This window comes from Tachyglossus aculeatus, chromosome 7 (assembly GCF_015852505.1).
Source record: "Tachyglossus aculeatus isolate mTacAcu1 chromosome 7, mTacAcu1.pri, whole genome shotgun sequence".
Classification (NCBI taxonomy): domain Eukaryota; kingdom Metazoa; phylum Chordata; class Mammalia; order Monotremata; family Tachyglossidae; genus Tachyglossus; species Tachyglossus aculeatus.
Genome location: NC_052072.1, coordinates 22,296,526 through 22,368,614, shown reverse-complemented (window position 1 = coordinate 22,368,614; position 72,089 = coordinate 22,296,526). Strand labels below are relative to the sequence as shown.

Below are 72,089 nucleotides of genomic sequence, written 5' to 3'. Positions count from 1 at the left end.
TGCATTCCGTAATTATTGAGGAAGCAGTGTGGCCTAGTGGAAAGAGAACTGCCCTGGGAGTCAGAGGACCTGGGTTGTAATCTCAGTTCTGCCAAATGTTTGCTGTGAGACCTTGGGCAAGTCACTTAACTTCTCTCTACCTCAGTTTACTAAACTTTAAAATGGGATTTAAATACTAGTTCTCCCTCCTACTTAGACTGTGTGCCCCTTGTGGAACAGAGACTATGTATGATCTAATTAACCTGTATCTGCCCCATGCCCAGAACAGTGTTTGATGCATAGTAAGTGCTTAACAAAATCCAAAAATATTATTATTCTTATTGTTATTATTATTATTTTTATTATTACCTTTATGCCCCTGAGGAACTTTATCCTGGACTTTGAGAATAATGATAACCCATGGTACCCTTAACAGAGCCCCTGATCCCTAATAGAGAAGCAGCGTGGCTCATTGGAAAGAGCACGGGCTTTGGAGTCAGAGGTCATGAGTTCAAATCCCTGCTCCACCAGTTGTCAACTGTGTGACTTTGGGCAAGTCACTTAACTTCTCTGGGCCTCAGTTACCTCATCTGTAAAATGGGGATGAAGACTGTGAGCCCCCAGTGGGACAACCTGATCACCTTGTAAGCTCCCCAGCATTTAGAACAGTGCTTTGCACATAGTAAGCGCTTAATAAATGCCATAATTAATTATCCCACAAAGGGCTCACTGACTCAATGCCCAGAGAAGCGAAGTGTCACTCAGCAGATAAGTGGAGGAGCCGGAATGAGAACCCAGGTGCTCTGAACTCCGGGCCTCTGCTCTATCCAACAGACCACACTGCTTCTCAATATCTCAGTGTTTTCTGCCAAAATAGGAGAATCTGTCTACAGGGTTGAAAAACCTGAAAAGAATTCATTTGGACTGTTTGTTCAGAATATCTTATTGGCGTGTCACCCCAGCAAAATGTTTTAATTAAAAAAAAAAAGCACCATCCTAAGAGGATGAATGAGCTCATTTCCATGAAGCACTCAAAACGACTCAGGAGAAAGGTTCTTTAAGTTTGCAGCAGTATTAGCGAGCTAATGGTTGGGAAGAGGGGGCGGTGTGTGAATGAATGTTTGTGGAATGTCTCGGGATACTTAGATTAAAGGAGCTTTTGAAATGGAAGACATCAACTCCCTTATTAACAAAGCACTGCACATTAGTTTTGGAGTTTTAAATGAAAATGGAAAGAAAAGAGAAAAACAGCGCATTGCGTGGCTAGAAAATCATGTCGTTTTTCTCTTTTCAGCACTCTGCAGAACACCACCAAAAGGCAGTGATAAATGGAGTTAACTACAAAGGAGTTGACTACAAACTGCTACTCCTTTCAGAAAGCCTCAGAGGGGAATTTTACACTCTTCCTTCCTCTGTTTTCTCTTTTTAAGCAAATGTTTTTTACTGAAGCAGTGTAGGTCTGATTTAATTACAGGGTAAAGTAGGAGTGAATTTTCACTTCCCTGTACTCCATCCTCATCTGAAACAGTGCAAGAGCTTGGGAGAGATAAATGACAGAGCTGGGAGACAGAACTCCAGGATTCTTCATTTTCATATCCCTTTCCCCAGTTGTGGAGTGAAAATAAAAATTCTTGTTTCTAGCTTTGAGACCTTAAGGGAGTACATGAGCGGCAGCATAGGAGTCTTAGGAGGAAAAGTGAAACATATTGGAATGAACCTCCCAGGGAGATGGTGGGGCCTCCTTCAGTGAAGATTTTAAAAACAGGAAAGACTTCTATCTGTGTGTGTTGTGGATGGACTGTCCTGCCTGAAGACTGATGATTGATAACAGTGATCCAGGATTCTAAAATATCGTGTGGGGAAAAAAAACCCTCTACTTCTGTGGCATTTACTTACTTATCTGTGCCTGTAAGAGGGGAAGGGTTTTAACTTTTAACTGAGAGCTATATGTGTGTGTGTGTGTGTGTGTGTGTATGTGTGTGTGTGCATTTGTGTATATATATACACACATATATATATATATGAATATATATGTATTCAGGTGTTCTTCAGATTCAAAGATGAGGCCCAGCTAGTGCAGTTTTCATCAGCAAAGGCAGAGATGACCCTTAAGACCAAAGAATGAAGGAAGATAGCTTCCACACTGTATGTGTGGAAAGATTGCAATTGCTGCATTGGTGCATTTAATTATCCTGAATCCTTGATGTTTAGCCTTAGTAAAAGCACATCTCCTCCAAGAGGCCTCCCAGATGAGGCCCTCATTTCCTCTTCTCTAACCCCCTTCTGCACTGCCCTGTATTTGGATTTGTACCTGGGAGACAGAAGGTCATAGGTTATAATCCTAGCTCTACCTTTTCTCTGCTGTGTGACCTTGGACAAGTCACTTAACTTCTCTGGGCCTCAGTTACTTCATCTGTAAAATGGGAAGTGAGACTGTGAGCCCCATGTGGGACAAGAATGGTGTCCAAACCAATTTGCTTGTATCGATCCCAGAGCTTAGTACAGTGCCTGTCACACAGTAAACACTTAACAAACACCATAACTATCATCATTATTATTTGTATTCTATTTATTTATATTGATGCCTGTTTACTTGTTTTGATTTCTGTCTCCCCCATTCTAGACAGTAAGCCCAGTGTGGGCAGGGATTGTCCCTCTTTATTGCTGAATTGTATTTTCCAAGTGCTTAGTACAGTGCTCTGCACACATTAAGCACTCAATAACTACAGTTGAATGAATTGAATGAGTGAATGAGTGGATCTTTTATTCACTCCTCTCTCAGCCCCAAAACCCTTATGTACACAGCCGTAATTTATTTATTTATATTAATGTCTGTCTCCCCCTCTAGACTGTAAGCTCACTGTAAGCAGGGAACTGGTCTACCAACTCTGTTATGTAGTACTTGCTCAGAAACATAGCACACAGTAAGCGCTAAATAAATACAATTGATTGATTGATGTTGCTTAAATTTATGGTATGAGAGTTAGCCCTTTTCTGAGTCCTGAAGGCCAGGTTACCTGTTTTCTGCTGCTACTGTTTGGCAAAATCCACAGCTCTGAAGCCCATCAGTAGAAAGCAGTTACACTCCATTTGACCCATGAGGTGGAGAAAGTGTCTAGGCCCAAAGGAGTGAAGCATTACTTCAGAGTCAATTGCTCCTCTTTGCCAGCTGTTGTTTTTTTTTCTTTCAGTCATCTTATCACCTGGAAGCTGCTGAAGGAGCCACACTATCTTTGAGTTTCCTTACTTTATTGTACTCTCCCAAGCGCTTAGTCCACTGCTCTGCTCAATAAATACTACTGATTGACTGACTGGGAGCTGAGGACAAGAGAAGGAATGGATGATTTAGCCAGGAAAACCAAGGTAATGTCATCCTGTAAATCGACTTAGGCTCAGGCCTGAAAAGAACTTGGTTCTTGGCCAAAAAGAAGTCAAGCTGAGAGAAACCCCAAATCAAAGGCCCAAACCTGCTACTTGAATTCCCGATGCTCTAACTCTGGAAAGCATGTCCAATTAATCAATCAATCATATTTATTGAGTGCTCACAGTAGACAGAACACTGTACTAAGCACTTGGGAGAGTCCAATTCAACAAAGTTACTAGACACAGTCCCTGCCCACAGCAAGCTCACAATCTTGAGAGGGAAATAAATGTTAATGTAAATAAAGTATGGTTATGTATGTAAGTGCTTTGGGGCTGAGGGAGGAGTGAATAAAGGAAGCAAATTAGAGCAGCACAGAAGGGAGAGGGAGTAGGGAAAATGAGAGCTTTGTCAGGGAAGGACTCTTGGAGCAGATGTGCCCTCAATATTGGAGGTGGTTTGGTAGGTGTATGGGACCTGAAAGAGTATGGGCTTGGGAGTCTGGGTTCTAGTCTCAGCTCCACCACTTGTCTGCTGTGTGACCTTGGGTAGGCCAGTTAACTTCTCTGTGCCTCAGTTACCTCATCTGTAAAATGGGAATTAAGACTGTGAGCCCCACGTGGGACAACCTGATTACTTTTATCTACCCCAGTGCTTAGAACAGTGTTTGGTACATAGTAAGCGCTCAACCAATACCATAATTGTTATTATTATTATCTGATGCCTGGAAGAGGAAAATCTTTTGAAAATGGTCTTAGGTTTTATAAGACAGGAAGAGGCCAGGATCTTACTTTGGTCGACTGGAAAGTGATTCTTTAATTTGATTTTTATTTTCAATCACCATAGGGCCAATACTAGGGAGAGATATTGCAGTATTTTTTCTTAACCTAAAAATGACACTCTGATCAGTCCTAGGATAAAGGCCCACCTTGCAAGATGATTGATCTCTTATGTTTCCCTTTCCATTCAATGTTTTTTTTCTGTCTCTTTTCCCCCCTCCCTTCCTGCTTCCCATCCCCACTTGAGCAGTCACCAGAAATATTGTGCCAGGTGACTCTACTCTTGTCGGAATAATTGAGTCTTCTCATTCACTTGAAACACAAGACCCCTTTGGAGACAATCAAGACTTGTAATTAAAACGTCCCTTCATCTTTAATTGCTTCATCTTACATCAAGTGAGATGCTTTAAGGATCATTCCTTCCCTGTGCCAAGATCAGACAGGTTCTAGGAATTTGACAAGCAGGCAACTTAAGCCCAGGAATATGAAAATTAACACACCAAAAGCCAGACTTCTGATAAACCCAGAGTGAACTTCAAACTGCAGTGTGCATCTATATGGATAGGTCCATTCATCTTTTATTTCTACTTCCCTTCTCACTGGGCACAGAGTGGACAAGCCCCCTGGATTACTCAGGGTTCACATCTGACCTGAATACCTTGTATCTACCCCAGCAATTAGTACAGTGTTCAGCACAAAATAATAATAATAATAATGATAGTGCTTTGTTAATCCCATACTACGTCCTAAGAACTGTTCTAAACACTGGAGTAGATACAAGCTAATCAGATTGGATACAGTCACTGTCCTACATGGGGATCAAGTCTTAATCCCCATTTTACAGATGAGGTAACTCAGATCCAGAGAAGTTAAATGATTTGCCCAAGTTCACACAGCATACATTAGAACCCAGGTACTCCTGACTCTCAGGCCTGTGTTCTATCCGCTAAATTCTCATAGTGTGTACTTAACAAAAACTTCAATTAGTATCATTATGAGTAGTAAATGCATGCAGCATTTGTCAGTCCTAACAGTTAAATGGAGTCAATACCAAGGGAATTGGAACTTTCTTTCCCCCAAACCTGTGCTATTGTCTTTTACTGGAGTGCTTTTATCTGTCCACTCTATGAAGCCACTCCTCTTCCCTACTGAAGACCTACTGCTTCTTTGAAGTCATCCTGAATTAGCCCCACATGGATAGTACCATTCTAATCCCTCCACCTCTTCCTCTGACAGCTATGTGAATCTCTGAAGTTATGTAAGCATCATGTAATACCTCAAGACTGTTCTTGATATCCACTCTACCCTTAGCCCCATGTACGTATGTACATATCTGTAATTTATTTATATTAACATTTGTCTCCCCCTCTAGACTGAAATCTCTTTGTGGGCAGGGAATGTTTCTACCAACTTTATTGTGCTGTACTCTCCCAAGAATTTAGTGCAGTGCTTTGCACACAGTAAGAGCTTGATAAGTACTACTGATTGATTTTTGTTTTAACTATCATATTTGTTATGCTCTTTCTGTGTTTCAAGCACTATTCAAGGACTGGGGTAGATACAAGTTAATCAGGTTGGACGTAGTCCCTGCCCCAAATGAAGCTCACAGTCTAAAGTAGAAGGGAGAACAGATATTTAGTTCTCATTTTATAGATGAGGAAACTGAGGCACAGAGAAGTTAAGTGAGTTTTTCAAAGTCACAAAGCAGGCAGAGCTAGGAATAGGATACAGGTTTTCTGACTTTCAGGCCTGTGCTCTTTCCATGCTCCTATTTTAGGTCATGCTGATTCTCTTGATTGATTGATTAATTGATTGATCAATTTACTGTAAGCTTGTTGTGGGCAGGGAACATGTCTACCAACTCTGTTGTATTATACTTTCCCAAGCACTTAGTACAATGCTCTGCACACAGTAAGTGCTCAATAAATACCATTGATTGAGTGACTGGAAACCTTTTGTATACCAAGTCAATCAATACGTGCTATTCATTGAGCACTTACTGTATACAGAGTACTGTACTAAGTGGTTGGGGTAGTACAACACAATAATGTTGGTAGACATGATCCTTGCCTTTGAGGAACTTACAATCTAACTGGAGAGATAGAAATTATAATAAATTGCATTACTCTCTTTAATCCTCCCATTCAAGGACATTATAGTAGATTTTTCTTTTTTGTTGCATGTTAGGAAATTACTATGTGCCAGGCACTTACTAAGTGCTGGGCTAGATACAAGCAGCGTGGTTTAGTAGATAGAGAATGGGCCTGAGAGTAAGAAGGAAATGGGTTCTAATCTGGACCCTGCCACTTGTCTGCTGTGTGACCTGGGGCAAACCACTTAACTTCTCTGTGCCACAGTTACCTCATCTGTAAAGTGGGAATTAAGACTGTGAGCCCTACGAGGGACAACCTGATTACCTTGTATCTACCCCAGTGCTTAGAACAGTGTTTGGCACATAGTAAGCACTTAACCAAGACCATAATTATTATTATTATATCTGCTGTGTGACCTTGGGAAAATCACTTAACTTCTCTGGGCCTGAGTTACTTCATCTGTAAAATGGGGATTAAGAGTGTGATCCCCATGTGGGACAGGGACTGTATCCAACTTGATTAGCTTGTATCTACCCCAGTGCTTAGACCTGTGCTTGACACAGCCACATGAATCTCATAGTCTAAATCCCAATTTTTCATAACTGAGATAACTGATAACTGAGCCCAGACTAGTTAAATGACTCACCTAAGGCCACACAGCAAATGAGAATCAGCATGGCATAGTGGATAGAGCAGGGGCCTGTGAGTCAGTAAGACCTGGGTTCTAATTCTAACTCTGCAACTTGTCTGCTGTGTAACCTTGGTCAAATCACTTCACTTCTCTGTGCCACAGTTACCTCATCTGCAAATTGAGGATTAAGACCATGAGCCCCATGTGGGACATGGATATTTTCAACCTGATTTACTCATCACTTAGTACAGTGTCTGACACACAGTTAAAAAAAATTGGAGAGTGTGCGGGGGGATGAAACCAGGGTTAGTACCCAGACCCTCTGCTTCTCTGTAATTCTTGTAAATCTTACAAAAGCAGGGCTCTGGCTTCTCTTAGGCTAACTTGGCTGTCATGAGAGAAGCAGCATGGCTCAGTAGAGAGAGCCAGGGCTTGGGAGTCAGAGGTCATGGGCTCTAATCCCAGCTCTGCCACATGTCTGCTGTGTGACCTTGGGCAAGTCACTTAACTTCTCTGAGCCTCATGTACCTCATCTGTAAAATGGAGATTAAGACTGTGAGCCCCACATGGGACAACCTGATCACCATGTATCCCCCCAGTGCTTAGAACAGTGCTTTGCACATAGTAAGCACTTAACAAATACCATCATTATTATTATTATCATTATTATTATGAGATAAGTGCCAGGACGCTAAGAATACTCCGCAATTGTATGACTAATTGGGTTGGAGTTGAAGATTGCTTGCCTGACTCTGTCCCATCACCAACCATCAGAGTAACACTGGCTTGGAGTAGTTCTGGTTTTAGTCTCAGCTGCCATGCTCAAGGAAATGATAAGGGCATCTGGAAGAGCATGTTAGAATATCCTTCTGACCCATCCTTTAAGAAACAGATGACAAAAATAAGCTCTTTGAGGGCCAGGATCTTGTCTCCCAACAATAACAACAACAATAATAATAAAAATAATAATAATAAATTGCTATACTTATCAAGTGCTAACTATATGCCAGGCACTCTATTAAACTCTGGGGTGGGTACAAGTAAATTGGGTGGGACACAGGCCCTGTCCCACATGAGGTTCCTATTCTCAATCCCCATTTCACAGATGAGGTAATTGTCACAGAGAAGTGAAGTGACTTTCCTAAGGTCACACAGCGGACAAGTGGCAGGGCCAGGATTAGAACCTGTGTCCTTCTGCATTCCAGGCCTGTGCTCTATCCACTATCCAATGCTTCTTCTACTGTATTACACGCTCCCAAACATCTAGTACAGGGCTCTGTGCACAGTAATAATGCAATAAATGCTATTGATTGAATGATATTCAGCGATACAAAACTAAATGCAGATACCAAATACAGCCACTATCAATCAATCAATCAATCATATTTATTGAGCGCTTACTATGTGCAGAGCACTGTACCAAGCGCTTGGGAAGTACAAATTGGCAACACATAGAGACAGTCCCTACCCAACAGTGGGCTCACAGTCTAAAAGGGGGAGACAGAGAACAGAACCAAACATACCAACAAAATAAAATAAATAGGATAGAAATGTACAAGTCAAATAAATAAATAAATAAATAAATAGAGTAATAAATATGTACAACCATATATACATATAAACAGGTGCTGTGGGGACGGGAAGGAGGTAAGATGGGGGGATGGAGATGGGGACGAGGGGGAGAGGAAGGAAGGGGCTCAGTCTGGGAAGGCCTCCTGGAGGAGGTGAGCTCTCAGCAGGGCCTTGAAGGGAGGAAGAGAGCTAGCTTGGCGGAGGGGCAGAGGGAGGGCATTCCAGGCCCGGGGGATGACGTGGGCCGGGGGTCAACGGCGGGACAGGCGAGAACGAGGTACAGTGAGGAGATTAGCGGTGGAGGAGCAGAGGTTGCGGGCTGGGCAGTAGAAGGAGAGAAGGGAGGTGAGGTAGGAGGGGGCGAGGTGATGGAGATCCTTGAAGCCCATGGTGAGGAGTTTCTGCCTGATGCGCAGATTGATTGGTAGCCACTGGAGATTTTTGAGGAGGGGAGTAATATGCCCAGAGCATTTCTGGACAAAGATAATCCAGGCAGCAGCATGAAGTATGGATTGAAGTGGAGAGAGACACGAGGATGGGAGATCAGAGAGAAGGCTGGTGCAGTAGTCCAGACGGGATAGGATGAGAGCTTGAATGAGCAGGGTAGCAGATTGGATTGAGAGGAAAGGGCGGATCTTGGCAATGTTGCGGAACTGAGACCGGCAGGTTTTGGTGACTGCTTGGATGTGAGGGGTGAATGAGAGAGCGGAGTCGAGGATGACACCAAGGTTGCGGGCTTGTGAGACGGGAAGGATGGTAGTGCCGTCAACAGAGATGGGAAAGTCAGGGAGAGGACAAGGTTTGGGAGGGAAGACAAGGAGCTCAGTCTTCGACATGTTGAGCTTTAGGTGGCGGGCGGACATCCAGATGGAGATGTCCTGAAGGCAGGAGGAGATGCGAGCCTGGAGGGAGGGGGAGAGAGCAGGGGCAGAGCTGTAGATCTGGGTGTCATCAGCGTAGAGATGATAGTTGAAGCCGTGGGAGCGAATGAGGTCACCAAGGGAGTGAGTGTAGATGGAGAACAGAAGGGGACCAAGCACTGAACCTTGGGGAACCCCCACAGTAAGAGGATGGGAGGGGGAGGAGGAGCCTGCAAAAGAGACTGAGAAAGAACGACCGGAGAGATAAGAGGAGAACCAGGAGAGGACGGAGTCTGTGAAGCCAAGGTCAGATAGCGTGTTGAGGAGAAGGGGGTGGTCCACAGTGTCAAAGGCAGCTGAGAGGTCGAGGAGGATTAGGACAGAATATGAGCCGTTGGATTTGGCAAGCAGGAGGTCATTGGTGACCTTTGAGAGGGCAGTTTCCATGGAATGAAGGGGACGGAAGCCAGACTGGCTTCCCAATAAGGCAATGATAGACAAGTAGAAGAAAGCTGAATCAAGAAGGCCAGTCTGTCCTTTGGTAGACTGAAAGAGTTGGCAACAATAAGGCAGAGAACTTCCAACCAAATTGATGTCTCACAAAGCTATATTTGATGTCCATTTTCTGAATCATTGGGAGACCTGGGTCTATCAAAGAAGGCATGTCTGGGTTCTTGAGCAGTTCCATAACTTTCTCCTTGCTCACCCTCAAAAGACAAGGCTCACCATCAGTTAGAATCTGGAAAGCAATCAGCATGCTAACACTGAGGTAACATTCATAGACACAGAGTTTTGCTGAGTGGGACATGTGAAGAAAATGAAAACAAGCTACCCAGCAAGCTGCAGAATAGTAGGCTGCTATGGGGCATATACCAGTAGAAGAGGCCAGGCAAATGTTTCATAGACAGATGAGTGCAAATAAAGTCTGTTCTACAGTGCAGATATTGGGTCTTGCAGAACCCCATGTTTTTGCAGGAAACTAACACCGTTACATATACCCCCATGTTCACCAGTGCTGCGTATGCATGCAACACTTCTCTGGCCACCACATCCTACTGCATCTGGACAGACATGCAATTTTAGAAGGCCATTCCCTATTTCTGCCATGGAGTTTCATTCCAAATGCATAGTGAACACTCATTATGGAAGAATAGACTTTGAAGTGAAATTTTTTATTTTATTTTATTTTATTTTGTTAATATGTTTTGTTTTGTTGTCTGTCTCCCCCGTTCTAGACTGTGAGCCCGTTGTTGGGTAGGGACTGTCTCTATATATTGCCAACTTGTACTTCCCAAGCACTTAGCACAGTGCTCTGCACATAGTAAGCGCTCAATAAATACAATTGAATGAATGAATGAAATGAATGAATGTGAAATAGCTGTGTGGTCTGTTTTTTTTTTTATGGTACTTGTTAAGCACGCAGTATGTGCCAGGCACTGTACTAAGCCCTGGGATAGATATTATTTTCTGATTGCTTTCCATATTCTAATTGATGGTGGGCCTTTTCTTTTGATGTCCATATGGAAAATGGACACCAAATATAGCTTTGCGGAGCATCACTTTGTTGGAAGTTTGCTGCCTTAAATTAATCAGGTTGGACACAGTCCCTGTCCCACATAGAGCTCACAGTCTTAGTCCCTATTTTAAAGATGAGGTACCTGAGCCATAGAGAAGTGAAATGACTTGTCCAAGGCCACATAGCAGATAAGTGGCAGAGCTGGGATGAGATCCCAGGTCCTTATGACTGTTGGAAGGCAACTGCTGCAAGCAGACCAGCCTGGAATGCAGCTACCAAGGGGTGGGGTCGAGGCTCTTTTTGAACAGAGATTTCAGGAAGATTGGGGGATCAGGAAGTAGATTTAAAGCAGGAACAATTGCTACAAAGGCTAATCTATCAATGTGGGAAAAGCAATCTGTAGCTGGATGCAATGTACAATAAGTTGTGGCATTTGTTAATTGTGGTATTTATTTAGCACTTACTATGTGCCAAGCACTGTCTTAGGTGCTGGGGTACATTCCAGGAAATCAGTTTGGAAAGAGTTCCAGCCCCACATGGGACTCACAGTCTTGATTTCTATTTTACAAATGAGGTAACTGAGGCACAGAGACGTTAAGTGACTTGCCCAAGTTCTTACAGCTGATGTGTGGTAGATCCCAGATAGAACCCATGCCCTCTGACTCCGAGGCCCATGCTCTTTCCAGTTGGCCATGCTACTTCTCGTTGCTCATCTAGCAACCTTTGTTTTAGCCTCAGACATAGAATCACAACGTTAGTATCCTCACCTTGGACTCTGGACAAATGGATGCATGGGTGTAACTATCTTACCACCATCCCTGTGGGCAATGGAAGAATTACTTTGTAGAGGTGCGAGTCAGAGCCTCAAAGCCAAGTTTGTTCTCCAGGACTTTAGTTCTTTTGCACAAAGTCTTATTAATGCATCTGTTTTCTTATGGGCTAGAAAATGAGGGTATGGTCCTTCCCTAATTTCTCCATTTCTATCCTTCAATGAGCATCAGTGTGGATGCTAATCAAATTTCCATTTATACCAAAAGCAGGCATTCCTCAGATACCCTCCCAGGCCCTGACAGACCAGCTGTGCCCATTCCCTGACCACAGAAAACTTCAAACTAATTTGATTCAGGAGCACCTTTTATGATAGGATCTTTCCCAAACACTCAGAGGAAAATCTTAATCTCCTTTTTTTCCCTTTGATGCTTCAGATTGAAGTAGTAAATAGAGGAAACCCAGTCTCCCTTCTCCACCTCCTTAGGCATTTAACACTTTCCTTGTTGTCTCCCTTCTCTCCTTCTCTCTCCCTGCATCCCCACCCCCTTCCCCCACTTGGTTGGGAAGGTGATATTTCCTCTCCAGGAGCAATAGACCTTTTGGCCTGATCAGATTAGGGAACGTTGCCTGCTCTGCAATGGAACATCGAAACTGAGCCTATCATGTCCGTATTCATAATTCATTTATTTATATCAATGTCTTTCTCCTCCTATAGACTGGAAGCAACTTGTGGGCAGGGAACATGTCTACCAACTCTGTTATATTGTACTGTCCCAAGAACTTAGTACAGTGCTCTGCACACAATAAGCATTCAGTAAATATGACTGATAGAATGACTGATGACTAGATGGGACTTTGAGAGCCCATCTAATCCACTCCACTCCTGGAAGGAATCCTCACAGCTGATTGTATGAGGACCGATGTTATTTCTGTACACTAAGAAAGAGCTTACAAGACTGGAACTCAAACCCAGAACCTGCAGATTGTGAAGTGAACAAACTGAGATTCATTCATTCATTCATTCAATCATATTTATTGAGTGCTTACTGTGTGCAGAGCACTGTACTAAGCACTTGGGAAGTACAAGTTGGCAACATATAGAGACAGTCCCTACCCAACAGTGGGCTCACAGTTTAGAAGGGGGAGACAGACACCAAAACAAAACATATTAACAAAATGAAATAAATAGAATAGTAAATATGTACAAGTAAAATAGAGTAATAAATATGTACAAACATATATACAGGTGCTGTGGGGAGGGGTAGGAGGTGATGACTCCAAGCAGTTTTCCCAGGGTGCATGGCTAAGTTGCCCTTGTGCTCCCAGGGTGTTGATGGGTCTGTCCAAAATCTCAAACAGTGGGGTGTCCTGAACTCCGCCCACCACTCATTAGGGCGGCACCAAAAGCCCCAGAGATTCTTTTATGCCAAGAAAAGGTGGATCTCTCCCATCCCATGGCCCTTTTCTGCAGCTGGTCCATTTTTTTTTTAATGACATTTGTTAAGCTCTTACTATGTGCCGAACACTGTAATAAGCACTGGGGTTGATACAACTAATCAGGTTGGACACAATCCCTCTCCCACATGGGGCTCACAGCTTAATCCCCATTTTACAGATGAGGTAACTGAGGCAGAGAGAAGTGACTTGCCCAAGGTGACAAGTGGAAGACAAGCAGACAAGTGGAAGAGCAGAGTTTAGAGATAGTGGAAGAGTAGAGATTAGAATCCAGGTACGTGTTCTATCCACTGGGCCATGATGCTTCTCATCTTATAACTCCTCTCCTCCCCAAAGATACTGCCCTCTGGCACTTGAGGCTGCAACAAGAGAGAGGAGTAGGAGTCCAGATCTTCATCAATGTCCACAGCATGAGAAAAGTGAAAGCCTGATTCAATTAAGTTAAGAGAGAAGGGGAAAAAAAAAGACGTGACTATAGTCCGGGAAATGCTAAATCATGCATGCAATTTCCACAGTGGCACTGTTCTCAAATCAGTTCTAGGTGACTCCATGGGAGATTTAAAATGTATATTTTTAAGGATGAAATGACCAACCAAGGGTTTGTTTTGCAAGTAATTGAGTGAAATCTCTGAATGAAAACTGTTTGGCATCATGCTCTTGAAAATACTTCCATCTCTTTTTTCCTTAATAGACAGCAGCACAAGCAGCCTCTAACTATATGAAATGCAACTCTCCAGCCCGACCTGTAATTATGGTGGGGACCAGGCGAGATTCTAGTTAAGATTCTGTCAACTTGTCCATTTACAAACTGGAGTTCTGGACGGGGGTTTGGGGTGTGTTTTTTGATTTTTTTTCCTCTCCAAGACTTTGTATCTCAGCTGTTTCCAATGAAGCTGAAACTTTGACAGAGGGTGTCAGCTCCAGAGTGAGTAATCGTTATATGAGTTTACAACCCTTAAAAAATGAATGTTGTTCCTATTGGGAGAGTTACCAAATCATCTCTCTGACCACTACAGTTTTCAAGGGCTCTGCTTCAGCTTTCAGCCTCCCTCCCTCTCTTTCCTTTTGAGTGACCCCTTTCCCCACACCCCAGGGCAATTCTTACTGTGGGGTTGCTGGATAGATATGGTCTGCTGACTTCTAATGGAGGCTGCTCATGGGATCCCAGAGTGTCACTCCTGCCTCCACCTTAGATGGGCCAAATCATTTCCCATTTGGGTCTGTTTTCTCTTCTGTCTTTGCTACAGGGAAAAAGCCAGGATCCTCACTCCTGTGGCAAGGCGAGGTTCTCCAGAGAAGGCTCTAAACTTAGATGCCAAGAATTATTATTCAAATGAATCTGCTCCTTCTGTGCCTTTGAGTCATGTCTGTTTCTTCTCCAGACCCAAACAAGCAATTAGTGCTGTCTGACAAGACAGGGATGGAAGAGCTGGGCTCCAACAGGCTTTCAGACAAGAATGGTTTTGGGATATTCCTGACCCAGATGTGAGTCGAGAAAGAGAAGAGCTGAAACGAGGCTGGCACCAAAATACCACACCCCTGCAAAGAGTCAGCAAGCCAAAGAGCCTCTAGGGCAGGTGCCAAACTCCTTATTTAATCTTCCCAGTCAGGATGAATCCATAAACCTCAAGTTTTTCAGGTCATTTGTTTCCAAACCCAACCTTCTGATTTTCTGTTACTAGGAATGCTTATTTTCCCAGTATTTAATGGGAGGAATCAGATACAGTTTGAAGGATATAATCTACTCCCACACTTTCAGGCAGGAAAATAATAACAGTAGTGGCATTTGTCAAGAACTTGCATGTGCCAAATACTGTGCAAAGTCTGGGATAGATATAATACAATCTGGTCAGACACAATATCTGTCCCAAGTGGGGCTCATAGACTTAGAGTCTTATAGAAGCAGCATTTCCTAGTGGATAGAGTCAGGAGGACCTGGGTTCTAATCCCTGTTCTACCACTTGTCTGATGTGTGACCCTGGGCAAGTCACTTCACTTCTCTGTTTATCAGTGATCTCATCTGTAAAATGGGGATTAAGACTGTGATCCCCATGTGGGATATGGATTATGTCCAACCTGATTGGCTTATATCTACCCCAGTGCTTAGTTCAGTGTCTGAAACTTATTAAGTACTTAACAAATACCATAAAAAAGGGAGAGAAAGAACCAATATTGAATCAGCATTTTGCACATGAGGAAATGGAGTCATTGTCATATCAAGTGAATTGGCCAAGGTCCTATGAATCATGGGGACCTTACCCAGACAAAGCACTCCCAGAGAAAGGGAGTCCACAGCCTCTCTCAGACTCCCGTCCAATACCTCAACAATCCTCATTTCTAGGAAGGCCTTCCTCCTGTCAAATCTCTTCCATTTCAATTTCCTCCCATTTCCTCTTTCTCGTTCCATAGCAGAGATGGGAACAGCTGGCCACCATCTTTTTCATAATAACCCCTCATATGGTCTAATTTCATTTCTTCAAGTTAATGACAGTATGTTGGGTGCCTTCCATGGCAGCCACTTTTGAATAAGTGCTTTTAACATAAGGGAGGTTAGGGGAAGACAAAACAATGACTTAGTAGGGTTTGTACTCAGTATGGGCTTGAAAGTATTTGAACCACCTCAGTAAGTTATTAGGGAGGTTTCTTTTCCCCCAGAGACAATACTGGGAGGTTTGCAGGCCTCCTTTAAGCAGGCTAGATTGTGTCTTTCGGTGTGTCTCCCTGGAACTCAACACCAAGACCCGGGTTGTGTTTAAGCAAATTACCCACTTAGGGGGAAATGTCTCAGGCTTCTGCAGGCTCCAGTGAGGGGAGTGCTGGTGAACGTGTGTGAGAGTTATATTCTGGGATGAGGGGATCAATTCTTAACATAATAATATTTGTTGAGCAAATGCTATATGTCAAGAACTGTTTGAAGCACCGGGGTAGATACAGATTAATCAGGTTGGACACAGTGCCTGTCCCTCATTGGGCTCATAATGTAATAATAATAATGAAAAATATTAATTATGGTATTTGTTAATAATAATGATGGTACTTGTTAAGCACTTACTATGTGCAAAGCACTGTTCTAAGCTCTGGGGGATACAAGGTGATCAGGATGTCCCACGTGGGGCTTACAGTCTTAATCTCCATTTTACAGATGAGGGAACTGAGGCACAGAGAAGTTAAGTGACTTGCCCAAAGTCACACAGCTGACAATTGATGGAGCCAGGATTTGAACCCATGACCTCTGACTCCCAAGCCTGGGCTCTTTCCAATGAGCCACGCTAAGTGCTTACTCTGTGCCAGGCATTGAGGAAGATACAAAATAATCAGGTCACACATGGTCTCTGTCCTACATAGGGCTCCTCTGGCTCCCAGGCCTGTGTTTTTGAATCCCCATTTTACAGATGAGAATACTGAATAATAAGAATTACGACGTTTGTTAAGCACTTACTACATGTTAAGCACTGATCTAAGCCCAGAGAAGTTAAGTGACTTGCCCCAGATCACAAAAAGGGTAAATGGTGGAGCTAGGATTAGAAGCCACTAGGCCACACATGAGACGTGGCAGTTTTGAGTTCAGCTCTGATGCTTTTTGCTTGGATCTTGGAAACATGGAGCAGGGAAGGTAAACTGCCAATGAAATGGGAGGCGAATTCCTGTCATGTGGCATGCTCTCTCCAGCCTGGGGATCGGAAAGACTGAAGCTGCAAACCCCTTCTGCTTCCAGCTGGTTCACAAAGAAACAAATGGCCCCCGAGTCTGGAAAGGTGAGAAGGGGGGGGGGGGGGGGGGGGGCAGAGGGAGGGGCTGGTGTCAGTTGCCTCAGCTAATTGCTTTGTTCTGATGCAATGAGGTCTTTCAGCCACAGCTACCAGCAACTTAAGGCCCATTGCTAAGTGCTTTTCATCATCATTACCTCCTGTCATTAGCCCCATCAGATGCTTCCATCAGCTCATTGCTAGTCTGGGGGTGGGGGAGGTGGGGGAAGGACTGTGTCACCCCCAGTTGGTTGCATTCCCTCCTCCCTGCTTCTCTCCTGAGCCAGGCCCGGCAAAGACTGGGTTCTTTTCCGTTTGCCCCGGCTGCCTGACCTGTTCCCAGAGCTGATAGGTCCATCTGTTGTCGGGTTTGTTGGCAGTTCTCTTCCCTGCCATTTGTTTCTTTCTGATCCCATTAATGTAAGAGTCCTTATGTTTGCCGTTGTTCCCAATCGATTCTGTTCCTTCCCACCTCTCTGCCTCCTCTATTAGCTTGCATTTTTATCCCTGGGCTGAGGTTTTGCTTGCTCCACCCTCTGTGCCCTGGTAGCTCTCCCCCTCAGCTCCAGGCCTCCTGCCCTGAAGTGTGGAAAGAACACAGATCCGGGAGTCAGAACACCAGGGTTCTAATCAGAGCGCTGTCACTTGCCTGCTGTGTGACCTTGAGCAAATCATTTAATCAATCATATTTACTGAGCACTTACTGTGTACAGAACACTGTACTAAGCACTTGGGAGAATGCAATATAACAGTTGGAAGATATTTTTTTTCTGCCCACAAGGAACATACAGCTTAGAAAGGGAGATACAAATTAAGAAATTATGGATCTGTGCTACGGGGCTGAGGGTGGAATGAATAAGGGGACCTCAATTTCTCTATCTGGGGATTAAATACATTTTCACTCCTATTTAGATTGTGAGTCCTGTGTGGGACAGGGGCTGGATCTGACTTAATTAGCTTGTAGTTTCCCCAACATTAAGTCCACTCCTTGGCTCATAGTAAGAACTTTAATACCACAATTATAATTCTCCCCTTTCTGCCACTTGGTGGAAACAAGGCCTGCTTACCCCAGAGTGGGGATGAATGAGGCTCTTCTGCTTAGTACAGAGCTGTGAACACAAAAAGTGCTCAAAAACTACAAATGATTGATAGAGGCTCTGGAAACTACACACTTATGGAGGGTGAGTCTCCCTCCTCTCTATAATGAGGATGCCTTCTCTCCAGTGAGGTTTTCATCTCCTAACTTCTCTGATTCTCTCCATCCCCCAAGCCTGCCTCCAGAGTCAATCAAATTTATTGAGCACTTACTGTGTGCAGAGCTCTGAAACTAAGCACTTAGGAAAGTGCAATATAACAGAAATTCCCTGCTCACAGCGAGCTTACAGCCTAGAGGAAACTTGCATCCTGGTGGAATCACTTGCAATAATAATAACTGTGGTATTAAGCACTTACTATGTGTCAAGCACTGTACTGAGCTCTGGGGAAGATACAAGATAATCAGACATGGTTCCTGTTCCACAAAGGATTCACAGTCGAAGTAGGAGAGTGACCAGGTATTGAATTCCCATTTTACAGCTGAGGAACTGAGGCAAGTGAAGTGACTTGCAAAGGTGCAAAGCAGGCAAGCAGCAGAGCTGGGATTTGAACTCAGGTCCTCTGCTTTGCTGATTTGTGCTTTTTCCACTTGGCCATGCCCACTCCTTAGCTCCACTCCAGCCTGGGCCACAGATCATTCATTCAATCATATTTATTGAGTGCTTACTGTGTGCAGAGCACGGTACTAAGCCCTTGCAGACTAAAAAATAACAATGGACAGATATATTCCCTGTCCACAATGAGTTGAGGGCTCTGGGTCTGAGGCACAAATGTAGGACCAAGCCTATTCTTGCTCCCTTTTTCCCCACCATAAAAACACCTCAGCTGGTTCCCAACAACTCCCTCATTGTGGGGAATCAGAGACTTTTATGTTATGAAGAAGGTGAGTAATGCAGAGCAAAAGACCAAAAATCAGACATAGGTTTGTTAACTGAAGAGTTGCTAACATTCATTTATTCAGCTAAACTGGGAAAATGTTCCATCCAGAGAAACAGCACAGAGCTAGGTTTGTTTTAGCAACCTCTTTCTGACCAAGTTCAAAGATAGCTGAGCTGCAAAAACAGTGCACTTTGTTGAATTTCAAACATTCAACCCTGAGTCAGGCAAATTCAGTTCTCTAAGGTGCGGAGAAAGGAAGCTTCTGGTTTAGGAATCAAGTGGATGAAGCTGTTTACCAACTTTCCATTTGGTATTCCTGCAGAGAGAAGAGGAAAAATGCAATCAGGGAGTGTAAATGCTCAGCGATGACCCCTTCTACCCCTCCACCAATATCAGGCATTTCAGGTCCTCCTAACCCCTTGCACAACTGATTAACTGCAGTCACCACCTGAGTGATCTCAGAGTTTAACACCTTCCACGACTCCTTTCCTCCCATTTCCCTCTCCTTACCTTATTGTGAGGCTGCTCACCACCACAATGATAATAAGATTAAGAAGGAAGTCTTCATGTTCATGAAGCACACAGAGAGCTCTCAGGTAGGGGATCTTCGTTTCAATTAAAATCCCCAGGGTAGTAGTTTGAGTGATGGGCCCAGAGTTGTTAGACACAGTTTTGCAGACCTGAATCCTGGGGAGGGAGGGGGGAAGCAGCAGGCTCCTGTACTGTGAGAGTAAGAGGTGGAACAGGAGAAAGATGTGGATTCTAATTCCACTCCCAACATGGATATTCACTTCCAGCTAATTCACCTCTAGGACAAAGTCTTTAAAGCTCCAGATAATGTTGTAGATATGTCTTTTAGGCATTCACTATGTGCCCAAGTGTTGGAACAGGCACACTACAATCAGATCAACAGTCACTGTTCCACCTGGTGCTTACAATCTGAAGGGGAGGCAGAACAGATAAATAATACCCATTTTATAGGTGAAGAAAGTGAAACACAGAAGTTGAGTGACCTGCCTAAGATCACACAGCAGGCATGTGGTGGATCGGGATCAGAACCCAGGTCCTCTGACTCCCGAACCCTTGCTCTTTCCACTAGGTCATGCTGCTTCTCTTCTGCGATAGCACATGGCTGTGATCCCTGACCCACTTTGCCCCAGAAGATTTTTTTTTTCCCAATAGTGCCTTAGCTTTAATGGGGACAACACTGAAGCCAGAAACCACCCACTGTCTCGTCTCTGAGGAATTTTCTCTGAGGGAAGGTGTAATGTATGTGGAAAGTCAACTCAGGGCTGATGCTATTTGAGAAAACCCCATCTAGGCTACTAAACCAGCTTGACAGGTCACAGGAGATGATGGAGCATATAAACTACTTTATGCAGCAGTAAGTACAGCTTCCAGTGTCTCCTCTGTTAACACCACCCCTGGCTAGCATACAGCAAGATCACTCAATAACTTTTGATGGTGTATTTGCAAAAAGCCCTGTCCCTGTTTATTTTTGCATTTGATGTAATAACAGAATGTTAAGATAGCAGCATTTAAAATGCTGCTGAATACGGTCATAGCCTCTTCTCCTCTAGCCACCACACATACTTTGTAGAGTCATGGATTGTTTATAGATGAGTGATGTGTGTGTATATTCTGTGCTGACAGTGAACTGTGAATGCAGAGGGAATGTATACAACAGATTGCAGTTCAATGTACACACAAGACTCACGGGGTACATTTGGTCTAGTATTCCTATAAGGGGATTTAGAAGGTGAGAGGTGCTAGCCTTCTCTGGCTGTAAGTTCCCCTACAGTGAATTAAAGTCTGACTAAAGTGATCTAAAGTCCCCCTAAAGAACTCTGGTTATTGCTAGTTTTTGTTTGGGTTAGGGATCCTATATAATGGTGATATTGAGTTATGTTTGAGCTCCTCTGATCCACTCAGCTTCTCTGTGTCTTTTCCACCTTGTTCATACGCTTTAAACTCTGCAACCTGATATCACTGAAGGTTCATGGGCACTAACCTCTTCCATTGGTTTCAAAAGTACCCAATTGTGAAATCGATAGACCGGTTGTGTACTTTAAGTGGAGGCTCTAGAAAGCCCTTTGGAGTATATTTCCTTTTGGAAAAGTGCATTGGGCCATATAGAAGGCAGCTAGCCAGCCTGCCAGACATCTGTTTCTAAATAAATGCTTGTTTGGCATAGAGACAGCTTCGGAGGGTATGTTCGGTTTATTTGTTTTTCTTATCTGGGGTGCACCTGAGCCACTGAAATGTGGATTGATGTGGGTTAGGCCAAGTGTATTTCCACAGACATTGTAAGATGTAACATAGAAGAAATAGGTATCGTTTAAAAAAATATTTTTAAGCACTTACTTAAAACTGTTGGGCACAGTCCCTGTCCCACATTCATTCAATCATATTTATTGAGCGCTTACTGTGTGCAGAGCACTGTACTAAGCGCTTAGCACAGTGCTAAGCACTTAATAATAATGATGGCATTTGTTAAGCACTTACTAAGTGCCAAGCCCTGTTCTAAGCACTGGAGTTCATACAAAGTAATCAGGTTGTCCCATATGGGGCTCACAGTCTTAATTCCCATTTTACAGATGAAGGAACTGAGGAACAGAGAAGTTAAGTGACTTGCCCAAGGTCACAGAGCAGACAAATGGCAGAGCCGGGATTTGAACCCAGGTCTTTCTGACTCCCAGACCCATGCTCTATCCACTAGGCCATGCTGCATAGAGCTCACAGTCTTAATACAAATCTTATAGATCAGGTAACTAAGGTATAGAGAGGTTAAGTGACTTGCACAAGGTCCCACATAAAACAGTTGGCATAGCTAGGATTAGAACCCAGATCCTCTGACTCCATGCTCTATCCCCTAGGCCATGCTGCCTCTCCATTATCTGTGGATGTGAAGCCTTAATAGAGCCTCAAAAACTGAAATAAATATATCCGGGTAACTGGAATTCACAGAAAATCCTGAAACCCGATATCAATCATTAGTTTGATTTTTTTTTCCTTCCAGTACAGTGGGCTAGTTTGAATAATAATCATGACTTGTCCCAGGTCACATGGCAGCCAACTGGCAGAGCCGGGATTAGAATCCCCATTTAATTCTTCCTCCAATTTCCATCTCTTCTCACTTGGAAGTAGAGACAGTCTAAGTAGGAGGGAGAACAGGTATGGAATCCCCATTTGGGGATGAGGGAACTGAGGCCCAGACAAATTAAGTGCCTTTCCCAAGGTCACACAGTAGGCAAGTGGCAGAGCTGGGATTAGAACCCAGGTCCTCTGACTCAACTTGGCCACAATTCTTCTCTATATTTTCCAGTTTACTCTGGGATGCCACCAAACAACAGAACCAGTTCTGAAAGTCATCTCTCTCTCTGTGGCCCCACCCAGGTTCTCAGCTCCGGTTTTTGGTGACACTGGGGTTGACTCTGAGCTTCTCCCCCTTTCACAGTGCTTCTCTTGGTGCTGTTGGATGCCCTTGATCTCCCATCAGTTCCCATCTCTGCCCCTCTGGTGGCAGTGTGGCCTAATGGACAGAGCATGGGCCTGGAAGTCAGAGGACCTGGGTTCTAAAGCTAATTCCATCACTTGTCTGCTGTGTGACCTTGGGCAAGTTACTTTTCTGTGCCTCAGTTACCTCATCTGTAGAATGGAGATTAAGACCATGAGTCCTATGTGAGAGAGAGATGGTGTTCATTTTAATTATCTTGTATTTACCTCAGTGCTTAGTACAGTGCCTGGCACGTAGAAAGGGCAGGGAATGTGTCTGTTTATTGTTATATTGTACTCTCCCAGGTGCTTACTACAATGCTCTGCACACAAGAAGTGCTTAATAAAATATGATTGAATGAGTGAATAGTAAGTGCTTAACAAATAATATTATTCTTATTGTGATTTAAATAATAATAATAATGATAAGAGGTTACTGTGTACAGAACACTGTATTAAGCGCTTGGGAGAGTTTAAAACAATGGAGTTGGTAGACATGGTCCTTGAATCCTGTAATGAAAGAAGAGGAGGCCACATGGACTATGTCCAACCTGATTAGTTTGTATCTATCTCTGCATTTAGAACAGTGCTTGTCACATAGTAAGTGCTTAGCAAATACCATTTTTTTTAAAAAAGGAAGCCAAAGGAGCTTCCCATTGGCCCTGTTGGTAGTTTCACAAATACTTAGAGTCTAGGGCAGCATTTTGTAAACCCAAAGAGAGGAAGTAGTGAACCAGTCTGGAGAAGACTTTGATCTCCTTTCCTCCTCTGAAGATAATAGAGGAGGTGTCACATTCCCCTCCACCTTCTTTGGCAACATGCTGTGATGAGCCTTTCTGCCTTTTGTCTTACAAGTACTTCTGTAAAGTGAGTCAGCCCCCAAAATGTTTCAGTAGCCCTGCTGAAGTGGTGGGTTTCTTCCATTTTCTAATCATTTCAGGTAGCCAATCAAACTTAGGGACCTAATGAGCCAGTTTTTTTTCAGGAGACCCCTACTCCTGGAAATAGGCCCTGTAGAAAGCACGGGTGAACTCTTTCTTGACTGATTGCTTGATTTTGATACCTGTCTACTTGTTTTGCTTTGTTTTCTTGTCTGTCTACCCCCTCTAGATGGGTTCTAGACTGTGAACCTGTTGTTGGGTAGAGATTGTCTTTATTTGTTGCTGATTTATACTTTCCAAGCCCTTAGTACAATGCTCTGCACACAGTAAGTGCTCAACAAATATGATTGAATGAATGAATGAATGATTTCTGGTGCCCCCAAGGAGGTTCTTGTTGGCTGTTCCTGAAGCCTCCAGTGAAGATACCCTTAATACGAAGCTCCTCCTCTAGAATGTCAACTCCTTGTGAGCAGAAATGGGTCTACCAACTTGATCGCATTGTACTCTCCTAAGTGCTTAGTGCAGTGCTTTGCACTTAGTATACGCTCAACAAATACCATTTAGCACTCAATAAATACGATTGATTGACTGATGAAGCAAGGCAAAGCTGCCTAATCCTTGGATTTTTGTACTCTCCCAAGTGCTTAGTACAGTGCTCTGCACACAGTAAGTGCTCAATAAATATGATTGAATGAATGAATATTTGAAGGTTCCAACAAGAGTTCCTACAGCCTCCAGAGAAGGCACTCTTGACATAAAGATTATCCTAGGCTTCTCCTCTAGACTATCAGCTCCTTGTGCATGGGGAAAATTTCTAGCGACTCTGGTGTGGTGTACTCTCTCAAAATGAATATCATTTTCCCAGCCCTCTGCTTAAAAACCGGTGGCTAGGTCGGGGGAGCTATCTCATTTACACTTAATGACTTGGCCTACTCAAGCAGAGCTTGGAGAACACAGCGGTTTGAATTCAATCAATCATTTGTATTTATTAAGTGCTTACTATGTGCAGAGCTGTACTAAGTGCTCGGGAGAGTATAATATAACAGAGTCAGTAGACACATTCCTGAATCTCCCATCCTCCCTCCAAACCACTGCTCAGTTTTCTATCTTTGGCACCGTTACGCCCCTACACAGATGGACTGAGGATGATTTTTGGCTGGTCCACAGAAAAGAATGTTGGTTTCCTTGGTGGTTGTAGCACTGGAGGATAACTTCAGGCTGTGCCCCCTGTGGGGGAGAAGAAGGAATGTAAGAACTGGTATTGGACACAGAAAATGTGTGGCTGATGAATTATGCACCCCTTTGTTGCTGATGGCACTTCCTCCCCAGAGAATAGGTTTCTATAGTCTGTCTGAGAGAGAGAGAGAGAGAGAGAGAGAGAGAGAGAGAGAGAGAGAGAGAGAGAGAGAGAGAGAGAGAGAGTTTTGTTTGTCATGTTACTAAAGCAGCACATTTAATGGACCATCATGGTCGATTTCCTTCACTGCTTCCTCCGAGCGTTTTAACCACAAGTCAGGGCTGGCCCTCTGGGAAAAGAGAGCCAGAAGGCCATCTCCCTGAGTTACTGTTCAGTAAAGTGTGTGCTGAAACTGTTTTCTCTTTACTTCTTTTTTCTTTTTTTTGAACGGGGAGGTCCTTTTTTGAAAAAAGAACCTTAAAAATTTTTCCACCCGAGCCACGGTTATGGACGCAGCTGTCAGGACTGATGCAAGTGGAAAGAGAGCTGTGGGAGCACCAACCTGCCTCCCAGAGAGGGGCTGGGTAATGTGCATGGCAAAGAGGAAGGCAAAAGAAGTAGAGCTGGCTACCAAGCGCCTGGCATTCCTGTCAACACACGTTTACACTAATGTTTCTCTGCTAATTACTGCAGATGGAGCAGCTCACGTTGCTCCCTCATATGGGAAGTGCCTGAAAACTTGATTTTTAAGGCTTTACTTGGGAGGATCTGGTAGAAGGCCAGACGGTGGGGCCATGGGGTTCTGATGTGGTGACCTGTTGCTGCTTATCTGCTGCGTGACCTGCAGGGAATCACTGGAATTCTGTTCCTGAATCTCTTTACAGGCCTGTCCTTTTGGGTAGTAACTCCTTTGATAACCATAATGGTCATCATTGAAACATGCCATAACCTCTGTTTACCCAACCTCCTTCTAGGAATTGCTCTTTCTAGGAATTGTTTTTAAGAGAAACACCATGACCTATTGGAAAGAGTATGGGCCTGGGAGTCAGAGAACCTGGATTTTAATACCGGCTCTACCAAATGCTTGCTATGTGACTTGGGGCATACCATTTAACTTCTCTGAGCCTCCCTTCTCCTGTTCTCCCTCCTACTCAGTCTGTGAGCTCCATGAAGGACAGGGACTGTGTCCAACCTAATTAACTTGTATCCATCCCAGTGCTTTGAACAATGTTTGACACATAGTAAACACTTAACAGATATAATAAAACAAAAAAAATTGATGTCTACAACAGGAACTTAATGACCATGTCCTCTCCTTTCCCACCTGATCCAAGCAGTATGGTTGGTTAACTGCTTTGCTTATATCAGTCAACACCCAATGAGTGCCCGAAAACAGTCAGCCCCCATTTTTGTATGGTATTTGTTAGGGCTTAGCATGTTCCAGGAACTGTACTAAGCACAGGGATAGATACAAGCTAATCAGGTTGGACACACAGTCCCACATGGGGCTCACAGTCTTAATCCTCATTTTACAGATCAGGTAAATGAGGCACAAAAAAGTGAAATGACTTACCCAAGGCCACACAGCAGACAAATGGTGAAGCTGGGATTAGAACCCATGTTCTTCCGACTCCCACTCCTGTTCTCTATCCACTAGGCCACACTGCTTCTCGGCTGGGGATTGGCCTGATAGATGACAAATAGACTGGGAAATTCTCTCACAGGGCAGTTTTTGATAAGTCTAGAAACAGTGAGGCCCAGTGGAAAGAACCCAAGCCTGGGAGTCAGAGAACTTGGGTTCTAATCCCAACTCTGCCACTCGCCTGCTGAATGTGACGTTGGGCAAATCACTTAACTTCTTTCAGCCCCAGTTTCTGCAAGCGTAAAATGGGGATTCATTGCCTGTTCAACCTCCTTTTTTCATTCATGCAATCATATTTATTGAATTCTTACTGTGTGCAGAACATTGCACTAAGCACTTGGGAGAGTACAATATAACAATTAACAGACACATTCCCTGCTCATGAGTTTACAGCCTAGAGGGGAATTTACAGTCTTGAAAACTCCACATGGAACTGAAACTGTATCTGGCCTTATTATCTTGTACATCAGCACTGAGTCCAGTGCTTGGCCCATTGTAAATGCTTAACAAATACCGTTATAATTATTCATGTCTACATTTGACCTGATTAACTCACCTTCATTTGAAGTGTCATACCTAAGTACGTGCCATTTTCTCTAATGGTTAATCATCTCCTTTCCACGATCCAAAATCACTCCTAATGTCAGCTAGGCGCTGATAACAGCCCCAGTGATTTGGAAAGGGCATTTGATTTTGCAAAAATAACGGAGACTTCCTTCTCCTTTCAGTCCCTTTTCCACGCTTCATTCCCTTCTGCTTAACATCCACAGCGCAGCTGGAGGGCCAGTCAGCCAGCAAATCCTCATGCCCAGCAACCGCCTGGCAAACAGAGTCTGCTAGTCGACAGGGCCCTCTGTCAGACTGAAGCCCTGCCTCCTAAGTACCTGCTTTCAGAGCTTAATCTGTTCCGCTGAATGCATGCACGGTGACCAAGACATTTTCCAAATTACTTGTAATCAATGTCCTCGTCATTACATAATGAGGATGTCTAAGGCCAATTCCACCACGTTGAGTAGCCCGGGCGATCCGCACAGAGTGCCGCCGAGGTCACCTTTGCGGGGAACGGCCCCCCGTCTGAGACAGATGCGGACGCCGGTGGCTTCACTGGGTGGTAATTCATTCGTGTTGGTAAATGGATGAGAATAAACAAGTGTGGCTTAGTGGATAGGGCACAGGCCTGGGAGTCAGTAGGGCCTGACTTCTAATCCTGGCTCTGCCACATGTCTGCTGTGTGAACTTGGGCAAGTCACTTCACTTCTCTGTGCCTGTTGCCTCATCTGTAAAATGGGGATAAGAGTTGCATGTGGGACAGGGACTGGGTCCAACCTGATTTACTTATATTTATCCCAGGTCTTAGAAAAGTGCTTGACACTTAGTAAGTGCTTAACAAGTACTGGAATTATTAAATAAGGATAGTCACCTCCCAGAAACTGGGAGCAGCTGGCACTAGCAGCATCACCTTCAGAGAAGCAGCATGGCAGAGTATGGTCCAGGAAGTCAGAAGGTCATAGGTTCTAATCCTGGCTCTGCCATTTGTCTGCTTGGTGACCTTGGGCAAGTCACTGCACTTCTCTGGGCCTCAGTTACCTCATCTGTAAAATGGGGATCAAGACTGTGAGCTCCACGTGGGACAGGAACTGTGTCCATCCCGATTTGCTTGCATCCGCTCCAGCGTTTAGTACAGTGTCTGGCACAGAGTAAGTACTTAACAAATACCATTATTATTATTGTTATTCCACAATTGGTAATTGCTCCTGTAGCTCAGACTGTGAGCTCTTTGTGGCAGGGAATAATAATAATAATGATGGTATTTGTTAAGCGCTTACTATGTGCAAAGCACTGCTCTAAGCGCTGAGGTGATACAAGGTGATCAGCTTGTCCCATGTGGGGCTCACAATCTTAATCCCCATTTTACAGAGGGAATGTGTTTGTTGTTATGGTGAACTCTCCCAAGCACTTAATACAGTGCTCTGCACACCGTAAGCACTTAAGAAATACAACTGACAAACTCTGGAGCCCTTCTGGACACTAGGAGAGAGAACCCAACCTCCCCTAAATGTAGTGGATGGGTGCAGCCAGAACTGTGCTCATCAGCTGATTTTTCTTGCTTGGCTTTAGCTCTGCCAAGATTCGGGCCACAGCCTTAGCCTTACAGACTCAGCTGCATTAAGCCCGAAGGGGATATGCCCCCCAAGGAGGATGCTGAGAACTACCATACTGTATCTAAGTGACATTCCAGGCCAACTGGAGTGAAAGCTGAGGGGAAGAGGCAGGGAATCTGAATCTGTTTGCTCTAGTTATAGGGCTTTATGTCTTTTTGATTGTCTCTTCCTTTTCAGTGGCCCCTGGTCGTGTTTTCCAGGCCCGCCGATGGGGTAGCCGATGAGCAGTGTGGGAAGAGAAAGGGCTGCATTTTCTCCACAAAGGATGTTAGAGAGGAGGGCTTGTCACAGCCACCAAATCTGGGGAAATGCATCTCCTTATGGAGGAGCTGTGGCTGTTGAGGAAACAGCCACGCCACAGCAAGCCAGGACCATTAAAGGGAGAGAGAGAGAATGCCTGCATTTTTCCTTTTCTGCTCAGTCTAGCCAAAAGGTTTTCCTTCTCTCTGTAGCCTTTGCCTGGCAGATGTTTTCTCTTGACACCAAATGCAGTGAGCTAGGCTGGAGGAAACTGAGGGCTGGCATCCGGGAAATGGAAGGAGGAAGGGGATTGATTCCTTCCCTCAGTTGATGATGAAGATGAAGTCTTCTGACAAATGTTGGAAAAGTCCTGGTCCCATTACTTACAAATACCCCTGTCATTTGAGATTAGCATAGGGATCAAGCACTTAGCACAATTGTCTTGTCTTATGCTGTCGAGTCATCTCCGACCCATAGTGATGTCATGGACACATCTCTCCCAGAATGCCCCACTTCCCTCCACAATCATTCTGGTATTATATCCATATAGTTTTCTTGGTAACAATATGGAAGTGGTTTACCATTGCCTCCTTCTGTGCAGTAACTTGAGTCTCCGCCCTCAACTCTCTGCCATGCCGCTGCTTCCCAGCACAGGGAAGTTTTGACTTGTAGCAAATTGCCTTCCACTCACTAGCCACTGTCCAAGCTAGGAAGGGAATGGATATGGCTCTGCTTGACTCTCCCTCCCGAAGCTGAGATTAGTAGAGTACTGGAAATTCTCCAGGTGCGACCCTGAGAGGGGAACTTAGCATAATGCCCGACAGGTAACAAACATTACAATTATTATTAGGTGTTAGGCAGTGGTTGATCACAGATTGTGTGCTTGAAGGTTAGCACCCAGATGCCTGGAGATTGTGTTTAAAGCTGGGTCCATCAAGTGTTAAATAGGGAAACTGCTCTGGGATCTTGGCAAGTAAATTTTAAGTTCCTTGTGGGCAGGAACTGTATCTTTTAACCCTATCACCCACTCCAGAGTGCTTTATATAGTGTTCTGCAGGCACACAGAAGGGGCTTAATGACTATTATTGATTGAGAGAAGGGAAGAAGGTTTGAATGGGAGGTGATTTGGGTTGGATAAGGGAATGGAAGGCCCATTTTTCTCTCTCTCTTTAAGGTATTTGTTAGTGTTGTACTTCCCATATGCTTAGTACCTTGCTGTGTACACAATAAGTGCTCAAAAAATATGATTGAATGAATGAATGAATGCTGGGCCCTGGGGTAGATACAAGCTAATCAGGTTGGACACGGTCCATGTCTCACATGGGGCTCATAGTCTTTTCCCCATTTTACAGATGAGGTAACTGAGGCACAGAGAAGTTAAGTGACTTGTCCAAACTCACAAAGCAGACAATTAGCAGAGCTGGGATTTGAACTCAAGTCCTTCAGACTTCCAGACCCATGCTCTATCCACTAGGCCACATTCTTCCTAAATCCCCTCAATCAGTGGTATTTATCACAGTGCTTTGAACAGTGCTTTGCACATAGTAAGCACTTAATAAATGCCATTATTATTATTGAGTGCTAACTCTAGGCAGAGCACTATACTAAGCACTTGGGAGAGTACAATACAATAGAGTTGGTAGACACTATTCCTACCCCCAAGGAGCTTACAACCCACCAGTTTCTAACTTCTGAAAATGATTCAGTATGAATAAGATTCATTCTGCTCACTCTGTGATTTCTCTTTCCTGGAATAGTTTCTGTTTCCTTGAAGCTTTATGGCTATCTTTCTTGAGAACAGTGGAGACTTCTTGAAGTTTTAATGGGACTACAGCTTATTAAGATCCTAAACCCACCATGTTGGGAGCGATTTTGATAGGTCATGAAGGCTAACCCTGCCTCCATACATTATTAATAACAGTATCAGTGGTACTGATTGAGCACATACTGAATACAGTGAACTGTACTGAGGTCTTAGTAAGTATAACAGATGCACATGACAAGTTCCCCGCCCACGAGAAACTTACATTCTCATCGTAGAGAAAATAGCTGTCTACCTTTTCATGAAAACATCCAGCGGAGAAGATGAGGCTTTATCCTCCATCTGAATGATCTGATGGGTTGGCTTTAACCTGATTCTTATCAGGAGGAACAACAACCATTATCACATCATCATCGTTTTCATCTTCAGATAAAACTTGCTGAGCATGTAATGGTGCCAAGCACTGATCTGGGAATGATTAGGACTTTCCGCAATGCATAGAAGGCATAGCTTTGGCCCTGCAAAGAGTCTGGTGAAATTAATATTCAATAAATTTATAAGTTATTAGAAGGAAGCATGGAATATTTGAAAGTACAACTTTCACTATTATTATCATTATTATTATTGCATTTGTTAAGTGCTTACTATGCAACAGGCACTGTTCTAAGCATTGAGGAGGATACAAGCAAATCAGGTTGGACACAGTCCCTTCCCATATGGGCTCACAGTCTCAATCTCCATTTTACATATGAGGCCCAGAGAAGTGAAGTGACTTGCCCGAGGTCACACAGCAGACAAGGGGAGGAGCCAGGATTAGAACCAATGACCTTCTGACTCCCAGGCTCATGCTCTTTCCACTAACTACACCATGCATGAAGGTGGAGAGAAGAACCAACTTTGTTCTTTTATTGTACTCTCCCGAGCACTTAGTTATGTGCTCTGCATACAATAAGTGCTCAATAAATACCACCGATTAATTGAGAATTGGACTGGATTTGTTCTGGAATTCTTACTGGGAAATGCCACTGAGAAGTGGGATTTGAGGAAGGAAGGTCCTTATCCATCTGCTTGGCTCCTTCTAACAGACTCGGGGTGGGCCCTAGATTTGTCCAATCTCTGAGCAAGGGGGTCACAATCAAATTTGGCCAATGCCACTCACATGAACGTTTTCCCACAGGGCTTTTTCCAAAATCCTAGAGGGAGGGGAAGCTATCACACTGTTCCTCCAAGGGTCTCTGCCTGAGTCAGAATTTGGGCCTGTAGAATCGGTCTGACTCAGCAATGACATTTTTTGCTAACTATTTCTGAGTCCCTTCCCCACTTCCATGCCTATCTTCCATCTATTTTCCCTACACACCTTTGAGTCAAGGATGGATGGTTCTGCCCATTTTTTGGGGTAGGAAAATTGAGGCCCAAAGATATTAGATGTCTTGTCTTGTGCTATCGAGTCATTTCTGACCCATAGCGACTCCATGGATACAACTCTCCCAGAACGCCCCACTACAAATACAATCGTTCTGGTAATGTATTCATAGAGTTTTCTTGGTAAAAATGCAGAAGTGGTTTACCATTGCCTTCTCCCACGCAATAAACTTGACATTCTCCCATGCCCAGCACAGGTGAGTTCTGACTTGTAGCAGATTGTCTTCCACTCTCTAGCCACTGCCCAAGCTAGGAATGGAACAGGTGTGCCTCTGCTTGACTTTCCTTCCCATAGCCCAGACTTGTAGAGTTCTGGAAACTCTCCAGGTGCAACCTGGAGAAGGGGTTACATGTCTTACTCTGATTCAAACAGTAAATCAATAAATCAAATGTGAGGGCTTACTGTGTTCAGAGAGTTTTACTAAAAGCTTGGGAGAGTACAATATAGCAGAGATGGTAGATGCCTACAAAAGCTTACAGAATGGAACTGGGACTAGACACAGGTATGCTGCTGCCTAGCTTATTTGTTAACTATCCTGCCTCCCATGTACAGAAAATTCAAATTCTTTCAGGGAACATGTCTACTAACTCTGTTTCATTGTATTCTCCCAAGTGCTTTCTACAGAGCCCTGCACACAGTAAGTACTCAGGTGCAGTGGATAGAGCACAGACCTTGGAGTCAGAAGGTTATGGCTTTGCCACTTGTCTGCTGTGTGACCTTGGGCAAGTCACTTCACTTCCCTGTGCCTCAGTTACCTAATCTGCAAAATGGGAATTGAGACTGTGAGCTCCACGTGGGACAGAGACTGTGTCCAACCCGATTTGCTTGTAGCTGTCCCAGCACTTAGAACAAAGCTTGGCATATAGTAATCATTTAATAAATACCACAATTATTATTATCATTATTATTATTATTTTATTATTATTATTGTTAAATACACTGGATTGATTGATTTGAATTCACCTCCCACTCTGTCCTGGGATTGTGAGACCTGGGAAGCAAAAAAATATGAACAATTCTTCTCTGCACATTTCTGATCCTTGAATGTGGTCCCCAATTTCCTCCAACAATGGAGAGAGCTGTGTCAGTCTAATGACTGTCATATTACCATCCATTAATTTCATTATTGAACACTAACTGTTTCTCAGAATAATTTATTCACCGGTAATGATTCAGGGTCCGGTTCCTAGATAATAACTGTCACAGATGAGAATAGGCTGGGTCAAGGGATGGTCTTTTTAGATTGGGATTGGGGCAGACGCTCCTGAAGAGGACAGTTCAAGGAACAGAGATAAGTTGCCAGGCACAGTGAGGTAAGAGAGCCTCCCCTCTCCCACCCACCATGAAAGACTGAACTCTTAACCTAGCCAGGAGTCCTCTCATCACCTGATAGAAAAGGGGAGGAGCAGTGTATGTTCAGGGCAGGCATTTCATCTCATGTTATGCAAATTGAGGGTCTTTTTCCTTTATTTTGTGGAGGTAATTGCAATCAAGCCAGTAGCTGCTCTCAGCTTTAATTTTATAAACCATAACAAACTGAAGCTTTGACTCCCCAATTATTCATGCTCCACTCTGATTATTCATGTCTGGTTAGTTCAGATACAAGGGCGATGATTTTTGGTTGAGCCCACCCTGGAACTAAAGGGTTAGAGTGATTTGGAGCTGGAGTGTCGTGGAAAGAGATGGTGATGGTAAAAGAAAGAAACGTGAGTGAGCTGAGTTCGCTGACCCTGGACTCTTGGTTGCTCTTTGCCTTGCAGTACAATTTTGCAGAACTTCCTGTTTGTTTAGGAGTTTGAGGACAGCAGAATTCTCCAGAGGTCATCTAATCCATCCCTCTGCATCCAGTGTCTTCAGTGTTCTTAGTAATAGCTCAGGAAGAAGACACCACAAATTATCTTACTAAACCATGACTTTGTTCATCTAAAGATTCTTCCTAATGTCTCACTTAAATTTCTTAGAATTTTGTTGACATCTTTGACCTCTTAATTACATGGTCTAGATGAAATTGGGCTTCTGAATCTAGGTTTGAGGAGGAAATCATAACATTAGAAATGCCAGTTGTGGGTCAGATAAGTTGTCTTCTGAACCCAGTATTATGCCACTGACATTGGCACCAAAGGATGGTTTGAGGATCAGTGTACTGTTTGCCCTCCTTGACATTTGACCAAAGGGTTAAGGTCATGTCCTCTAACATGCCTAACTCTTACAGCTTCCTAAAGCTATCCCTATTCTTACCTCAAAATAAATAAGTAAAAAATAAACCCCAAATCCTGAAACATATTATTTCTTATTTTTTTATATATATTTATTGGGTGTCTTTGCAATGTAGGGGGCAGGGATCACACCTGTATGTGATCACTCGCTTTCAGACAGACTCAGATTTGATTGTCCTTACAAAATCCTCAGGAGGAAGGAACAGAAAACTATTAATCTCTCCATTTGAGGAAAGGGAAGCCCAGAGAGGTTAAGAAACTTGCCCAAGGACAGTCAGCTCATCAGTGGTTGACTCAGGGGTAGATTTGAGGATTTTCAACTCTCAAACGAGGACTTTTTCTACTAGATTTCATACCTCACCCACATCAAGATGGTAAGCACAGGTAAGCGTTCATATTTTGGTCCATTTTTACTTTTTGTTTGCACTTAGGGACTTTATCAGAATGGAAAACAAGAGTGGGGAAACTTAGACTGTGTCTGATTATATTCTATCTACTCTAAGTACTTGGCACATAGTAAGTCCTTAACAAACACACCCGAGGACAGTTAGTGGGATGAGGCCCCTCCTAGAGGATGGAGGGGGCACTGTGAGCCAAAAAGGCTAAAGCACAAGAAGAAAAAGTGAGTCTATGCATGGGGAGCAAGGGAGACCTTCTAGAACCACCACATATTTGCACATGGTTCAACCATGACTGGTTAATGGATTAAGATTCTCCTGCCTCTTCAGGCATGGAGGACACAGCCCTGTCTTCAGAGCCTAAATTGTTTTCCCAGGAAGCTGTTGAGTGGAAGACAAGGAGTAAAATTATCTTCACTGTTGTCCTTTGCCAAACCTATGGTAAGTAGGGAGACCTTCTGCTCAAATGCTACTCTATATGAAAAATGCCAAAGTGTGTATTTGTCAGGATAATAACCCAGCATAGCGGGGTAGTGGTGATTTTTTTTTCTCCCAAAATACCACTATGAATTGTAAAAAGGTCAGTCTGTTTTCAACAAAACTGTGAGGAAATATCTCTGTGGTGGGGGTCCTCTCAGAATGGATATTTCCTCTTGACTTCCCTGATCTTCTGCGTGAAGAAGCCATCTGTCTTTCATTCATTCATTAATTCATTCAATCATATTTATTGAGCACTTACTGCATGCAGAGCACTGTACTAAGTGCTTGGAAAATACAATTTAACAACATACAGAGACAGTCCCTACCCAACAACAGGCTCACAGTCTAGAAGAGGGAGACAGACAGCAAAACAGAATAAGTAGTCAGGTATCAATACCATCAAAATAAATATAATTACATATATATACACATCATTAATAAAATAAATAGAATAATAAATATGTGCAAACATGCACAAGTGCTGTGGGGAGGGGAAGGGGGTTAGGGCAGAGGGAGGGAGTGGGGGCGATGGGGACGGGAGGAGGAGCAGAGGATGGGGGGCTCAGTCTGGGAAGGCCTCCTGGAGGAGGTGAGCTCTCAGTAGGTCTTTGAAGGAGGAAGAGAGCTAGTTTGGTGGATGTGTGGAGGGAGGACATTACAGGCCAGAGGTAGGACATGGGCCAGGGGTCGATGGCAGAACAGACAAGAACGAGGCATAGTGAAGAGGTTAGCGGCAGAGGAGTGGAGTGTGAGGGCTGGGCTGTAGAAGGAGAGAAAGGAGGTGAAGAAGGAGGAGGCAAGGAGAGGGAGAGCTTTGAAGCCAATAGTGAGGAGTTGGAGTTTCTGCTTCATGCGAAGGTTGATAGGCAACCACTAGAGATTTTTGAGGAGGGGAGTGACATGGCCAGAGCGTTTCTGTAGAAAGATAATCCGGGCAGCAGAGTGAAGTATAGACTGTCTTCCTGTGCCTGGCCCACATTCTGACCTGTGATCCCTAGATGCCCTTTCGTGGGAGTAGACGGGGGTGACAGCCCCACAAATGTTTGAGCTGGGCTCCAGACTTGCTCCTGCAAAGTCTCTGACAAGACCCAAGAGTTTTCAATCATGGCTCTGTTTTTATGCACTTTGGCACTCCCCTCAGCTCCTCAGTATTTAGGTAAATATTATTATACTCTACTGTTTCCCCTTTCGGTAATCTACTTTGTTTCCCACTGCTGATTGTAAACTCCTTGTGGGGATTGATCGCATCAACCAATGGGAAGCAGTATGGCCTAGAGACCCTGGGTTCTAACCCTAGCTTCACCATTTGTATGCTGTGTGATCTTGGGCAAATCACTTAACGTCTCTGTGCATCAATTCCCTCATCTGTAAAATGAAGTTTCAATATCTGTTCTCCCTCCTATTTACTCTGTGCACTCCACGTGGGATCTAATTTTCCTGTATTTATTCCGGCACTTAGTACAGTGCTTGGCATATAGTAAGCACTCAGTAAATACAGTTGAATGAGTAGGCACATAACAGCTTACTATTATTGTTGTTACTATGATTGTTCTTTCCCAAACACTCAGTACAGTGTTCTGCACACAGTACGCACTCAATAAATACCATTGATTCATTGATTGAGGGCTGAAGAGAGCCAAAATGATGGATTTCTGGCTTATTACCTGCCTTTGAAGACAGTTTCCACCCAGTCCTTAATTCCACTCTCTGGATTCCACCCTTATACTCAAAAAGAAAATTTGGAATCTCTGCCTGTGACTTGATCCAAGAGGGGATGGAATCTTCTTGAGTTCTTCATGTCCATCACAGCTTTTATTTCTAAGATTTCTCTGACTCGTGTAAGCAAATTCTCTTAGAGGCCAATTTTCTAGCCAAGATAGGAACCCCAAAATGACCACGAGTTGGAGCACAGAGATGCAGGAGAGAAGCAGCTATTCTAAGCCACAGGATTCCACATGAAAGGATGAGAGAAGGAAGGCATTGGCCAAATGGAAGTCAGAGAAGTGAACTGAGTGGCCTTGGGCTTTTAGGATGGAAGGAGATGCAGGTGAGAGTGCGAATAGAGAGTTCTGCTAAAGATAGTCATAATGATCGGATAAGAGAAGCAGCATGGCCCAGGGGAAAGAGCCTGGGCTTGGGAGTCAGAGGTCATGGGTTCTAATCCCGGCTCCACCACTTATTGGCTGTGTGACTTTGGGCAAGTCACTTAAGTTTCTTGTGCCTCAGTTCCCTCATCTGTAAAATGGGGATTAGGACTGTGAGCCCCACGTGGGACAACCTGATTACCTTGTATCCTCCCCCCCCCCCACCCCCCAACCCAGCACTTAGACAGTGCTTGGCAGATACTAAGTGCTTAACAAATACCATAATTATTATCAAACCTTTCTTTAAGGTGTTTAATTCTATATTACATTAAGGGAAAGGGGAGGCCAGAGTTAGATGAGCAGAAACTGTTGGGCTAAAGAAAGCTCGCAGGTTTAGTACAGGGTCAAAGTAAGGTGCAGATATGCCCTTTATTAGGTGGTGCTGACATGCTCAGTTGAAATGATCTGTAATTATTCCAGAGCTTTGAACAGTGCTTTGAACATAGTAAGTGCTTAATAAATGTCATTATTATTATTATTATTAAGAAAAGGTGAAATTGTTTGAAAAAAAATTATATTCAACTGGTGACTTAAGGTAATCCAGTGACGATTCTTATTCTAGATAGACTATGTTTTGATTGATTGCACAATTAGATGATAAAGACAAACCTAGCAAAGAGTGCAGATTTTTAAATTAGTATTAGTAGTAATAGTATTAGTACTGTATTTGACAAGTGCTTAATACACATCAAGCACTGTTCTAAGGACTGGGGTAGATACAAGTTAATCATGTCGGACACAGTCCCTGTCCTACATTTAGCTTGCAGTCTAGAGGGAGTGAATAGGCATTGAATATCCATTTTATAGATGAGGAAACTGAGGCCCAGAGAAGCGAAGTGCCTTGCCCAAAGTCACACAGCACGCAAGTGGTAGACCTGTGAATAGAACCCAGGTCCTTTGACTCCAGGCTCATACTCTTTTCACTAGGCTATCCTGCTCCTATTCACTATTTGCTTCAAGACCTACTTCTGAAGGCATTTGGAAGGTAACTAGTTAATCTGTTCTGTCTCCATTGCTCATGGATCACTGGATGATACCAAAATGGAAACTCCTTCTAAAAATCTGGCTGGTGTCTTTTTAAACAATGAGGAAAGAACTCATCTGGGCCCGTCTCTACCTTGACAGTTCGGAGGTGGTGATCACGGACCTATGTTTTAATGCCGGCTCTGCCACTTGTCTGCTGAGTGACCTTGGGAAAGTCACTTTGCTTCTCTGTGCCTCAGTTACCTCATCTGTAAAATGGGGATTAAGACTGTGAGCCCTACCTGGGACAGAGACTGTGTCCAACCTGATTAGCTTGAGTCTACCCCAGCAACTAGTAGAATGCCTGGTATGTAGTAAGTGCTTAACAAATACCATAAAAAAGGCAGTGGGCACTCCTTGAGTTGCATCCTTTCATCTTACTCCTGAATTAGCCGGTGATCTTAGTGACAGACTTGGTTTCTCCTGCTCTGCAGCCTATTCTTCTCCACCCAGAATTACTGGATGACAGAAAATTCATTTCAGAGGAACCTGTTATTATTCAGGAGCGAGGGGCTTAAAATTGAAATGCTTACACGGTCGTGGACTCCTACTGTTACAAATAAATCCTTTTATCTGAACTATATTTCAGGATGAGCATTTTTCCATTGGAGGTTCTGTTAAGAGGTGCATGGATTGTGCGTTGAACAAGATGGAATGTGACTTTGCAAAAATAGGATGCCCAGTTGCTCCTCTTCCCCTCCTCGGCTCGACAATACAAGATAAATTCACTCCACGGGAACCTTTTGTGGGCTGCACTGCTCAGGCAATTTGCAGTTTGCCAGGGAAAAGGCAGCTTATGCTACATTTATCACCCCCTGCCGCCGGCTACAATTCAACCCACTTCCAGCCACTGAACAGAGGTACTGAGTAGCTGCTCCAGCATTAGAATTCCATGTCATAATGGAAGTGCAGGGAAACAAGAGCTGGTTGTGCTGAAGGTTCCAAAATGGTGGAATTTCAGGAAGGATTCTATGGTGGGAAGTGGGGACTGGGGCAGACTCAGCTGCATATGTGAAATTACGGGTTCATCTTTCCTTCCTTCCTCTTCCTTTCCACCCCTGTTTGGTTGTTGGGTTTTCTGCATTGTCCTCAACTGCTCACAGACTGATTAAATGTAGAGCTCATGAGCCCTGGCAGTCTAACTGCACAAAGAAAAGGCCATTCCACCTGGGATGATCTTGTTGCCGTGTTGACTTGGTTTCAGATAGCTGGTGGGTTTTGTAGGTTGGGACTAATGGAGATGTGATCATTGCTGTTTGAAATGAGCTCAGGGTCTTTGGATTGCATAAAATCTTGGGGATTGCCAAGAGTGAAAAGTCACTGCATTGGTAGCAGACTTGAGTGAACAAGAATAATTGTGATATTTTTAAGCCCTTAATGTATTGTGGTAAGCACTCAGGTAGATGCAATCAGATCAGACACAAACTCTGTTCCAAATGGGGCTCACAGGCTAAGGGAGAGGAAGAACATGTATTGAATCCCTCTCTTCTCTAGCTTGGCCTCAATCTCATCTATTTCACTGCCAACCCCTCTTCCCATTCTGCCTCTGGACAAGAATGCCCTCTTATATCCAACAGAACACTGCTCTCCCCACCTTCAAAGCCTTATATCACATCTCCTCCAAGAGGCCTTTACCTTTTCCCGAATCCCTCTTCCTTCCATATTGTCTATGCACTTGAATCTGTACCCTTTGGATGCTTGATATTCACCCTCATCCTCAGCCCCACAATAGTTATGTATATATCTGTAACATGTATTTATATCAATGTTTGCCTCCCCTTCCGGACTGTAAAATTAATTATGGACAGGTAACATGTCTACCAACTCTGTTGTCTTGTACTCTCCCACACACTTAGTCCAGTACACACAGCAAGTGCTCAAAAAATACCATTTATTGATATCTAATTCCCACCTATATACACTTTTGCAGAGCTTAGTTCAGTGCTGTGTACCAGTAGGAGCTTAATAAATGCTATTACTACTGCTGCTACTGCTACTTCACCCCACCCTCCACAGCCTCTACCAGATCGCCTCCTGTGGGTGGTTTACTTGATTGCTATCTCTTCCTAGCCCAAAAGACCTGGGAAAGCTTCATGCTTCCTGGAAGAAACAGCACTTATGTACATATCTGTAGTTTATTTATATTAATATCTGTCTCCCCCTCTGGACGGTAAGCTGTTTGTGGGCAGGGACGTGGTCTGTTATATTGTTCTCTCCCAAGTGCTTAGTACAGTACTCAGCACAAGGGAAGTGCTCAATAAATACTATTGACTGACTGACTTGGAAGAGTCAGGGCTTATATAGCAAGAACTCAGGAAACACGACTGATTGACTGAAGAGAGTTCTGCTTGTCCTTCTCGCCTCACAGTACTGGGGATGACTGGACTGTGCTCGAGGAGTAATGAAGTCATTTCCAAAGAGGGCTATTTTAAGCATGAAATGTCTGAGAGCTCAACTGGTACAATGCTTCCATGGGTCATAGAAGATGTAGGAAGGAACGCCACAGTGCTCAAATCTGACTCTCAGGAAAGCAATCCTTTGAGCTGCGAAGTTAGCAGCTCTCTGCATTAGATTCTGTCAAGCCTCTTTGGTGACTGGATTAGCTAATAAGGGTCTGCTGAACGGCCCCAGAGGAATTATTTGTGGAAACGCCAAAAAAAAAAAAACATAGTTCTTTCCCTTTGATGAAGGCTCCTTTTACACCTCTGGGGTTTGAAAAGAAAATACATCCTGTCCCACTGGAGGACTGTAGTTTAATCACTGCCTAGTCATCTCTCTCTGGTACTTCACAGTTAATTTCAAGTCCCTGTTTGATACCTGGAGTTATCACTCATCACCTTGAGGTGTTCCCTCCCTCCTTGCTGCTGTGCTCTCTGACAGTCAGCAGAATATCAGGATTTCTGAGGTCCAGGAGTTTTTAATCCCTTCTTTAAGGCTATGCAACCCCCACAGGATCTGCCTGATTGAATAATGTATCATAGTAATAATCATTGTGGTATGGTATCTGTCAAGTACTTACTTTGTACTAAGCACTGGCATAGATACAGGATAATCAGGTCACGTAGAATCCCCATCCCACACTAGGCTCACAGTCTGAGTTGGAGGAAAAGCAGGTATTTAATCCTCATTTTACAGATGAGGAAACTGAGGCATGGAGAGGTTAAGTGACATGCCTAAGGTCATAAAGCGGGCTAGTGACAGAGCTGGAATTAGGAAGAGGTCTTCTGATTTCCATGCCTGTGCTCTTCCACTAAGTCATAAGGCTTTTCATTTGCTTACCTTATTGTCTCCCTTCTTTCCATAATTTATGTAACCCCAAAACAAAGGAGGGGGGAGTATTTTACAAATTAACACTAGCAAAAAGGGAGCAGGAGAAAAGAAGACCATGGAGTTTCCTGTCCTAGTGAAGAAACTCCCTCCTCTGGGTGAGCTTGGATGTTTCACTTTAGCATGTTCTAACCTATCTCCTCTCCCTGCGCTAATGCACACCACTATCAAAGCTTTCAAAACTTATAGTTTCTCCTCAAAAATCTAAGGCAGGGAGGGTGAGGGAGAATTACTCTAAGGAGGCATTTATGTGGGTACATACAGAATCTGGAGCACAAAGAAATGTAGGCAGGATGTAGGTGGGATCACATTATCATCATCACCAATGGAATGTATTGAGTTCTTACTGTGTTCAGAGCAGTGTATTAAACATCCATCTTCAGGATGAGTGGAGATCCCAAGAAGAGGGCTATCATGTCTGAAGTTCAGGAGGCAGCGAGCCCTCGGAGAAGCAGGAAAGAGGCAGCAGAGATCATCATCATCATCATCATCAATCGTATTTACTGAGCGCTTACTGTGTGCAGAGCACTGTACTAAGCGCTTGGGAAGTACAAATTGGCAACATATAGAGACAGTCCCTACCCAACAGTGGGCTCACAGTCTAAAAGGGGGAGACAAAACCAAACATACTACAAAATAAAATGGAATAGATATGTACAAGTAAAATAAATAAATAAATAAATAGAGTAATAAATATGTACAAACATATATACATATATACAGGTGCTGTGGGGAAGGGAAGGAGGTAAGATGGGGGGGATGGAGAGGGGGACGAGGGGGAGAGGAAGGAAGGGGCTCAGTCTGGGAAGGCCTCCTGGAGGAGGTGAGCTCTCAGTAGGGCCTTGAAGCAGGGAAGAGAGCTAGCTTGGCGGATGGGCAGAGGGAGGGCATTCCAGGCCCGGGGGATGACGTGGGCTGGGGGTCGATGGCGGGACAGGTGAGAACGAGGTACGGTGAGATTAGCGGCAGAGGAGCGGAGGGTGCGGGGTAGGCTGTAGAAGGAGAGAAGGGAGGTGAGGTAGGAGGGGGCGAGGTGATGGACAGCCTTGAAGCCCAGGGTGAGGAGTTTCTGCCTGATGTGCAGATTGATTGGTAGCCACTGGAGATTTTTGAGGAGGGGAGTAATATGCCCAGAGTGTTTCTGGACAAAGATAATCCAGGCAGCAGCATGAAGTATGGATTGAAGTGGGGAGAGACACGAGGATAGGAGATCAGGCTGATGCAGTAGTCCAGACGGGATAGGATGAGAGCTTGAATGAGTAGGGTAGCGGTATGGATGGAGAGGAAAGGGCAGATCTTAGCAATGTTGCGCAGCTGAGACCGGCAGGTTTTGGAGACGGCTTGGATGTGAGGGGTGAATGAGAGAGTGGAATCGAGGATGACACCAAGGTTGCGGGCTTGTGAGACGGGAAGGATGGTAGTGCCGTCAACAGAGATGGGAAAGTCAGGGAGAGGGCAAGGTTTGGGAGGGAAGACAAGGAGTTCAGTCTTCGACATGTTGAGCTTTAGGTGGTGGGCAGACATCCAGATGGAGATGTCCTGAAGGCAGGAGGAGATGCAAGCCTGGAGAGAGGGGGAGAGAGCAGGGGCAGAGATGTAGATCTGGGTGTCATCAGCGTAGAGATGATAGTTGAAGCCATGGGAGCAAATGAGGTCACCAAGGGAGTGCGTGTAGATCGAGAACAGAAGGGGACCAAGCACTGAACCTTGGGGAACCCCCACAGTAAGAGGATGGGAGGGGGAGGAGGAGCCAGCAAAAGAGACTGAGAATGAACGACCGGAGAGATAAGAGGAGAACCAGGAGAGGACAGAGTCTGTGAAGCCAAGGTCAGATAGCGTGTTGAGGAGAAGGGGGTGGTCCACAGTGTCGAAGGCAGCTGAGAGGTAGAGGAGGATTAGGACAGAGTATGAGCCGTTGGATTTGGCAAGCAGGAGGTCATTGGTGACCTTTGAGAGGGCAGTTTCGTGGAATGTAGGGGACAGAAGCCAGACTGGAGGGGGTCGAGGAGAGAGTTGTTGTTGAGGAATTCTAGGCAGCGCGTGTAGACAACTCATTCAAGGAGTTTGGAAAGGAATGGTAGGAGGGATATGGGGCGATAACTAGAAGGTGAGGTGGGGTCAAGAGAGGGTTTTTTTAGGATGGGAGAGACATGGGCATGTTTGAAGGCAGAGGGGAAGGAACCAGTGGAGAGTGAGCAGTTGAAGATGGAAGTTAAGGAGGGGAGAAGGGATGGAGCGAGAGATTTCATGAGATGAGAGGGAATGGGGTCGGAAGCACAGGTGGCCGGAGTAGCACTTGAGAGGAGGGAGGAGAGCTCCTCTGAGGATACTGCTGGGAAAGATGGGAGACTCCTCGGATTATAGCTTGAGGTGGGGATGGGAAGCAGAAGAGCTGTGAGAGCCAAAGATTGGGAGTCCAATCTAGGTAGTCCATCCAGATCTCAGGCCTGAGAGTCTGAAGGATCTGGGTTCTACCTGGCTCTGCCACTTGACTGCTATTTGACCATGGGCAAGTCACTTCACTTCTCTGTGCCTCAGTTACCTCCTCTGTAAACTGGGGATTAAGACAGTGAAGCCCCATGTGGGAAAGGGACTGTGTGCAACCCGATTTGTATCTACCCCAGCACTTAGCACAGTGTATGGCACATAGTAAGTGCTTAATGAATATCAAATTATTATTATCATTAGTCTGGTAATGAAAGAATCTGTCTTTTCTCCCTGGATTTTTGAGCTACATCCTTGTCCTAAATAAACTAAGGTTTTGTGGGGATGCCATTCCTTTAACTAAAAAGAAAAAAAAAACAAGGCCTACTGAGACATGAGCCAACTGTAGAGGAGTTGTATGGGGAATACGAGTGACTACTGGGTGATGTCTTCCTCCCTGCAGAGTGGGGAGAAGGGGTTTAGGAAGGAAGAAATTGGAGAGGGGCCATGGCAGCCTGAGAGGAAGTGGAGATCAGGAGCCAGATGAGCCAGGGCACCTAGGACAATTCCAGTAAGGGATCGTGACTGCAAGTGACTATGAATGAAATGCAGCCTCTAGAAATGCTGCCTCTAGACAGTAAACTCACTGTGGGCAGGGAATACGTCTGTTTATTGTTATATTGTACTCTCCCAAGTTCTTTGCAAACTTGGCTTAGTGGAAAGAGCACAGGCTTGGGAGTCAGAGAATGTGGGTTCTAATCCCGGCTCTGCTACTTGTCTGTTGTGTGACCTTGGGCTAGCCACTTAACTTCTCTGTGCCTGTTACCTCATCTGTAAAACAGGGATTAAGACTGTGAGCCCCACATGGGACAACCTGATTGTCTTATATCTATCCCAGAAGTTAGAACAGTGCTTGACACAGTAAGCTTTTAACAAATAACATAATCATTATTATCATTATTATTTGCATACAGTGTGTTCAATAAAAATGATTGAATGCCTGCATTATGCTCCACCCAGTATACAACATAATGCAATCCTGTCCTGAGGAACATTTAGCTGCAGTCTGCCTTTATCCAGAGTGTTTTCCTGGAGCTGCTCTGACGTGCTCCATGCCTCCCTCCAGAGCCACTGCCAGCCTCACCCAGCTCTCTGTCAACACAGGTGCTACTTCTGAGCCATGGAATTCAGGGGCAGGAGTCAAGGCAGAGTCAGTCAATCGGTCAGTCAACCATATTTATTGAGTGTTTACTGTGTGCAGAGCACTAGACGAAGCACTTGGAAAAGTACAATACAGCAATAGACAGGCTGGTGGTTGAAAATAGAAGTAACTGACCTAAAGATCCATGGTGTCGCATCTTTTTTTATGGTATTTAAGTACTTACTGTGTTCCAGGCACTGCAGTAAGTGCTGGGGTAAATATGAGCTAATCAGGTTCAACACAGTCTCTGTCCCACATTGTCCTCACAGTCTTAATCCCTATCTTACATGTGATATAACTGAAGTACAGAGAAGTAAAATAACTTGCCCAAGGTCACACAGCAGACAGGTGGAAGGACCAGGATTAGAACCCAGGTCCTTCTGAGTCCCAGGCCTGGGCTCTATCCACTAGGCCAAGCTGCTTCTCTTACTGGGCAGGGAAAAGACAACTGAAAACCAGATTGTCCTGTATTGAACAGGGTAACTGGCCATCCATGTCCCTGGTGCTGTCACCACCGCTCCTGCTAGATTCCTGCCACTGCTGACTGGGCCCTACTGTTCCCTGTGTCTGGCAGGGCCAACAGGGGGTCAGATGAGGGGCGTTTTCTGGCTGATAGGGGGTCAGGGGCAGCAGTAGCTGCAGTGACAAGGGCTGAGAGGAACAAGAAACCCCAGGAAGCACCAATCTTAGATTTGTTTGCTTGAGTTGGTTTGTGCCGCCCCATCAGCTGTTCACCCTTCCTACCTTCTCCCCCATCCACTCTGGTCCTGCCTGTCCTCTTGAATCCCCTCTGGCTCCCTCTCTTGATCTCCTTTTTCTGCTACTCCATTCTCATGCATTTTGTATTTCCCTTTCTCCATTCCCCTGTCATTTCTTTTTTCTTTCTGTATCTTCTTTCCTCTCTTTCTCTGACATTCTTTCTGTCATCCCTGCTTTTCCAATATTATCTCCTGACCCCACCCACAGGCCTAGCTCCTGACTCCCCTGCCCCCTGGCCTCACCCCTGATCCCCTTCAGTCTCAGCCTCTGACTCTTCAACCCCTGGCCTCACTTCTGACTCCCCTCAGGCCTAACCCCTGAATATTCCATCTCCTGGCCTTGCCTCTGACCCCATCCTCATTTCCTGGGCAAGTAATTCAACTTCTCCTGCCTCATTTTCCTTCATCTGTAAAATAGAGATTCCATACCAGCTCTCCCTCCCCCTTACTTTTGTGAGCCCCATGTGGGACAGGAACTGCATCTGGCCTGATTATTTTTCATCATCCCCAGTGCTTACTCCAGTGCTTATTATATAGTAAGCATGATACTTATATAGTGCTTATGAATCAACAATGTTTAATGAGCACTTTTTTAATGGCATTTATTAAGCGCTTACTATGTGCAAAGCACTGTTATAAGCACTGGAGAGGTTACAAGGTGATCAGGTTGTCCCTTGGGGCATCACAGTCTTAATCCCCATGCTACAAATGAGGTAACTGAGACCCAGAGAAGTTAAGTGACTTCCCAAAAGTCCACAGCTGACAGTTGGCGGAGCCGGGGTTTGAATCCATGACCTCTGACTCCAAAGCCCATGCTCTTTCCACCGAGCCACACTGCTTATCTTGTGCAGAGCACTGTATTAAGCTCTAAGGAAAGTATGATACAACAGAGTTGGCAGTCATGATGCCTGCCCACCAGGACTTTGTAATCTGCAGCTTACTATGTTCCTTGCCCTGTACTAGGAGCTGATTATTCAAAATAATCAGGTTAGATACAGTCCCTGTCCTACATAGGCCTCACATTCTAAGAAGGAGGGAGTAGGATTTAATCCCCATTTTACAGATGAGAAAATGGAGGGTCAGAAAAGTGAAACAACCTGTCCAAGATCACACAGCAACCAAGAGGCAGGACTGGAATTAGAACCCGTGTCCTCTGACTCCCAGGCCGGTGATCTTTCCAGTAGGCCACACTATCCTTACTGTGTGTTGAATACTGTACTAAGGAATTTAGAGCAGAGATGGGAGAAGCAGGGACGAGGTTAGAGTGAAGGAGGAAAGGAAAGATTAAAGAGAGAGATGGAAACCTAAGGAGAGGGACAGAAAGGGAACATTTTTAAAGCAGTGCAGTCAGTTCCTGACATGCACTCTGATGACTGCCAACAACTGGCATTCTGGGGACTTGGGGTGAAAGCTAGCAGGACTCGGTTAGCAGGCCAAGTGGCTTAGCACAGATGTTAGAGGGGAGAAATCAGGAAACATTCCCAAAAAGGGACAGGCATAATCCATTTTTGGTATTCCGGAGATGTTGCTGTAAAGACAAGACCGACCTGTTTCGGAAGCGTGAGTCTTCCAAACCAGGCACTGAACTGATGTAATGTGAGAATAGGAACCATTAGTTTTGTTGTTCCTAAATGCTGGCTACCCTAGGGCTTGAAGGAATGTCTCCTGGTAGGCTTAATAGCTGGAGGTGGGTGTTGGGGATAGAGTAAATGGGATATTCATGATAATGAACACATTATTAAATTAATTGTTATCTGGGATACCATGGCAATTAGATTGCTTGGATTTACTGGAAAACAAAGAGCTATGGCATTGGACAAATAAAACTGAGTGCCATTCTCTTCTGGCACTGAAGGGGCATCCTCATTAGTGAGGATGATGATCCCTGCTCACAAGGAGCTTACAGTTTAGAGGGGGAGACAGAAAATATGAATAATTATATTTATTCAGTTGTACATTCAATTATTTTTATTATTGTTTTTAAATGCTTTCATGTCTGTTTTCCCCATTAACGTTTAAGCACCTTGTAGGCAAGGAATGTGTCTTTGGCATATTTTTATCTCCCAAGAACTTAGTACAGTGCACTAGTCTAATGGGACTCAAGACTGTAAGTTTCTTGTGGGCAGGAAATGTGCCTACCAACTCGGTTGTACTCTCCCAAGCCATTAGTAAGCCTTCGATAAATACCATCCATTGATTGATTGACATTACTCCTATCACTACTCCTGCTGTTGCTGGCAAAGAACTCCTCTATCTTAAATTTCTCCTAACGTTGAGGGGAGAGTTTGTGTCTAGACCTCCAATTTGCCCATGTAGATCCCTGTATTTTTCTAAACTGTTGTTTGGCACATGTTTCTACACTACACTCTGAATCCTTCAAAAGGTTGCTTTTTCCTCTCTGCATCAAGCTGAAATGCCTGATTATCATCTTTAAGGCATTTAAAGCAATTCTCTCTTTTTCTTTCCCTACCTCTTTCACACTCATACTCACTCTTCTCCCACTCCAACACAGCCTGCACACTTACCTCCTGAAACACCAACATACTCACCATGCCTCGCTCTCATCTCTCTCACTGTCAAACCTCCTACTCATTCCCTCCCTCCTGCCTGAGGCACTCTCCTCCACTTCACACCTGACAGACCCCTACTTTTCCTATCTACAAAAGCCCTACTAAAATAACATATCATCCAAGAGGCCCTCCCTGACTAATCGTCCATTTCCCCACCCTCTTTTCCCCTCTAATGCCACTTCAATACATCAGAGTCACCTATGCTCTAAAGTCCTGACCCCCTAAATAATGGTGGTAACTCTTAAATAATAATAATAATAATAATGGCATTTATTACTATGTGCAAAGCACTGTTCTAAACACTGGGGAGGTTACAAGGTGATCAGGTTGTCCCACGGTGGGTTTACAGTCTTAATCCCCATTTTACAGATGAGGGAACTGAGGCACAGAGAAGTAAAGTGACTTTCCCAAAGTCACACAGCTGACAATTAGCGGAGCTGGGATTTGAACCCATGACCTCTGATTCCAAAGCCCGTGCTCTTTCCACTGAGCCATGCTGCTTCTCTAAAGGGCTTAAAGAGCTTCCTATATATGACAAGAACTGTACTAAGCTCTGGAGTGGATACAAAGTAATCAGGTTGATCACGATCCCTGTCTCTCATGGGGATTGCAGTCTGTGTAGGAGGGAGAACAGATATCGAATCCATATTTTACAGATAAAGAAACTGAGGCCCAGAGAAGGTAAGTGACTTGCCCATTGTCACACAGCAGGCATGTAGCAGAGCTGGGATTGGAACCCAGGTCCTCTGATTCCCAGGCCCACACTCTTTCCACTAGGTCACACTAGGTATTTAGTCCAACTGTTTTCTCCTCCCAGGACATATGTGCATATCTAAACTATGTTGCTTTGCCCACCAGTATTTTATTTTGATGTCTGTCGCCCTTGTTAGACTATAAGCTTCTTCAGGGTAGGGATCCTGTCTAGTAACTCCATTGTAACAATAATCATGATAATTATGGAATTTAAGTAGCTACTACATGTCAAGCGCTGTTCTAAATGCTGGGATAAGTACAAGTTAATCAGATTGGACACAGTCCCTGTCCCACATGGGACTCACAGGCTAAGTAAGAGGGAAAACAGGTATCAAATCCCCATTTTACAGATCAGGAAACTGAGACACCAAGAAGTTAAGTGACTTGCCAAAACTCATAACAGCAGGCAATTGGCAGAACTGGAATTAGAACCCATGACCTTTGACTCCCAGGCTCGTCTCTTTCCACGAGGCCATGCTGTACCTCCGAAGTGTTTAGTACAGCACTCTGCACACAGCAATTAATCAATCTCTCGGGAGATCACAACAGAGGTGGTAGACATATTCCCATTTTACAGATAAGGTAACTGAGTCAAAGAGAAGTTAAGTGGTTTGCCCAAAGTCACTCAGCAGACAAGTGGTGGAGCTGGGATTAGAATCCAGGTCTCTGACTCCCAAGCCTATGCTGTACCCAGTAATTGATTTATTTATTTATATTAATGTCTGTATCCTCCTCTAGACTGTACGTTTGTTGTGGGCAGGGAATGTTTATTGTTACATTGTACTCTCTCAAGCACTTTGTACAGTACTTTGCATGCACTAGGCATTCAAGAAACCCATGAGGCCACACTTTCCCAGGTTTCACTAGGGGAACAGCTTAAGGTCCCCTCTGCCTCCACCAGTCTCACCAGTCTTAAACCCAAAAGGAGAGAAAGAATTCTCAAACAATTGACTCCAGGAAGGCCTGGTATTTTCAATAGTGGCAACATCTCTGCCTCCCACTCTCCACTACCCGAGCCTGAGGATGTGCTTCATCAGACGACTTGAAAAGAAAACTTTCAGATGTGTATTTGTATGCAGCTCGGTGGACGCAGTTCCTAGACAAGCATATAGATTTAAAGAGGGAAGCATATGCAGATATGAAGAGAACAGATGCCGCCCAATCAAGGATAATTTAGAAAGGAAAGGGAAGGTGAGAGAGAAGGACAAAACCCACATTCAGCATCAGGAAACTTTGTTGGGTGGCAGCAACCCAAACCACGCGCCATTGGTGCCTTCCTGAGGAGGGTCAAAGCCCAAGTCTCCGAGGGACTGTGTATCGCTCAATCAATCAGTGGTAATTATTGAGTGCTTACTGTGTACAGAGCACTGGACTCAGTGCTTGGGAGAGTACAATTCAACAAAGTTAGTAGACATGTTTCCTGCCCACAAGGAGCTTACAGTCTAGAGGGAGAGCAATTGTTTGAATAATTTAGGCTAAAATATACAGTTTGGCCACACAAGATACTACAGACAAAAAGTGTGTTTTTGGAGGGAATAATGGTCTAGAAAATGGAGGCCAGGGTATGCTTTGGAACAACCGTGACCATGAATGCACCTGTTATTTCCTTGTTGATAAAAGCTCCAAGATAGCATCAGTGAGAGGGTAAGGGAGGCAGGTGAACCCAAAGCAATAGAAATGCTGAACGTTTGTCTCAGATGAGGAGGATGAGCCATAGAAGTGGCTCAAGCCCTGGTCGCAGTCCAGAAGAGAAGACAACCCTATCAAAATTTGTTTTCAGATAGAGGAATAACAAGCACTAATTGAGAGGGAGGAGTCATCTTAGATGGCACTGCCAGATGGGAGAATGAATAGAATCAAATAGGGAAAGCTTCCTGGGAGAGGAGGATCATAAGCTAAGTACCGAGATAAGAGGTCTGCTCCAGGGCATGGAGGGAGGCGATCCATACTAACTTTCCTCTTGGACTGGCATGATCATCACGTCTCTCTTGTAATCATATTTTTATTCAAGAGCTAGTGGAAAAAATGCAAGGAATAAAAGAAAACTAAGAGTAATCCTTTACAGTTCAATCCAAAGCTAATCGAGAATGACAGGTCCAGGAGAATATGTACGTGCCAATTACTTAAAGGGCATAGATAATAATAATAATATTAATGATGGCATTTGTTAAGCACTTACTATGTGCAAAGCACTGTTCTAAGCACTGGGGAGGATATAAGGTGATCAGGTTGTCCCACGTGGGGCTCACAGTCTTAATCCCCATTTTACAGATGAGGTAACTGAAGCACAGAGAAGTTAAGTGACTTGCCCAAAGTCACACAGCTGATAATTGGCGGAGCTGGGATTTGAACCCATGGCCTCCGACTCCCAAGCCCATGCTCTTTCCATTGAGCCATGCTGCTTCTCATTGCCATGCCACCATTAAAGTAATAGCCAAGACGGATTTGTGGGACAGTTTGGATCAATGCACTAAGTGTTGTTCAACTTGTTCAGTGAAATAAAGTATTGGATCATTAACCTTACCAATGTCAATGTGTTGTCACTATCAAATTCAACTAAATGAATGTCCAAGACAATCGTTAGAGAGTGCACTTCACATAGAGGGAGGTATTAATACCTTATTGGTGGCTAATAAAAGAAGCAGCTCTCCAAAGCTGGGCAGAGGGATTTGGACGGGAGCTAATAATATGCAGGGGAAGGAGGAAGAGTGACAGATGCCTGGGCAGAGATGTGGAAAGTATCGGTGCTTCAGAGGGAGGCACGATATACACAGCCAGGAATGTGGAGAATCACGCACCTGTTCTGCTTCCCTGACAAGCAGTGGGAAGGGTGGAGGCCTCAAGGCATGATGGGAACCCAGAGGGATGAGAGACAAAGCTCCTCTATTTTTAACCCAACTTGGGGGTGACTTTCCCTCTGGGTCTTCAAGAGATGGGTAAGTGGCCCAATTCAGGAAATAATTCAGAATGGGCCTGTAGGAGGCAGGATGAGGCAAAGTGCACCTAAATAATGGGATGGACTTGGCCCTGTGATCTGTAGTGATCTTGCGCAAGGTCACCCACCATTCATTCATTCATTCAATTGTATTTGAGTGCGTACTGTGTGTAGAGCACTGTACTAAGTGCTTGGAAAGTACAATTCAGCAACAGATAGAGACAATCCCTACCCTACAACTGGCTCACAGTCTCGAAGGGGGAGACAAGAAGGCACACAAGTGATGGAGGCAGTATTAGAAACCAGGTCCTTCTGACTTCCAGTTTCATGTCCTCTCCATTAGGCCACACTGTTTCTTTTCATGCAGGCAACAGATAGAGACAATCCCTACCCAACAACGGGCTCGCAGTCTAGAAGGGAGAGACAAGATGGCAGACAAGTGGTGGAGGCAGTATTAGAACCCAGGTCCTTCTGACTTCCTGTCTCATGCCCTCTCCATTAGGCCACACTGTTTCTTTTCATGCAGGCTTGGAACACAATAAGTGTATGATCAATACCATCATTTATATGGAGCTTTTTAACAACAACAACCACCCAGGCCGTCAGATGCACAGCTCTCCCGAGAAGACCATCATGATGGGAGAGTTGGATAACCAGTGGTTTAAACCACTTGACTTAACAACTATAATTAATGGAAACGTCACAGACCTGGGTGTCAGAGGACCTGGGTTCTAATCCTTTCTTCACCAAGCATCTGCTAGTGATCTTGGGCAAGTCACGTCTCTGTGCCTCAGTCTCCACATCTGTAAAATGGGGGCTGACTGTGAGCCCCATGTGGGACATGGAATGTTCCAACCTGATTAGCATGCATCTACCCCAGCACTTTGTACAATGTGTGGCAAATAGTAAACCCTTAAAAAATGCCATTTAAAAACAAAAAATTGAAATGAACCAGGGCCAAAGACTACTTCCTGGCATTTTCCAGTGGGGTGGTTCATTTCGAAGGCGGGGTGAATATCTGCTTGCCCAAATATTCAGAGCTATTTGCAATGCTCAGAAACCAAGCCCAGCCCCAAATAATCAGAAAGCACATTTGCCTTGAAGAGTGAGCACATTGGTGTCAGCGAAGAGTAACAAATGTTCGTGATTGGCATTTCCCATGGACTGCATTCCTGGGATAATAGTTTGGATGGTATAATTTTAAAATTATTAATTCATTTACAAAGAGCATACAGGCTATCAGGTAATGCTAGACAGGTCTGTCACTGCTAAGGTTAAATACTCCTCACACTTGATAATTACCTAATCACCACTGCTATTTTACATTATGGCTATCCCAGAATTCATTATCACTAACTTGGGTTATTACAGCAGCATAGCATGATATGGGGCAGGAGAAAAGAACCCTGGGGCTTGCAGTGACTTAAAGGCAGATCGTTCTCACCACCGACCCAAGTCAATCCGACTGAAATATTATACATTCTCTTGCCAGTTTCTCAAATTTGCTCTCCCTTCATCCTTCTGACTGAACAGGAGGAAAGTGCCTTTGGAAATGCAAATTGGCCCTTACCCTGGGAGGGCTAAGGCTTGGAGGGATTTCACCTTGAGGAGAGGAAGGTGAGAGCAATTAAAGGAGGAGAGTGACTCCCCTGACATAAGGAAGTGCTACCTCCTGAGAAGCAGTTATGTCCCCCCAAAAATCCCTTCACGGTTCGGTACAGACAGGTCTCGCCAATGAACACATCAGCAGAGTGTGCCCTTCGCGGCCAGCCTGCTTGCTAAGTGGGGACAGAGCTCCTGAGACGGTCTGCTTCTGCCTCCTCTCCTCTCCTCCTCCCTTCTCCACTCTTCTTCGTTTCTCTCTTCTGCCAATCTTTCCTCTTTCTCTTCCATTCCCCTTATATGTCTCCTTCTCCCCCACCTCCCTACCTTGTCTCCTATCTTTTCCTCTCTCTCTCCATTTTCTCTTCCCTCTTCTCTCCCTCCTTTTCCTTCATTCTCTCTTGTCCTCCCTCCTTTTCTTTCTTTTTCCTTCTTTCTGTTCCTCCCATTTTTGCTTCTTTTCTCCTTCCCGCATCAGTTCCTTTAATCTTCCCTCTTTCCTTACATGGTATAATGGACAGAGCACTAACCTGGGAGTCAGAAGATCATGAGCTCTATTCCTGGCTATGCCACTTGTCTGCTGTGTGACCTAGGGAAAGTCTCTTCACTGTGCCTCAGTTACCTCATCTGTAAAATGGGGATTCACACTGTGAGCCCCATCTGGGACAGGGACTGTGTCCAACCCAATTTGCTTGCATCCATCCCAGTGCTTAGTACAGTGCCTGGCACATAATAAGCAGTTAAGAAGTGCCATTATTATGTTTATTATTATTATTCTCTCCCTTCCCTCTTTCTGTCTCTTGTCTCTCTGTTCTTCCTTCTTTCCTTCCTTTTCTTCTTTTTTATTTCCCTCCCTCTGTCCTTCCTTCCCTTCCTCACTCTTAAAGCAAGGAATGTGTTAAATGCTGCCAACCTCTCTCCCACATCCTGTCTCTGGCATGGAACATTCTCCATCTTCACATCCAACAGAGATCCCTCTCCCCACCTTCAAAGCCTGATTGAAAGCACATCTCCTCCAAGAGGCCTTCCTCAATTAAGCCCTCATTTGCTCTTATCCCACTCCCAATGAGGTCACTCTTGCACTAAGATTTGCATCCTTTATTCACCCCTCCCTCAGTCCATAGCACATATATAAATAGCCATAATTCATTATTCTATGTTAAAATCTGTTTTCCTCTCTGGATTGTAAGATCGTGGGCAGGGAATGTGTCTATCAACTCTGTTCTAATGTGCTCTCCCAAGTGCTTAGGACAGTGCCCTGCACTCAATAGGTATGATTCATTGAGTTATTAACCTAGCAGAGGGAAAGGGTAGGACTGGTACTTTTTCTCTATGAAAATAAATGCTCAACTTTCCAGTGTTAGTCTGGCTATGAGACAGGAAAGTAGGGAGGGAAGTGGTAAAATTTATTAATAAAAAATTAGTTCTGAAAACTAGAGATGGGCATTCTGTGAGCCTGGGTTTGGGGGTAACAGGGATCCCTCAGTTTTGTAAACATCTCCTCCCCAACTTACGTTTCCTTGGATTGGACCGAGCTCTCCAGTTGGGACTGACTAAGGATATCCACTGTGGAGTTTTCATCAAACAGAGACACAAGCAATCTGTTGATTTAATCAGTCAATGTGTTTACCAAGCCTTCGTTTCCTCTCCTCCCTCTCCCTTCTCCTTTGCCCTGACACTTGGATTTGTATTCTTTAAAGCACTTGATATTCACCCCAACATATCCCCACAGAACTTGGGTACACATTCGTAATTTATTTTAATGTCTCTCTCCCCGTCTAGACTGTAAGCTTCTTGTGGGCAGGGAACACATCTACCAATTCTGCTGTACTCTCCCAAGTGCCTGGTACAGTGTTCTGCACAGATTAAGGGCTCAATAACTATGATTGATGGATTTCTGAGTGCAGAACATTGTATTGAGTACTGGGGAGAGTACAGTGCAGTAGAGTTTGTAGACATGATCCTTGCCCACGAGGAGTTTAGAGCTTAGTGTAAGGAATGGTCTTGTTAGAAAAAAGAAACCTAGATTAGCAATATCAGACTGTTGGACTGTGAGCTCCTTGAAATCAGGGATTGTCTTCCAATGCTACTGAATTATACTCCCCCAAGTGCTTAGTTCCAGTGCTCTGCACCCAGTAAGTGCTCAATAAATACCACTAATTGGTATTGATTGGTTGGTTGATTGACTCCACTTCTGTCAACTCTCTTTTTTGTTTCTTCCTCACATATTGGCTGGTCATTTTAATTTGGTTCAAATGCACATTTGCACATGCACACGCAGTGTGGCCTATAGGAAACAGCATGGGCCTAGGACTCAGAGGACCTGGGTTCTAATCCCTTACTTCTTGTGTAATTTTGAGCAAGACACTTAACTTCTCTGTGTCTCAGTTTCCTCTCTCCCACTAAGACTGTGAGGCTTAAGTGGGACAGGAACTGTGTCTTATCTGATTGTATTGCATCTACCCCAGTGCTTAGCACACTTCTTGACACATTGTAAGTGCTTAACAAGTGTGACAATTCTTAAAATTTTTTTACTATGTTCTGCAAATGAATTTGAATGAATTTTCTGGTGTTCACCAGCCAGGTTTCCCTGATAAATCTGCCAGGCCCCAATCCTCCCCATTTTCAAAGCCCTCCAAAGAGCTCACCTCCCCCACTGAGCCTTTCCCAAGGAATTATCAGCACCCAGAATCAAATCAAATCACGAGCTGCCTCTAGCGCTTATTCTTTTATTTATTTATATCCATCTTCTGCACTTACCTATATATGTATATATGACTAAACATTCAAGTTATTTTTTCTGATTCTACTGCTGGTAAATATTTTATATCTGTGTCCCACATTAAAGTGCAAATTCCTTGTGGACGAGGAACTTTCTTATCCTTCTTAGCTCAGGACATTGCCCTCACTAGCTGCTCAATAAATGACCCTAGATTTCTTAGAGTTATTTCCCTTCCTCAGAAAATCACCAGTCCTTTTTTTACTTCTTGTCTCACTTAAAATAATCCAAAGATATTCCCAATAAACCTATCTGTGCCTCAGTTTCCTCATCTGTAACATGAGGATTCAATATCTGTTCTCCCTCCTACTGAAAATGTGAGATTTGCTTGTATCTTCCCCAGCACTTAAAACAACATTTGACAGACAATAAAAGCTTAACAAATGCTCTATTAAAAGGTTTTGAATTATTTAAGGTCTATGAATTGCAATTTTTTTATGGTATTTGTTAAGGACTTACTATATGTCAAGCACTACTCTAAGCATTGGGGTAGATACAAGTAGATCAGACACTGTCCCTGTCCCACATGGGATCACTGTCTGAATTGAAGAGAGGGTGATGTGATCCCCATTTTATAGATAACAGACAGAGAAATTAAGTGACTTGTTCGAGGTCGTTTAGCAAGCAATGGGCAGGACTGGGATTAGAACCCAGTCTTCAAACTCCCAGACCCGTGCTGTTTCCACTAGGAATTAGTTGGTACTTAATATGCATCAAGCACTGTACTAAGAGGTGGGGTAGATCTATAAGGAGTTCAGACACAGTTGCTGCCAGGCATGGGGCTCACAGTCTAAAGGGAAGAGAGAACAGATATTTAAATCTCCATTTTACAGATAACGATACTGAGACACAGAGAAGTTAAGTGATAGGGCCAAGGTCACACAGCAGCAAGAGGTGGAGGCCAGAATTTGGAAAAGAAATGCCATTAGTAGGTCAGAACCAGGTTCCATCCAGTCCAGCATTCTACTCTGCTAGTAGCATCAGGATGCTTGGAGAAACTGAAAGATGGATGTGCTATTATCAGGAAAAAGGGCTGCCTGTGGGAGGAAATCCAGATTCCCTAGAGGGTTGTACAGATGGTATAGCTGAATCCAAATACTTTAGAGAAGCAAGGAATAGCAGTAGTGTGTGGACTGTATCACATAAGAGGATTGGATTCTGTTTCTTTTATCCCCCTTCCCTCTAATGTCCAGAGTGGTGTGTAATCAATCAAACAATTAATCAATTAACCATATTTATTGAATGTTTATTTTCAGAGCATTGTACTAAGCGCTTAGGAGAATTCAGTGTATCACAGTTGGCAGCTATATTCCCTGCCCACAAGGAGCTTAAAGTCTAGAAGGGGAGATGGACAGTAATATAAATAAATAAATTATGACTAGGTATATAATCTCAGCTCCTCTACTTGCCTGCCATGCGACTCTGGGCAAGTCGCTCAAAGTCTCTGTGCCTCGGAACATTGCAGGAACTCTTCTAAGCAGTATATGATCATTTGCACGTGCCACTTCGGAAGCACTTCATCATTATTAAGTACCAGTAGGTCCTAGCTTGCCTCTCAGGGTAGCACCTGGAGAGTTTTCAGTACTCTACCAGTCACATCTACAGGAGGGAGAGTCAAGCAGAGACCTACCCATTCCATTCCTAGATTGGACAGTGGCTAGTGAGTGGAAGGCAATCTGCTACAAGTAAAAACTCACCCATGCTGGGCAGCAGTGGCACAAGAGAGAGTCGAGGGCAGAGACTCAAGTTTACTGCACGGAAGGAGGCAATGGTAAAACACTTCCATATTTTTACCAAGAAAACTCTGCGGATACACTACCAGAATGATTGCAGATGGAGGAGGGGCGTTCCGGTGGAGATGCGTCCTCGGTGTCACTATAAGTTGGACACTACTCAAAAGCATAAGGCAACAACAATATAACTGCTGTGGGGCTGAGGGAGGGATGAATAAAGGGTGCAAATCTGATTTCAAGGGTGACTCGGAAGGGAGTAGGAGAAGAGGGAATGAGGGCTTAGTTAAGGAAGACCTTTTGGAGAAGATATGCTTTTAATAAGGCTTTGAAGGTGGGAAGATTTATCATCTACCGGATATGAGAGGTCATCGGTGAGTTAGACAAGATCATGGTACAGTGAGTAGGTTGACATTAGAGGACCGAAGTTTGCAGGCTGGATTGTAGTAGGAAATCATGAGATAAAGTAGGAGATTCCAGGGAGATTGAGTGCTTTAAATTCAATGGTAAGGAGTTTCTGTTTGAGGCAAAGGTGGATGGACAACAAATAGAGTTTCTCGAGGAGTGGGGAAACATGGGCTGAACAGTTTTGTTTGAAAAATGATCCGGGCAGCAGAGTAAAGTATGGACTGAAGTGGGAAGAGACAAGAGCCTAGAAGGTCAGCAAGGGTAATAGTCAGATACCTGGATCATTGAGTTTGCCTGTCTCCCCCAGTTAGGTTGTAAAACACTTTCTATGTGCCAAGCACTGCTCTAAACACTGGGTTAGATACAAGTTAATCAGGTTGGATGCAGTCTCTGTCCCACATGGGATTCACACTTTTAATCCCCACTTTACAGATGAGGTAACCGAGGCCCAGAGAAGTGAAGTGACTTGCCCAAGGTTACATAGCAGACAATTGGTGAATCTGGGATTAAAACCCAGGTCCTTCTGACTCTCAGGCATGTGATCTATCCGCTGAATCATGCTGCTTCTCATGGCTTAGCATTTCAACTAAAGAATCCAAGGGTACAATGACTCGCACACATTTCAGATTTCTGTGCCCTTTAATCATTTATTTACCCCACCCACAGTCCCACAAGCACTTATGTACATATCTGTAATCTATTTATTTACACTAATGTTTGTCTCTGCCTCTAGACTGTAAATGCCTTTTAGGCAGGGAGCATATTCACCAACTCTGTTATATTATCCTCTCTCAAGCATTTAGTTCAGTGTTCTGCACACGGTAAGCAATCAATAAATACCAATTGTTAGTGGGTTGATTTCAAATGCAGTACCTGTATTGCCAGATTACCTTTTTTTGGTGAGGATTTTTTTTTCTTTATGGTATTCGTTAAGCGCTTACTGTTGTCAAGCTTTGTTCTAAGCATTGGGGTAGATTGTGACAGTTAATCATGTAGAACACAGTTCCTGTTCCATGTGGAGCTCAAAGTCTAAATAGGAGGGAGAACGGGTATTGAATCCCCATTTCAAAGTTCATTTAATAGTATTTATTGAGTGCTTACTGTGTGCAGAGCACTGTACTTAGCGCTTTGGAGAGTATAATCTAACAATCAACAGACACGTTCCCTGCCCACAATGAGCTTAAAGTCTAGAGGGGGAAACCAATTGAGGAAACTGAGGCCCAGAGATGATAAGTGGTTACCCAAGGTCACACAGCAGAAACACATCAGATCTGGGATTAGAACTCGGGTCCTCTGACTCCCCAGCCCATGCTCTTTCAACTCCTTGAATGGGCTGATTTAAAGAAGTGTGCCTAAAATGATGAGTTTAAGGAGAGCTTTGTTGTCTGCTTTGGAACTGCTTAGTAATTTGCAGCCAACATACATGATGCCTCTATGCATGTTTGAGAAAATCATTCCCACGATGTTCTCCCAGCCATATGTGATCCTGCCCTAGGCCTAAGGGAAGAGAGGGGAAGGGCAACAAATCTGAGGCATCAGGCAAAAACTCCTCACCCTCAGCTTCAAGGCTCTCCATCACCTCGCCCCCTCCTACCTCACCTCCCTTCTCTCCTTCTACAGCCCAGCCCGCACCCTCTGCTCCTCTGCCGCTAATCTCCTCACCGTGCCTCATTCTCACCTGTCCCGCCATCAACCCCCGGCCCACATCATCCCCCTGGCCTGGAATGCCCTCCCTCTGCACATCCACCAAGCTAGCTCTCTTCCTCCCTTCAAAGCCCTATTGAGAGCTCACCTCCTCCAGGAGGCCTTCCCAGACTGAGCCCCCTCCTTCCTCTCCCCCTCTTCCCCCTCCCCATCCCCCTGCCTTACCTCCTTCCCCTCCCCACAGCACCTGTATATATGTATATATGTTTGTACACCTTTATTACTCTATTTATTTTATTTGTACATATTTATTTTATTTTGTTAATATGTTTGGTTTTGTTCCCTGTCTCCCCCTTCTAGACTGTGAGCCCACTGTTGGGTAGGGACCGTCTCTATATGTTGCCAACTTGTATTTCCCAAGTGCTTAGTACAGTGCTCTGCACACAGTAAGCACTCAATAAATATGATTGAATGAATGAATGACTTCTCCTCAGAAATGCCCCACTATCCTTTTGGGACCAAGCCATCAGGAGCAAGTACATCAAAGCAATATCTGGAAAGGACTGAATTGATCCATTCCACACAAACTTTAGGGGTGACTCACTCGGAAAATCCCATCAGGGCTTTCAATGAGCTTTTAAAATTCATCAAGCATCCCCTGACTTTGAAGAAAGAGGGTCCTTCAGGCAAGCGATGGCAATAAGCTGAGCTATCTGAACCTTAGGGAATGTTCTCCTCCTGGATTCTCAAAATCCTGGCCCTGTGGGTACAGGAGAGGGCAGAATCTCTGCCTCCCTCTTCTCAACACCTACTGCCCTTAATGATTTTGGCTTACATTGCAGCTGAAGTCTATAGCTATTGCCACGTTCCAGTAAATTTAACACATCCTAAATGCAGGTAAATGAAAAGCCATATCCTCAGCTGTGTTTTGCAAGTGAAATGTTTTTGAGGGTTTTTTTATGTAGTGATTGTTTATTGCCTTGATAGAAGATGGCTCTTTTTGAAAGAAAAAGAAAATTATTTTTTGGACTGTATATTGTACTTTCCCAAGTGCTTAGTTCAGTGCTTTGCACACAGTAAGCACTCAATCAATAAATAGGATTGATTGATTGACTGATTGAGAAGTTCTGCCCAATGGAGGATGAGTGGTAGCAGAAAATTGGGAAGTTTTTGGTTTTTTATGGTATTTGTTAAGCACTTAGTCTGTGCCAGGCACTGTATTAAGCACTGGGGTAGATGCAAGTTAATCATGTTGGACACAGTCCCTTCCCACATGGAGCTCACATTTTTTTTAATGCTATTTGGTAAGCACTTACTATTTGTGGGGCACTGTACTGAGCTCTGGAGTAGATACAAGCTAGTCAGGTTGGATGCAGTCCGTGTCCCATATGGGGCTCACAGTTGTAACTCCATTTTACAGATGAGGTAACTGAAGCACAGAGGAATTAAGGACTTGCTCAAGATCACACAGCAGACAAGTGGCAGAGCCAGGGATTAGAACACAGGTCCTTCTGCCTCCTTGGCCCATGCTCTCTCCACTAGGTCATGATGCTGCTTCCCATTTTACAGATGAGGTAACCGAGGCACAGAGAAGTGAAGCGACTTGCCCAAGGTCATACAGCAGACACGTGGTGGAGGCGGGATGAGAACCCAGGACCTTTAGACTCCTAGGCTCGTGCTCTTTCCACTAGGCCACACTACTTCTCTCACTTGTAACTGTTGGTCTAGGGACAGGCTGGCCAGATCTGTAAGGAGTCTGGAAATGGTTTCTTCTACAGTGTGCACTGCTGTGTTTGTGGGGTTGTTAATTTATTGGTTTTTGCTTTATCATGCTAGTCTTTCTTTTGTTCACCTTCTTCCCATCCCAATTCAGGATGTATCTCCTGTGGGTCAGGGATCTTGTCTGAATTATTATCTTTGTGCCTTTTCCCAGTGCTGAGGACAGTCCACTGCATAAAACAAGTGATTACCAATGCAAAAATAATAATTGATTATTAAATGGACTAGGAGGTAGGGGACCGAAGTTCTAATCCCAACTCTGCCATTGGCCTGCCGTGTGAACTTGGACAAGTCACAACTTCTCTGTGCCTCATTTTCTTCATCTGTAAAATGGCAATAAAATATCTGCTCTCCTTAGCTCTTTGACTGAGATCCCCATGTGGGACAGAGACTGTACCTGATCTATACCTGAGAAGCAGCGTGGCTCGAGAAGCAGCGTGGCTCAGTGGAAGGAGCATGGGCTTTGGAGTCAGAGGTCATGGGTTCAAATCCCGGCTCCACCAATTGTCAGCTGTGTGACTTTGGGCAAGTCACTTAACTTCCCTGTGCTTCAGTTACCTCATCTGTAAAATGGGGATTAAGACTGTGAGCCCCCTGAGGGACAACCTGATCACCTTGTAACCTCCCCAGCACTTAGAACAGTGCTTTTCACATAGTAAGTGCTTAATAAATGCCATTATTATTATTATCTTGTATCTACCCCATCATTTAACAAAATCCTTGGTACTTAATAAGATTGTATTAACATTATTTTTACTATTTCTCCACCTAACCATTGTGGTCTGAGCAGTGCTCACCAAATGTCTAGGTACCTACAGAATTCTTCATCTTCCCACTCAAACACCATCCACCTCCTGACTTTCCTATCATTGTAGACAACACCACCTTCCTCCCTATCTCACAAGCCCAACCTAGGCATTATTCACTACTCATCTCTTTCATTCAACCCACATATTCAATATTTAACCAAATCCAGACTGTTCTATCTTCATAATATCTCTAATATCTACCTTCTCCTCTCCATCCAAACTGTTACTGCACTGATCCAAATACTTACCCTAGCCTGCCTTGACTACTGCATCAGCCTCCTTGCTGACTTTCCTGCTTCCTCTAGACTCTAAGTTCATTTGGGACAGGGAATGTGTCTACCAGCTTTGTTGTATTGTACTCTCCCAAGTGCTTAGTACAGTGTTCGCTACATGGTAAGCACTTAATAAATTCCATTGACTGATTGACTGATTGATTCAGCCTCTTTCCACCCCAGTCCATACTTCACTCTGCTGCCCAGGTCATTTTTCAAGAATCTCCAGCTGTTGCCCTCTCACCTCTAAACCAGAAACTCCTTACCTTATTTTAAGGCCCCCAATTAGCAATCCTCCTACAACCTATTATAACCCAAACTGCACATTTTGCTCCTCTACTGCCAACTTACTCTCTGGAACTCATTTTTGTCTATTCTGCTAAGGATCCCTTACTACATCTGCTCTCTGGACTGAAACTCCCCTACAGGCCACCATTCTCCTCACCTTCAAAGCACTACTAAATCATCTATCTTCCATGATGCCTTCCCTATGCACTTGGATCTGTACCCCTTAAGCACTTATTTACTCCACCCTCAGCCCCATAGCACTACTCTAGGTAACCTTATCCTCCGCTGTGTCCTATATTTCTTTTGTTGTCTGTCTCCCCCCCCAGACTGTGAACTCCTTGTGGGCAGGAGTCCTGTCTACCAACTCTATTATGTTGTATTTCCCCAAGTGCTCAGTGCACATTAAGTACCCAATAAATATTGTAGATCAATCCACTGATTAGAGCCTGGCAAAGGCCAGTACTCCATTTCCATGGAAAAGCAGAGTGGCAAAATGGAAAGAGCAAAGAACTTGGAGTCAAGACCTAGAGCAGGTCAGAAAACATCTTGGTGCCTCTATTTCCTCCTCTGTAAAATGGGGATTCAGTACCTGTTCTCCTTCCTACTCAGACAGTGAGCTCCATGTGAGACAGGGACTGTGTCTGACCTGATGGCATCTAACCCAGGGCACAGCACAGTGCTTGATACACAGAAGCTCTTACAAATGTCATAATTATTATTTTTACTACTATTATAATGGCCAAAGTGTGCCAGAGTGCAAGAGATTCTCTTTCAAATACACTCATGGTTACATTTCTTCTGTTGTCAGTATCATTGCTGAAAAGGACAACCTTAATTATTGACCTCTAACAAAGGCCAAAGTTATATCCCTTTCTAAATTGTAATCTCTCCAGCCTTCTGCAATGGATCTTCCTTTTTTTTGGTATTTGTTAAGTGCTTAATTGTAATTGTGGTGTTTGTTAAGCGATTACTATTTGCCAGGCGCTGTACTAAACGCTGGGAAGAGACAAAGTAAGCAGGTTGGACTCAGTCCCTGCCCCATAAGGGGCTCACAGTCCTCACCCCATTTTATAGATGAGGTTATTATGGCCCTGAGAAGTTAAGTGACTTGCCCAAAATCATACGGCAAACACGTGGCAGATCCAGGATTAGAACCCAAGTCCTTCTGACTCCCAGGCCTGTGCTCTATCCACTAGGGAAAACTGCTTCCCACTCTTTCTTCACTCTAGCTCTTTATTTTCCTCTTCAGATAATTCTTCTGCACACTAAGGGGCCAGGCATTTGAAGAGACCCTTACCCAACTTCTCTAGGCTGAAAGTTCTATATGGGTAAGGGACACATCTACCAACTCAGTTATAGTGTTACATTGTAATCTCCCACTGTAAAGTGCTCAATAATTACAATTACTGTGTGATTGATTAAAGTCTGCGATAATTCTGCTCAGAGTCCCAAACGTTTTGATAAGACCATCTGGTTGACCATCCTTAGGAAGGGTTGAGGAAACTGTCACTGGTGGAAGCAAATGGGGGCTTCAAAGAAAGAGTAGTCTCCTGGATCCGGAGTTATTTACTGGCAAAATTGCAGGATGTAATTTCTCTCCATCTCTCAGTTTAGTGCTCTTTAAGAGTAGACCACTTAGTAAAATATAGAGAGACCAGCACCAAAGTGCTTACAAATAAGAATTATGGAAAACGAGAAACCAAAAGCATACACCAGCTATTTTTTTCTTTTAATCAGAAACAGAGTCACGACCATTCCAGGAGAGGAAAAGTCTCTTAGGTGAGGGATAACATAAGCTGTTCTTACACTCTAAGGTCTAATCTATCATCTCTTTTTTATTATTTTATTACAGGACTGCTCATAACATGAAGTCTGTGTTTCAGCATTTCCCCAGTGACCTTGGGGAAGCCAGATAAAGGGGTAATAAACAAAGGGGAATCAACTTTTTGGCATTGAGTTGCCAGGTGGAGAGAGTACCACAAATTAGTTCACAGGGGAATTAAACTACCCACCAGCCTAGAACCTATTGTTTTGGTCTTTGTTCTCAAAGGAATTGTAGCTCAGGAAGGAGGAATTAGTCATAAACAGGGAGGCATGATAACCAAGCTATAACTTTGGAGGAGCAAACGTATGTCTGGGTGTTCTCTCGAGAGAGATTTGGGTTTCTTGCCAATAGAATCAACCAGTCATATTTATTGAGCACTTACTGTGTGCAGAACACTGTACTAAACACCTAGGAGAGTATAACACAGCAGTATAACAGACAAATATCCTACTCACAAGAAGCTTACCAGCTACCTACCAACACAGTGTTCCTTTTTTTTTGTTTGTTTAGCCCAACCACAGAGTGAAACATGCACAATCAGATATCTGTTTTCCATATTTTGCTATGACACCTGGAATCTGAACCACCAGAACTGGGGAATGTATTGATTGAAAGAGTTTGGCTAATGGCCTAATGGAAAGGGCATGGATTCAACAGTCAGAGGACCTGAGTTCTAATCCTGACTCTGCCAGTTGCCTACTGTGTGACCTTGGACAAGAGTTAGTTAGACAAGAACCTAACTGTGTGAAGTAGTGAAGAAGTTCTTATCCATAATCCCACCAGATAAGGTAGTGTGTCCTAATGGAAAAAGGAAAGTGAGTTCTAGTCCTGGTTCTGCTACTTGCCTATTGGATAACCTTAGGGAAGCCACTTATCTTCTCTGTTTCTCAGTTTCTTCATCTGTAAAATGGGGATAAATTTGTTGTCCTCCCTCCCTCCCTCTTAGACTGGGAGCCCCATGTGGGACAGGGACTGCATCCAACCTGATTATCTGGTATCTAACTCAGCGCTTAGCATAGGGTAAGCACTGAATAAATTCCAGCTTTGTTGTTATTACCAGAAAGGCTGGAGAATGGAAGAGTGAAAGGGAAGAGAGTGGGTTTTATGAAAAGGGCTAACCAGTTGATCACCATGTCCTCAGAAGATAATATTTGCTAAACACTATGTGCCAAGCACTGTACTAAGGATTGTGGTAGATGCAGGATTATCAATCAATGGTATTTATTGAGTGCTTACTGTGTGCATAGCATTGTACTAAGTGCTTGGGAGAGTACAATGTAAAAGAGTAAGTAGACACAATCTCTGCCCACAGGGCGCTTCTAGACTAGAGGTCAGATACAGTCACTGTCCCACATTGGACTCACAATCTAAGTGGGGGGGGGGGGGGGGGGAGGATAATAGGGATAGAATCCCCATTTTACAGTTGAGAAAAATGAGGCACAGAGAAGTTAAGTGACTTGCCCAGACTCAAGCTACAGGCAAGGTGCGGTGCTGGGATAAGAGTCCTAGTCTCAGGCCTGTGATCTTTCCTCAAGACCATTTGTGGAAAGATCATAAAGCAAAAACTGGGCTTAAGTGCAGCAGGAGAGTTTAGTTAGGCATAACAGGGACCCTTCAGGCCAAATCAGAGGCTCAAGAATAGGGCCTTGCTGGATAGGTGATGACTCCTCTCACTGAACAGGGACACATTTTCAAGCTCCTTTGCTCTGCCTTACAAGTCACTCCATTGAGTAAGAACACGTATGAGCTGTTTTATGCAGAGACTGACGTAAGGGGACAAGTGTGAACAACTGCTGCCTGGTAATAAGTGGCTTTTCCTGTAAGCAAGCAAGTGTGCTGCTCTTTAGAGCTGTCAATCTGGCTTCTCTTCCCTGCACTAAATTCACCTCAGAGAGAAACACAATGCAATATTCAGCATGACAGAGTCGATTTTGAAAAGAATGCTATTGCATGCCATCCCATCTCTCCAGATCATAGAACATGGTCAGTTGGATAATACTTAATATCCTTTATGTATTGTCAGGCAAGATACATTGCAAATACATTCAGCTTAACAAATATAAGGAAAATGCATGGGTTTTTTTTTTTTTTTTCTGCTATCTTCGGTAAAATATTCTACCGGAGGGAGAAGGAAAGAACAGCCGCTTTGTAAAAATGATAGATTTGGTTTAAAACTCCGTGGCTTAAACATACAACTTGCTGAGTTTTAATGGGGTTGTCAGTACAGGACTGTTAGCGTAACTTATGAAAATCAAGGAAATGCCTTCTTGTTGCTTCATAAATCCTGTTGAGCAATAGTCCAAAAACAGAAAACAAGCCCTGATTTTGGAAAGATTGCTTTTTAGGAACCACTAGTAATGAAGTATGAAGGAAATCGAAGACTTATTGCTCACAGATATTAACACAAACCCAGATGGCTCCATTTTTTTTTCACCATAATAGATAATTCTTGAATTATGTGCCTAACAAAGACAAATGCCAGAGCCATTGGAAGGTATTTATTATATTAACAAGTGCATTTTCAATTCCTTCAAAACAGAACATAATTTGATCTCTGCTTCAAAGAAGAAGTGGAAATGCTAAATGTCTGCTTTTCAAAAACGTTTTCTGTATGGGAAGTGTATTCACCAGGAGTCCAAACTCCATAATTGGAGGAATTAGAGTCATCTAAACAACACAAAGCAGAAGTTGTTTTTCCTTTCTTTTTCAGTTTAAATATAGAGAAAAGATTCTATGGTCCAGTCCTTCCCTAAGGCAATTTCTGCTTTGCTGAGCAGAACATATTTACCATGGGAAATAATAATTATCTAATATCTTGCACTGTACAAAGAAGAGAAGCCATGAACAGAACTCATAATCCTAACCTCAGAATATCCATGGTTTCTGTGGTGTCAGTATCCCCAAGAGGCCACTGCATCTGATTCTTCTGGGACAAAGGCAGAGGTTATCATCATCATCATCAATCGTATTTATTGAGCACTTACTATATGCAGAGCACTGTACTAAGCGCTTGGGAAGTACAAATTGGCAACATATAGAGACAGTCCATACCCAACAATGGGCTCACAGTCTAAAAGGGGGAGACAGAGAACAAAACCAAACATACTAACAAAATAAAATAAATAGAATAGATATGTACAAGTAAAATAAATAAATAAATAAATAGAGTAATAAATATGTACAAACATATATACATATATACAGGTGCTGTGGGGAAGGGAAGGAGGTAAGATGGGGGGAAGGAGAGGGGGACGAGGGGGAGATGAAGGAAGGGGCTCAGTCTGGGAAGGCCTCCTGGAGGAGGTGAGCTCTCAGCAGGGCCTTGAAGGGAGGAAGAGAGCTAGCTTGGCGGATGGGCAGAGGGAGGGCATTCCAGGCCCGGGGGATGATGTGGGCCGGGGGTCGTTGGCGAGACAGGCGAGAACAAGGTACGGTGAGGAGATTAGCGGCAGAGGAGCGGAGGGTGCGGGCTGGGCTGTAGAAGGAGAGAAGGGAGGTGAGGTAGGAGGGGGCGAGGTGATGGAGAGCCTTGAAGCCCAGGGTGAGGAGTTTCTGACTGATGCGCAGATTGATTGGTAGCCACTGGAGATTTTTGAGGAGGGGAGTAATATGCCCAGAGCGTTTCTGGACAAAGATAATCCAGGCAGCAGCATGAAGTGTGGATTGAAGTGGAGAGAGACACGAGGATGGGAGATCAGAGAGAAGGCTGATGCAGTAGTCCAGATGGGATAGGATGAGAGCTTGAATGAGCAGGGTAGCGGTATGGATGGAGAGGAAAGGGCGGATCTTGGCAATGTTGTGCAGCTGAGACCGGCAGGTTTTGGAGACGGCTTGAATGTGAGGTTAGTACTTCATGTTATGGAAGCATGGGTACTGGGTAGGCTCTGGAGATGGGAATGGAGGGAAATGCATGGGGATGGGAATTCTCTATTTTTGGGAATCAATCATATTTCTTGAGGGCTTATTGAGAGCACAGTTCTAAGCACTTGGGAGAGTAAAATATAACAGAATTGGTAAACATTTTTTCTGCCCACAAGGAGTTCATAGTCTAGAGAGGCAGATATTAAAATCAATTATGGATATGGACATCTGGGCTGTAGGGTTGTAGGTGGGGTGAATAAAGGGTATGAATCCAAGTGGAAGGATGAAGTAGAGGGAGTGGATATAGGGGAAAGGCCTCTTGGAGGAGATATGATTTTAAAATGGCTTTGAAGGTGGGAAGAGTCATTGTCTATTGGATATGAAGAGGGAGGGAGGTGGTCTGCATCACATACCAGCTCAAGGTCAGGACTCAAATTAAAACTCCAATCTTCTCGTTCACAGCCTAGGACCTATTTGACTAGACTGCAACACTTCTTTCCATGTCCTCTTTCTTCCCCTGCAATTTATTAGCTAATAATAATTGTGTTATTTGTTAATAACAAGTGTGACATTTGTTAAGTGCTTATTCTGTGCCAGGCACTAGGGTGGATTCAAGCTAATTCTTTAATTCATTCAGTCGTATTTATTGAGCACTTACTGTATGCGAGCACTGTATTAAGTGCTTGGGAAGTACAAATCAGCAATATTTAGAGACGGTCCCTACCCAACAACGGGCTCACTGTCTAGAAGGGGGAGACAGACAACAAAACAAAACAAGTAGACAGGTGTCAATACCATTAGAATAAAAAGAATTATAGCTACAAACACATCATTAATAAAATAGAGCAATAAATATGTACCAATAAAACGAATAGAGTAATAAATATGTACAAATATATACAAGTGCTGTGGGGAAAAGAAGGGGGTGGGACAGAGGGAGGGAGGGGGGTGATGGGGAGAGGAGGAGGAGGAGAGGAAAAAGCAGGCTCAGTCTGGGAAGGCCTCCTGTAGGATGTGAGCTCTCAGTAGGGCTTTGAAGGGAGGAAGAGAGCTAGTTTGGCGGATGTGTGGAGGGAGGGCATTCCAGGCCAGAGGTTGGACGTGGGCCATGGGTTACAGGTGAAAGGTCAGACAGTCATGAGGTTCACAGACTAATGGGGAGGGAGTATAGGTTTTGAGTACCCATTTCTCAGATGAAGAAAGTGAGGAACAGAGAAGTTCAGTGACTTGACCAAGGTCACACAGCAGGCAAGTGGCAGAGCTAGGATTAGAACCCAGGTCCTCTAACTCCCAGGCCCATGCCTTTCCACCAGGTCACACTGTCTAGGGTTATGTTCCTTCAGCCTATTTCAGAGATGGGAGAGAAAAATTAGTCTGTCTCTTTTTCTTAGGAGATTTGATTTTCATTTGCCCTTCCCTTCCAGGTTTTTTCTCTTCCCCCAGATAAGCAATGCAGCTACAGCTGAGACTGGCTGAATCAGCTCTGAATCATTTACCAGAAAGTGATGAAAACTGTCATTTTCCCCCCTCTCTGCAGTAATTTGTAGCAAAGGGAGCTGAAGCCGGTAGAGGGGTTTTCTGACAGCCCCCCAGGGCTCAGATTGGAGGGGGAGGAGCCCCCAGTTGAATCCATAGTCAGTTCACTGGAGTGGGGATGTGGTGAGAAGGGAGGGATCTATCCTTTCAGAAAGGACTCACAAAGAGCACCAATAGAGCCACAACCAGGGGACACAGAGTGTCTTAAACTGTAAACTCATTTTGGGAAGGGACTGCGTCTACTAATTAGTAGACTAATTCTGTTGGACTGTGCTCTCTCAAGCACTCAGTACAGTACTCTGCACATAGTAAACACTCAAGAAATACCAAGGATTGATTGACCGAGTGTATAACACAGAGTGACACAGGGGAGAGTTGTCCCAATAACAGCCATAAGCCCCCAGCTCTCCTTGTGAGGGATGTGGACAGGCAGTGGAGCCCAAGGGGCCAGGCTAGAGGAAGCCAGAGAAGGAGTGAGGCCTAGTGGAAAGAGCACAGGCCTGGGCATCAGAGGTGCTGGGTTCCAATTCTTACTATCACTTGCCTGCTGTCTGATCCTGGGCAAGTTATTTAATGTCTCTGTGCCTCAATTTCCTCATCTGGAAAATGAGGATTAAATTCCCCTTCATCCTCCTGCTTAGACTGTGAGCCCCATGTGGTGACAGGGTGTGTGTGTCTGACCTGATTATCTCACCCAGCCTTTAGTACAGTGCATTGCACATAATTAACTCTTGACAAATGCCACTATTAGTATTATTATTACCTCTTCTAGTGCCAACCTACTCACTGTACCTTGGTCTTCCCTGGCTTGCCACTGATCTCTTACCCATTTCCTTCCCTGGAACATCCTTCCTCTTCTTATTTGACAGAGAATTACTTTCGAAGTATTACTGAAGTCACATCTCCTCCAAGAGGTCCTCCCTGACTAGGCCCTCATTTCCTCATCTCCCACTGCCGCCTTAGTTGTCCTTGTACTTGGATTTGCTCCCTTTATTCACCCCTCCCTCAGCCCCCCAGCATTTATGTACACAGCTGTAATTTCTTTACATTAATGTCTATTTTCCCCTTTAGACTGTAAGCTGGTAGTGGGCAGAAAATGTGTCTACCAACTCTATTATATATACTGTACTCTTCCAAGGTAGAGAAGCAGCGTGGCTCAGTGGCAAGAGCCCAGGCTTGGGAGTCAGAGGTCATGGGTTCTAATCCCGGCTCCACCGCTTGTCAGCTGTGTGACTTTGGGCAAGTCACTTCACTTCTCTGGGCCTCAGTTCCCTCATCTTTAAAATGGAGATTAAGACTGTGAGTCCCATGTCGGACAACCTGATCACATCGTAACCCCCCAGTACTTAGAACAGTGCTTTGGACATAGTAAGTGCTTAACAAATACCATCATTATTATTATTATTACTATGTTCTGCAGGTAGCACTCAGTAAATATGATTGATTAGTAGTAATAGTAAGCACTCAATAAATATGGTTGAATGAACTAATGAATGAATATTTTCCTACAGTGTCAGCATTCATTCATTCATTCAATCATATTTTGTTTTGTTGTCTGTCTCCCCCTTCTAGACTGTGAGCCTGTTGTTGGGTAGGGACCATCTCTATATGTTGCCAACTTGTACTTCCCAAGCTCTTAGTACAGTGTTCTGCACACAGTAAGCACTCAATAAATATGATTGAATGAATGAATGAATTCAATCGTATTGAGCACTTACTGTGTGCAGAGCACTGTACTAAGTGCTTGGAAAGTACAATTCAGCAACAGGCTTACAGTCTAGAAGAGGGGAGACAAACATCCAAACAAG

General features: G+C 44.1%; 2 non-coding genes across 2 annotated transcripts; one reads left to right on the top strand and one right to left on the bottom strand.

Annotated features, from left to right (window-relative positions):
* Positions 1-31,725: 31,725 nt before the first annotated feature.
* Positions 31,726-31,863, bottom strand: LOC119931149. Its single transcript, XR_005452006.1, has one exon. It is a non-coding gene; the product is annotated as a small nucleolar RNA SNORA7 (small nucleolar RNA).
* Positions 31,864-57,678: 25,815 nt separating this feature from the next.
* On the top strand, positions 57,679-57,816 carry LOC119931052. Its single transcript, XR_005451920.1, has one exon. It is a non-coding gene; the product is annotated as a small nucleolar RNA SNORA7 (small nucleolar RNA).
* Positions 57,817-72,089: the final 14,273 nt, after the last annotated feature.